Source organism: Amblyomma americanum, chromosome 7 (assembly GCF_052857255.1).
Source record: "Amblyomma americanum isolate KBUSLIRL-KWMA chromosome 7, ASM5285725v1, whole genome shotgun sequence".
NCBI lineage: Eukaryota > Metazoa > Arthropoda > Arachnida > Ixodida > Ixodidae > Amblyomma > Amblyomma americanum.
In genome coordinates, this window is record NC_135503.1 from 110,481,614 (window position 1) to 110,553,423 (window position 71,810).

The 71,810-nt window shown below is 49.2% G+C and overlaps 2 protein-coding genes across 2 annotated transcripts; one reads left to right on the forward strand and one right to left on the reverse strand.

Annotated features, from left to right (window-relative positions):
- The first annotated feature begins 16,734 nt into the window (after positions 1-16,734).
- LOC144098003 (uncharacterized) lies at positions 16,735-20,776 on the forward strand. Its single transcript, XM_077630577.1, has 2 exons — positions 16,735-17,193; positions 20,693-20,776. Exons 1-2 carry the CDS (start codon positions 16,735-16,737, stop codon positions 20,774-20,776), a joined length of 543 nt encoding a protein of 180 aa, XP_077486703.1.
- Positions 20,777-23,158: 2,382 nt separating this feature from the next.
- On the reverse strand, positions 23,159-34,770 carry LOC144097393 (uncharacterized). Its single transcript, XM_077630123.1, has 5 exons — positions 34,601-34,770; positions 31,454-31,605; positions 31,298-31,365; positions 25,328-25,411; positions 23,159-23,388 (listed from the first exon to the last, which is right to left on the reverse strand). Exons 1-5 carry the CDS (start codon positions 34,715-34,717, stop codon positions 23,252-23,254), a joined length of 558 nt encoding a protein of 185 aa, XP_077486249.1. The 5' UTR covers positions 34,718-34,770; the 3' UTR covers positions 23,159-23,251.
- Between the last annotated feature and the right edge of the window lie 37,040 nt (positions 34,771-71,810).

Sequence of the window (71,810 nt, forward strand, 5' to 3'; positions counted from 1 at the left end):
CGCCGTTCGTCGTTGAATCGTTGGAGAAGATTGTTTCGCTTTTTGTAGCATTGCTGTGCAGATTGCCATCTTCGAGCTCCCTGTACATAGTGACAGCGTTCAGTTACGTTGGTGACAAGAAGCGGTGCCTAAAAGAAGGCGAATCAGTTATAAACGCCGGGCATATTATTTCATGTGGTGTCCAGCCGTGCAGCGATAACGACGTTGTCAAAGTGGTTTGTTTGTGCCTGTAAACGAGCAGCCTGAGAGGACCGCTCACCAAATTGAAGTGGAACTACGTCGGGATGCGATACAGGCAAGTAAATCAATCTATATGTGCCTTGCACCTCATAGCCGTTCACTACAAACTTCAGTGAAGCTGGCGTTCAGTAACATTGTCCTGTTTCGCAGGCAAAATTCTTCTGCAAAGCCGGACTATCCGGTTACTGCAAGCATGCGGTAGCGATGCCCCTTCACGTAAATTGGTGAGGCGATACGAACAGTTAAACTGGCATCCGAGAAAAAAATGGCATTTATCGCTTTGGTAGTTTGAGCAAAAAAGTGCTTCAATTTCTTCAGCGTTGCGCAGTCGCAAGTGCATTCGTTCACAATTCAAATGGAAACTTCGCTTTTTCAACTGGGCAGATCACACTGGAGTCGACACGGCACAGGACGATGCGCACACCGCGTTTCCTTTTATCTGTTTCTTATCTGTGGTGTCGTCTTTTGCCTCTTATGTGCTGTTTGTTTACCATGTGCGTAAGCAGACCCGACTAGTTTTCGCGTGCTGCCTACGTTAGTATGTGCACCTCTGTAGATATTTGGGTTGCGCTGCGCGGTAGGCTTGTTCGTAAATCCAAGTCACTGCTTCGCTCGCCTGTACTCGTAGCGCTGAAAAGAGGGTTGCTTGTAGTGGGTATTGGGGGAGCGAAATTAGCGACCGGAACGCTGATATTTTACTCACGAAGCGTTCCGTGCTTTTTGTATGAGAGGTTACTGCTATACCACAAACGACCAACACTGCGTCTTTTTTCTGCATTCTTATTAAATAACGAATAGGTCACGATGTGAACAGTATGAAAGTTGTCGCGAAAGCGTTGCTGCTGTGTTCATTTGATCAGTAATCATGATATGTTATGATTTTCTCCAGGGTTGTTATCGATACACGTGATGTGCTCTCGGCCACAGATCTGCAGCAACAGGGGGAGCGACATTCCATGAAAAAAAATGCCCAGGCTTAGCTTGGTTAAGCGAAGAATGTGTTGCATATCTCGATGGAGTTCCGTGCTGCTCCGTTGACTCGATAGGGTATTGACTCGATCGCCATTGAAACTGCCCGTGTAGCAGCGCTCGATCGCCTTTGAGTCGATAGACTATCGGTTCGATGGCCCTCGAAATGCCCGTGTGACAGGGGTATAAGACTGTCCCGGCGAAGGAGCGCAGCTCTTTTATACATATGCCGTGACGTCAATCATAGCGCAGCGCCCCTAGCGGGAGGAGTGGGAGTCAGGTGGTGGCTGCGGCCGCGCGCGACCGCGCCAGTTGGGGCCCAGCTTTTCCTCCGTGACGTCACGCGCCGGCGCAGCGCCCCTAGCGGGAGGAGCGGGAGTCAGGTGGTAGCTGCGGCCGCGCGCGACCGCGCGAGTTGGGGCCCAGCTTTTCCTCCGTGACGTCACGTGCCGGCGCAGCGCCCCTAGCGGGAGGAGCGGGAGTCAGGTGGTGGCTGCGGCCGCGCGCGACCGCGCGAGTTGGGGTCCAGCTTTTCCTCCGGCTGTCGTGACGTCACGTCACGTGGTTTGGTGGCTGCCCGGCCGCGCCCAAGGGCTGAACTGAGTGATTGCAATATACAACGCATAAAACTGTATGAGCGAAAGGCGGTAAAAAGATTCTGTCATGTGAAGAAGCTGAAAACTGCGCAACTTGACGAGGCTACAAAGCAAGAAATCCTGCAATACTTTCTGCAAGCAGATCCAAGTTCTGCCTTGGAGCTGCACATGCAAGGTCGACATGATGCCTCACTGCCAAAGGAAACTGCTGACACTCAACGCAGCATTGATCACTCCCTCATACGTTGCATTGTAGATGAGACTAAAGAAGATGATGTTGAGAGGTTTTACTCATTTTACGTTGAGGATTTGTTCTCAAGAAAAGGATTACTAAAAGTGTCCGTACAATACTTGCCTAGTCAGGAAATAAATTTTTATGAGAAGTATGTTGCTTTGTCTGAAACAAATGCAGCTGAGCTGTTGTCGGATACACTGTGACAAAACAACATAATAAAGATGCGAGAGCGAAATATTCGTTTCACAGGCAGTATGTGTCACGGTGTGTTCACATTTCAGTGACACAGTCAAAACATCTACAAATCTTAAGTTACACAGCTCCTGACAGGAGCTGTATTCAAGGGCTACGCTGCAACTGAGCACAGCAAACGTTGTGACTTTATTGCGCTGAAAATCTACAAAGAGGCTACGGTGACAACATTTGGTCGGTTCGGGCTTGTGAAACCAGCAGTGTCGTGGCTGGGGTTCGGTCCTGACGGCATCATAATGGATGTAAGCTTGCAAGCTGCTGTTAAACTAATCGAAGTCAAAAGTGCAGTGCTTGGAAGCCAGTTTTCCACAATATAAAGGCCAAAATTTGAAGTACATTCGCAATGACAGTGAGAACTATGTTCTAAATGAGAGGAACTGCCAGCTGGATATGTTTTTGCTGAGAGTTGACAAATGTGACATCGTAATATATTATCAGACATCCAGGCACTAGTTAGCACTGTCCCAAGAGATGATATCTGCATTGAAAAACTTGTCAGGAAACTGCATTTTGTGCACTTCAAGCATTTTTTGCCTCTTCTTGCTACAGTGACACCTGTTTAAATGTGCTCTTTGACAAGCAGCGTCTCATTATAGTAGGAAGCCCCTTAAGAAAACAGCTGTTGATAATAATGCGCCGTAGTCCGCGATGGCCTGTTTTACTCTGTTGACCAATCTCCATAAGTTTTAAAGCGAAAGCTTTACTGGCCGCGAACTTGCGATTTCGCCGTGGCGGTTCTACGAAGAGGCACATGACATCACAACGCGCGCCTCGCCGCGGAGCCGAACCTGTCTGGCCGGGCCGGCGGTGGCTGTCGCACTCGATGTGAAATAGAGACGTTCTCCAAGTCTCCGCCAGTGCGGTCAGAGTGCGTCGAAGCCGCCGAACGCGTCGGCGGTCAAGCGCAGTTGCAGTATAGAGGGTCTCGCTTTGGCCGACGTGACGTCGCCGTGCAGCGCGCGCGTTACGCCGGAGTATAAACGCGCCTTAACAGAGCCTGCGCTTAACCGCGAACCAACGTATCCGGTGGCGGCATCTATGGCAGCGTATGAAACCCCCGCACGCTCACTGAGTAATAAAAAAAAACCTGTGCTGAGGCTCGGAGTCGAACCAGGCGTTTAAGGTGGAGACGCTACCACTCCGCCACGATGGCACAAGCTTTAAGCATGAATAAAGGGGCATCTAGCAAATGCACTCCTCCGATGCAGAAGTCTTCGCGCTTTCGCTACGTATATCTTGGCCTAACAGAGCTAGGCCACCAGCATTATTTTTATGTTTGGCTACATCAAACGAGCCATCGGCATCAAAACCCCTGTTTCGTTTGGTGGTTAGCTGTTTGTTTAGGCAACAATAACTTTAACACCCGACTACTTTTTCTCATGAAAGAATTGTGTGGCGGTCACCATCGTTAGCAGAAGTTGCAGTATGTGCATTGTTATCCCCTTGTCGCTACAATGCTGCTTGTTTTACTAGGCATTTTATGAGAAATTAACACTGAAGCTATACAATTATACACTTAATAAAAATTTTCCTCAGTCACTCAGCAGCAGCTAAGATTGTCTGTAATAAAGAAAATTGTTCATTAATAGCCTTTGGAAAGGCTGTTTTAAGTGTATTTTAGAATTCCTCTTGAGTTTTGTATTGTCCATATTGTTGTAAAGATATCTAACATTTCCAGCACTAAGTAACATTGTATATTCAGACCAGTGGTGCAGCCAGAAATTTTATTCGAGGGGGGGGGGGGGCTCATGTTGCAGCGCGGCCTCCTCATAGAATTTGTGGAAGGATCAAAGGCAACAATAATAACTGCATTGCCATTGACAATGCCATTGCGTATTAGATAACGCTACGCACTTTCTAGACAAGTGAAATATGTATTTTTAATATAAAATAATGTATTCGTATGTCTTAAAAATCGTGGCAGACATGATTACAAAACATAAAACTGAGTAGGGGACAACGCACAGGAGAGAAGCAAACAGGACGAGCTCTTCTTGCTTATTGCTTCTCTTATATGTCTTGTCCCCTGTTCAGTTTTATGTCTTGTAATCATGTCACACCAACTATCCCCTTATCGTTCACTCGTGGCAGACATAACTGATACCAATGCTTTCATGTTTTTGCGTATTTAATAAGTAAACAAATTATCACACGAATTCTAGAGCTATATCGGCCCGGAACCATCAAAGCAGTGCATGCCGGTGATATGAAAAATGTAAAAGCCATGAAATTAGCAAGTAGAGGACAAATATTTTAATGAATGTTTGTTGTTCAAGAACCTTTACATTTTTGTACATATGGAATGGCCAGGGAAAAATCTCAATGCGTGGACCTTCGTTCCAGTGTACTGCGCAGCAGCAGCTGTCACCGGTCATGTATTGCGAGTAACTGCACAGAAATTTTAGTCGCAACAGCGAGCCATCGGTAGGCCCTTGAAAGTTGGTGCTAGGATGGGGCCCCTTGCGTTACATGACTCCAGGTGCATGGGCGTTGCCACGAAACCCAACCTGAGTTACCAATGTTCGAGCCAAGATGTCGTTTATAGTCTGAAAAAGACACAGTAGGTGACAAAATCCAGAATGACTTCCGGCGCCGGTGGTTGTTTTGGTCAGCGGTGCGTGACAGTTCGAAAAAATTTCGGGGGTCAGGGGGGGGGGCGAAGCCCCATAAGCCCTCCCCCCTTGCTACGGCCCTTATTCAGATGCTATATAACATTGATGTAACTAACTGTTTTCTCTGTTTTTGTATATTTACCACTGCCTCTCTGTAATTCCACTGGCCCTGAGGGGTAATGTAAATAAATAAAATAAATAAATACGAATATTTGCAAACTAGTCCCAGTAGGCCACTATTTCAGAATATGTCATTGTCTACTGTGGGCGGGGAGAGATTAACTGGCCCGGCTGCTATAGACATCAGTTCATCCACACAACTCAAAAGTTTTTAAGGCAATAATTCATTAAATAATTTGAGCAACTTTATCCTCTGCGTTGCCTTTTCCACATGAATTCTGGCTCGTGCAATTTCTGCTGCATTGATTGCTCCCTCCGCAGAAAACTAAATCTTATTCTTGAGAAAAGTTGGCCTTACAATGCCGATGCCTTTGGTTGCACAAAGGTCATCAATATAAAACCCTTTGTCAACCATGACATCACCTTCAGGAAAACCTAGCAAATCTGAAACATATCCTTTTTTCACTGTTGCCCTGTCAAATGGTCAGCCCCAAAGGCCTTAGCAACCTTTATCAGTCCTGCAAACGAAAATCCAATCAAGAACTTCACAGAATGGTTGCCCTTGTAATGCGAATATGAGTAGATATTGCAAGACAGACGTTTATACTTCTAAACTGCTATTTCAGCCCCATCGAGCACAATTGCGACGCTTGAGAATTTGTGAAACCATTTGGGCAAGTATCCTTTCACATTTTCTTTTGTAGGCCGCTTAATTCCTACCGACAGCACACTGGCTAACAAAGGTACGGTTTCATAAAAGTTCCTTGACATAGTTGCTTTGCACACGCCAAACAACACAGCAAGACTCGAGAAAGAGAAACCAGTTTTTAGTTTGCATAATACAACTAAAACTCTGTCCCTTTCTGAAAGTTCAGTTTTTCCGCTGTCTAGATTCTCCATTGCCTTAAATATTACTTGCAGTGTTTTATTGTTCTAACACCAGTAAATGTATTCGATTTAGATCCAGAGTTCGATAAATGGGATAGCTTGAAAGGTAGTTCAGAGCCGTCCGAAGTTGTGACTTGTATGGCTTTCTCACTTTGGTCTTCACTCCTGATGCCGCAGATGTTGTGGCTGGGTCCGGCGCTGCGAAGAGCTGCAGTAGCGCTTCTGCTGCAGTCCGTTCCATGGACGATGGCCTCAGACATTCCTTCATTGGAACATCACTGATATAAAAAGTGACATCCGAAGGAAAGCAAAAGTCATATGGACCTCAAAAAAAGGCCAATCTTGTTGACTGGTGAACACACAGCCAGTGCTGCAAGTAATTAAAAGCTGCAGCCATACATAACAATCATATTGCAGACAGAAGCGCTAATAAAGATGTAGACGAACGTATAAAGAGGCGTACATTTGACAGTTACAGATACAGAAGACAAAGTCACGAAGGCTTATCAGGCAATGCGTGGTTGGCTACGCTATAATACTACTGCGGATCTTTTGAACGGGAAAATCAAAATGCAGTTTTTGGGATTAGGCTGGTCTGTAACAGTAATTGCCTGGAACAAATCTGAGATGCTTTTTGCACGAGTTTAACTTTTTCCCCCTTCGTGGCCGCAGTTGTCGCCGACACACCTGGAGGGAGAAAGCGGTTGTGGGGAGGTGTGCACTTAAGATAAAAAACACATAGCTTTATAAGATTTAACCGTTTTAAAACAGTGAAAATCAAGCCGAGCTCTGCTAGATGCAATAAAATGTTTTTTGTTATTCACCGTTTTATTCAATAGCTGAAAGACGAGGTTGAGAAAGAGCAGGCGAACAGGTAAACGAAACCAAAAGGACCGAATACCTTGCGTTGCTGCTCGTAGTGACGCCGTTCGTGCCCTAGCAGTCGAGGCAGCTTCCCGAGTTGCTGAGAGAGCTCTGTCGTGCGGTCACAGGGGTAGTTTTTATGAAGGAACAGCTCATTTCTTCAGTCTTCTGAGCTTCCGTGTCCTAACGGCAGTCTCCGCAAATTCTGCATACCACAATGCATAGCCAACACGAAGGACTGTAGGATTAATCTCTCAACATATTTGAATGCATCGATATTGGTTTGTCCGCGTAAACGAGCGAACAATAATTCGCTCGCTCTAATAAAAAACACAATGAATTAGTTTACGTTTATGTGTATGGGTGTTAAACGTCCCAAAGCGACTCGGGCTATGAAAGACGTCGTAGTGAAGGGCTCCGGAAATTTCCACCACCTGGGGTTCTTTAACGTGCACTGACATCGCACAGTGCACGAGTTTCTAGAATCTCGCCTCCATCGAAAATTAGACCGCTGTGGCCGGGATCGAACCCGCGTATTTTGGGACAGCAGCCAAGCGCCGTAACCACTTAGCCACACCGGCGGCTACAATGAATTAGTATATCACTCATCAACATTGCTCCAGAAGAAATCACTGGGACAGAAGTGCTGACTGTACACCCTCACGTTTCTGGACATCCTTTTTTCGATGCACAGCTTGACGATCCAAGCTTCCTTCAAATGCTTTCAAAGTGGGAAGGAATGCAGGCTCACTTCTCCCTGGCGAAGGCGAGCTCTCCCCATGCACTAGGGCACACAACACATTCGGTTGCTTCGAAAAGGTTTCTTGATGTTTGTTCGCATGGGTGAGGAATTTGTAGCACCAATCAACAGCACATCGAGCCGCTGCGAGGAAGAACGTCAGCCGCACAAATGTACGGACGAAAACACGGCGCGAATGAAGCGTGCTCGCCTTCCGTCCGGTCCGGCGTGACATCCATTTGCAGTTTACTGATCTCTCCGCGTGGTGCTGCGTCACTCACTGAAGCACGCGAATCTCGCTCATCATCCGCCGGATCTCTAGCCACCACAGAGGCAAGAACGACTGGCACCTCTGCGGCCTTCTTCATGCCTCTGTCCTAAGCCGCGTGCTCTACTCCATCTTATATCTCCTGCTCTCTCGCCATGACATGACGCCTTGGTTGTCCTCATTCTTTGGGCATACAACGTCGTCCTCTTCCTTCACATAAATACACCTTCCGACTGACTCCTACAGCTAGCCCTTTACAACACAATGGTGGGCCGGCATGTCCTGCATTTTCCTTGAAACCCGGACACCGGCCAGTGATCCAGCATTACTCTGCACATCAAGACCCATACAAGAAGAACTGCTCATTAAGCCGCTCCTCCGTAGCATGCACCCCTAACACCATGATGATCGCCCAAACCGGTCACGGCATGCGTAAATGTTCAACATTCTTGGACAAAAATTTTGAATATTGGAATATTGTAAGGTACTGTTAAGGAAATATTGAAGGTGATGGTCCATTCCTCCGATGTGTAGCAAAATCTTTCCTTTGAAGTGTTTCCATCGCTGGGATCGAGTATTCAAGACCGCCACAGAAAAGCGATGAAGAACGCTTTTTTCAATAGCAAAAGCATTAATAGCAAAAAATGCAAGTCTGCCGACGGGAGATCTGCGGATATATTGATTTTTATAGTGAAATCTTACTATATATGAAAAAATTGCATTCATAAACTTTTTCTCGTTCAAAAGCGCTTTTGTTCAGAATTGTTGGGTATGGCAGCCTGTACGGCCGATGAAGCGGTCGCTGCCGTTGTGGATCACACCCTCTCCATCGGTACACACACCCAAACTCCCCACAGACATCTCCTCCGAAGCTACAAAGGAAGCCGCCATTGCCCTCGCCATTGTCAACAAAAAAGCCCTATATGTGTTATCGGCATCAGAAAGTGCAATTTGAAGTTTCGCGCCAGCCATGGCTCTGCTTTTTGCATACTGGACTGGCCTAGTGCACCTCCGCCCCGTCGTGCGGAGCTGAATTGAGTGTCCGCCTACATTGCCAATCTTGGAAACGAGGCACCCAACCTCTAAGACAAAGGCTCTTTAAACCGGCCTCTGGCGGCCTCGGCCTCCCACCCCGGGTTAACGGAGGAGCGCGCGTACACTTTCAGCGAGCTGACGCAGGCCTCCAAGGCCTCACGTCCGCTATACGCTCGCTCACCATCACACTAGTCCTTCAGGAATCGCCAGGTAACCCTTTAGCGCAAATGACAAACACTCATTCCCCTCTCCTCTCACTGTTTCTCACTTGCACCCCTTATTCTTCACTTTACCCTGTATTCTCTGTCCTGAACCTGTTGTTTTTGCTCTCTTATCTCCTTAGGCATTGCCCTTTGGATCCTGAGTGGGCTCGCCGTGCCGCAGCCAAACTCCTCTGAATTTGTGTAATCCTCGCACCTGCAACCAGGGGAACCACCTCTCTGCCTTCATCACCACCATAGCCAACGCTACCTTCAAGAAATGCGCTTACAATTTTGTATGCTCACACTCTCTGCAATGACCTCAGCCCTTAAGAGAACAGAAATAAATAAATGGTCACCGTACCCAAAAATCTTTTAACGTGTGAGGGCAGTTATTCAGGCCTCACAGGCGATGCCCACTAGAGAACAAAACAAGTTCAGTCTGGACACAGTTAACGTGACAAAGAGGGTGGCCGTTTGGTGCCCAGCTTCCGCCGGTCGCAATTTACAAAACTGGTCGGAGTCAAAGGTTCACAAACACAAACAAGCCTTATACAGCAAAGAGACGATGCAGAGGAAGTACATAATACTCTTAAGCACACATTCAAAGAGCTAAACCTAAGAGTCTGCCCCAGATAGAGAGATCTTGCGACTCAAGTGCACTAATGCACGTGAGAGGACAACAAACGAAACGCGAATTGTTCACCTGGCGCACTGCGAAAGTCTAACGACCGGAGGATCACTAAAGTAGCCACCCCGAAGGCTGGCGGGCGCTCCCTCTTTGGTCTGCTGGCTGGGAGAGGGTGCTCTTGAGCTCTGGAGTCATTTGATAACGAATTATTCAAAACAACCGAATTGACTCCTGTACAGCACGGGCTGACCGCCAGCGCTCGGCTTCCTTCTCTTAAGACGCAGTGCGAATGCTAGTTACTTCAAAAACGGCATGGCAAGAGCACGCGCATGTTTCGACTCTACAAGCGCTCTCTCAACCTCTCACCGGGATGCGAGCCGCTACTGATCAGGATAACAGGAACCTTCCAGAAGGCGGCAGTCATGTCTCCTCCGTCCTGTCGTAGCCACTTTAAAGTGAAAGGGCATCCTTTAACACGCGCGAAGTTTCGCGCTCCCCGCCAGTGGCGGGAGAGTCCTTCTTTCTGTGCTTGTAGATTCGACAGCTTGCGCAGGCTTGCTTCTATTTGCACCGCTCAGTGTTTTTAAATGTGCGCCGAATTGGGTGGCGCTGCCTCTTCGTTACAGGGTATTGTGCAATACTGTTCGACAAACAAAATCGCGGGCACATGCATAACGATTGACAAATACAAAAATTTATGCTTGAATACGATCAAGCTCACGAAACAAAAAAAGTATTCGACAGATGCCACGTACATGCCTTGCAGACCTCTCGCATGTGCTTAAAGAAACGAAGTGGCGCTGCGGTCGCTAGCGAGATCGCAGTAGGGAAGAAGCCAGGGAGCGGCGTCGCGGGGAGGTCGTCAGAGTGGGTTTTCAATGCTGGTAGGCACGTTTTCAGTTTCGTCTAATTGCAGGAGTGATTGATGCTTTAAACCTAGTAATTCCGCTCGAAGTACATGGGCTTGCCTTCACTGCGTGCGGCGTGTGCCGGGAAATAGCTGGGCACCCTCTACCGCATATATAGTTGGTGGTAAACAAAAAAATGATTGGTGCAGTTGACTTCCGCGCTAGACATTGAATGAAATATTAAGTCTCCAACACTCTGTACTAGTCTGCATGACATTACTTCGGGAAAATAGCAGAAGCGCTGCCGTCGTCTCGACCAAGCAGACGCACGCTTGGCATTCGATGACACATCTGCTAAGCAGTGCGGTGTCAACTAGCGCTGCACTTTAACCAGCTTATTCCCGAGTATCTCGCTGCAGTCGTTTACCTGAGTGTTTTTGTTAGTTTACCCCTTTAACAAATCGCTTTCCGGGCAATGCAGGGTTCTGAAAGAACCATTAGCTCAGGGCCATAAATACTACTCGGCTACTGCACTGTGTATGATGTAATTTTCTGCTTTTTCTTATTCATAATTGGTCGCCAGTGCACTCGTGTTCGACCTGCCTCCGTCGCATGTATGTGTTTGTTTTTGCTCACGTGGCTTTTATAAAGGCCACAATCATTTTCAAGCTATCTTCTTAGCTTTTGGCCGGTGGCATAATGTGAACATGTTATTGTCATTTTCTGACGTGGCTCATACAAGCACTTTTGGAAATAAAGTGGCCTTGATCTTTCCAAAAACTACATCTACTAGGCGTAGCCAGGTGTGCGCCGACATGCTTCCGCGTGCTTCATGGCATTGTTTTCCCACCACTTTCACGCAGTGGCAATAGCATCCACAAATTAAAGCACGTTGCAATACCGACAATTCCCTCCTGTGGCAGTTTCCTTGCAAACAAGCTTCGCGATCACGCACCGCTTCATGAAATAGGGTATGACACACCGTCAATGAAAAGAGTTAAACGCGCTGAACGTGCCTGTTCTGATAGGTTAAAGCACGGTATTCTAACCATACCATTGTGACCGCGCCACTCATACAATTCAGGAGACCTCTCTACAAAAAAAAAACTACAACAATTAACTATGCCGATCACATTAAGCAACAGTCCCAAGTAAATATGAAATGAATGCAAGCGCCCTTGTAAAGCCGTAAAACTGCCACACATATAAACATGCGATGCTATGGACAAAAGAAAGCATTTCTTGGTCGCCAAAAACTCGGTTGGCACCCCATGCACGGCAAAACGGCTTCTGGCCTTCGAAGGAGTCGAAACGCTAAGGTGCCTATGTGCTGTGCGATATCAGTACATGTTAAAGATCCCCAGGGGGTCGAAATTATTCCGGAGCCCTCCACTACGGCACTTCTTTTTTCCTTTCTTCTCTTAGCCTTTCCTTTATCTCTTCCCTTACAGCGCTGTTCAGGTGTTCGCTGATATGTTAGACAGATACTGTGCCATTTCTCTTCCCCAAAAACCAATTTTCATTTTTTTATACATACGGCGGCAGCTAAGCCTGTGCAGTTGTTTTTTGTTCCTAGCGCAGTTTTAAGCTTACTATACTGATTTATAGACTAATGAGAGTTATATCTTTCTCGCTACGAAATATTTGCCGCACCATTTGGGTGACAGCGGGGATCAAGACCCAGACTTTGGTCTTACTACCGCAGCCTATTGCCTGCTGCGATATTTGTCGGCCAGAAACGTATTTAGGCTAATTTAATTCCTTTTTTTATACTACTACGGGTGTCCCAAAGTGACGCAGCTCGCCAGAACGCGCTGTCTCTTCCACCGGCGGGCCCCGCGAGCTGCGGTAGGTATAGTGAGGTGGAACGTGCTTTGCCTACAGTGCGAAAGTCGTTCTGACATCAGCGCCACCGCATCTTCTTAGCGTCGGGGCGCGAAGGAATTGTGTACAGCTTTGAGAAGCGTGTGAACGTCAGGTCGCACACTATCAGAAAAATGTACCACGAGCCAGCGGGTCTCGCCTGTGTGCAGTACCGAGTAATGTATCCTCTACGCCAAGACTGCAGCATATCTCTTTAAACCGCGACAGTAGTGGGTGAATAGCTAGAGGGTTATTAATGAGTGTCCTTCTGCAGATGGACAGGTTGTGACAACTGAATAACACAAGAATTTCAATGCTCAGCTTAAGTAAACAATAAAGCAAATATCTAGCTTTACTCCTTTTATGCATATATAAGAAAGCGCAGTTGGTATCGATCAAGAACCGAAGTGCGTTTCTAGCAGGCCTTTTTTTAATTCTGGACGAAACTGCAGAAATCTATGTTGCTCAATGTTTTGAACTAAAGCATCTTCGACGGAAGTCTACCTGGTTGGGTTCTTGAAACAAAAGATTAGAGAAAACTGATGCCATCTAATATATTATCTTTGACCAAAGTTTCGGGACCAACTCAGTCCCTTCTTCAGGGGTGACTAAAATGAATGCCAGCAACAGCGTTCAGGGAGTCCTATTCATTGCCGGCTTCATGGCGCATCCAGCTCACAAAAGCGGCGATGAATATGACTCCTGGAATGCTCCCCTCCGTTTACTTTAATGGACTGCGCCACGTGCTAACATAGGGAGAGAGAATGCAGCCCCTTGGTGCTGCTGGCACCTATTTTAGTCACTGCTGAAGAATGGACTGAGTGTCCCGAAACGTTGGCCAAAAAGAAAATATTGGTTGGCGTCAGTTTTCTCTCAACTGTTGATTTAATGCTTATAGGGATCGCCCAAGGTGGAGCAGAATTGCCATAATCCTTGGACCAACTTCTTTCCCACTTCCCGTTATTGATCAGTTCGCTCTCACCCGTCCATATGCTAACCACGGTTTCCCCGGTTAGGGGCTAGTCTCTGGTTCGAACCCGGGACCAGGACGAATTTTTCTTAAACTACGAAGTTTCTGTAGAAGCTGCATAGCTTTCCATCGTATCCGTATGACTGCGCTTGGTTGGGTGCTAGTGAGAAATATTATTGCACAAAGCCATGCGAGGAATTTGCGGACATGCCAATCATCAATGTTACCAATTAGCCACTATGTGCGATTAGAAGCTGAACAAGTTTTAGCATTCAAACTTCGCGAATTGCTAGCAGCTACAATAGCAACTGCACTTATTCTCTAGACGTTGAGCAATTAGCAGTAAGTGTGAAACAGATATCAGAGCCCGTTACAGCAGTACGGCTGCTTTGAAAACTGGGTTTCTTCGCCAGTACCCCGGGTGTCCGATTTTAGACGGAGGCGTCTATAACGCCCCTCACCAGGATTGGGGGTACCCCACTTCGAGACCTCGTGGCAGGCGGGTGCAGGACGCGTTGACGGATGCCGAGTTTGTGCTGCTCAACCATCCTGGGACAGCAACATGGCCAGTGCGTAAAACTCACAGTGCTTCCTACGCTCCAGACTTGACGTGGTGGTCAGGTCCGGGTACTCTCTCCTGGCACATGCAGCCAGACTGCTGGGGAAGTGATCACCACCCTATTATAATCGGCCTTCATACCTCACATTTCCGACCTTAATGCTACAAATCAAATCAAATCAAATCGTTTTTATTCACCAGACATTCACTGGTTGGAGCACCTGGGCTAAAAGCTGCTCAAGGCAGCTTGACGAGGCCCAGGTGACCATTACAAGATAGGGCGTGGTGAAACGTGAAAAGACTACAATGTAGACATCTTGAGATAAACAGCGCAGAAACAATGAAAACTGACGTGTTCACACGTGCGCTACAGAAGTGCTCAGAGATCAAGATATATAGTACATAAAACATTCTAGCTCCAATAAATAATTCATGTAATAAAACATTGTAATCAAGGCATTAAGTTCTGAGACCTATCGTATTTCCCATACATAACAGCCGGAAAACTGCTCGAAATGGCAGACATTCGCCAGTTATACATTTATTAAAACACCACAGCACATATGTCAACTAAAAAAAATGGCAACAAAGTACAACAAAACAGGTGCACTAGGTCATGTGAAAAGCACAACTTATTCAACAGATATGTTGCGTAAGTCTAGTAATCAGAGCACTGATTCATGCGTTTTTTATTCTGAGATGTTAAGAAATTGTTTCCTCAACAATGTTCGGTGATCAACTGGGACAGTTTTCGCTCCTGTCTGGAAAATCCATCTTCAGATTCTTCGCCAACCCTTGTTGAGCGCATACAAACAGCCCTAAACAGTGCTATAACTATCACCTTAACTGATAAGTCATTTCAACAGAAAAAAAGGCAGACGCCGACCAAAGGTTTTTGTCAAAACAGACGTTTCGGCTTCCATACGGAAGCCTAGGTCGCTAAATTTTTATTGTAGAACCGCAACGCTTAAATAGGCTTCAATAATCGTCCCAGGCACCTTGCATACGTTGGCGGGAGATTGCCGATGTTACGATTGTCTTTTTTTTTCGGTGGTCTGAATCACCAAGGACTCGAGATACTGGCGTGAAAGCCAGTTCTTTTCTTTGGCGATGATAGAAGCCATTTCCCAGCAGATATCATGACCTGCGCCTTACGGCGTGCTCCGCAAGTGCGTTGGAAGTGACTTTCTCGTTCATCACGTCCGACATGTGTTCTTTCAGACGCCTTTCAAAATTCCCGCTCTCGCCGATGTAAACATAGTCGCACCTGGCGCAGGGGTTTCTGTACACAACACCCGGAAATTTTTTTCTTTCTTTAGTTTGTCCTTGACATTCACGAGCTCGTGTCGTAACTTGCGGGCGGGAACGTGGGAAACGTGCACGTCGTACGTGCGCAGGACACGTCCCAGTGCTTCACTGATGCCTGGTACATAAGGTATGGCGACACGTGCTTTGCAATGGCTGCCGACCGGTTCCGCTGACCGCACCGAGCGACGTTCAACGGAGTCCAAAAAATTCCTCGGGTAGCCGCAGTTCATCAAATCACGACGCATTTGTGTCAAGTCCGAGGCACCATCTTCAGGTCTTGAGCAGATATTTCGGGATCGTTGAATTAGCGAAGCCGCAACTGCACGATTGTGGCATGCCGGGTTAACAGAGTTAAAATGCAGGTATCTGCCCGTGTGGGTGGGCTTCCTGAAGACTTGAAATATAAGGCGGCGGCCATCTCTCTCTACTGACACGTCCAAAAAAGGCAGACGGTTGGCAACCTCCTCCTCAGTAAACGTAATGGCCTCAGCGATGCTGTTGATGTGCTCTGTGAAGGCGGTGAGTGCATCCTTTTTTATGATGCAAAAGTAATCCTCAATATATCGCAGGAAGATCTTAGGCCGAGGTTGGAAAGACGCCAGTATCTCGAGTCCTTGGTGATTCAGACCACAGAAAAAAGACCTAATCGTAACATCGGCAATCTCCCGCCAACCTATGCAAGATGCCTGGGACGATTATTGAAGCCTATTTAAGCGTCGCGGTTCTACAATAAAAATTTAGTGAACAAGGCTTCCGTATGGAAGCCGAAAGGTCTGTTTTGACAAAAACCTTTGGTCGGCGTCTGCCTTTTTTCTGTTGAAATGAGTTACTACCCGACCAGACGAAATTTCGTCAGACCTTAGATTTCATTCAGTTACGTCGGTCGTATGGTCAATCAGTTATAACTCATATCCGTTAGTACGTTTCCATGGTCGTCCGGTTATCTTCGTTCAAGAATAATTTGGCTTTCAAACTCACCTGCAAAGCAAAGAATTTGATTCCCAGATCGCTCCGCTTGCTGCGACCCGTCGACTCCGCATTTGTAAGCAGCATCATAGCAAGAGCAGAACGACAACTTCTACAAGCCAGGAATTTAGACTGCAAAGACAAAACCAGGTAGCTTCAAAATCAACTCTTCTTTGCTCGTCGCAGTCTTGAGTACATATGCCCGAATGAGTTCGCGAGCATTCAACTGCATGCCAACTAAAAAGCCAGCCTACAGTCCCGCCAACGATAGGTGGCCCACAGAAACAAGCTCATCAGACTGATGCCTCGCCACAAGGAAGTGAACCCTGCCGATTTCCCTGGCGGCACCCGTTCGACCGTATAAAACCTTTCTACCTACAAGCCAACTCAACCCGAGCTAGCCGTGCTTGAGCTTGGACAAAACTTGAACGCGGGACCTGCACTGGACAAAAGAAAAATAATATGTGCTGTCGAACGTGCAATTGGCAAAGTGGACCACAGTCGCCGTGATGAAGTACGAACACGGGCAGTGAGCATTCTTGCTAAACTTCCAAACCAACAGCCCAGTCACATGCTTGCTGAGGAACGCAGTGCTGTCAACAGCCTGTGGAGGAACCAGGATATTGTTATCCTCCCCGCCGACAAGGGTAATGCCACTGTCATGTTGAACAGGCCAGACTACGACAAAAAGATGCTGGATCTTCTGCAGGACAGGAGCACTTACGTCGCTCTCAAGAAAGACCCTACATCTAAGTTAGAACGAGAACTGCAGAAACTACTTGTCGACGTGTTCCACTTCGTACCGCCTCACCATAATTCACTATACTTCAGGCTCTTCTGCTACAATGGGTTCGCGCCTGCGTTGTATGGCTTGCCAAAGATCCACAAGGAGGGCGTCCCTATGCGACCGATAGTGGACTTCACCCGTTCCCCCTCGTACGAGCTCTCGGGCTACCTTCACCGCGTCTTCGCGCCGCTAGTTGGGAAAGGATCCACGTTTATACGGAACTCGTACGAGTTCATCGAAAAGGTGCGTGACATTTCCGCAGATGACGATGACTCATGGTGTCCTTCGACGTCAAGTCTTTGTTCACAAGCGTCCCTGTGGATCTAGCGGCGGATGTATATGGCGCGGCCCTTCACTTAGACGAGAAGCTCGGCGAAAGAACACCTTTCGAGGCACCGGGCCTGTCGAAGCTCTTGAAATTTTGCCTAGAAAACACGTATTTCGTCGTCCGAGGCACCTTCTACAAACAGGTGCATGGAACAGCAACCGCGCGGCCATTTCGGTCACGGTTGCTAACCTGACCTTGGAAGCTATAGAAAACCAAGGTCTGGCGTCTTTCTAACCTCGGCCTAAGATCTTCCTGCGATATATTGATGATTGCTTTTGCATCATAAAAAAGGATGCACTCACCGCCTTTACAGAGCACATCAACAGCATCGCTGAGGCCATTACGTTTACTGTTGGGGAGGAGGTTGCCAACCATCTGCCTTTTTTGGACGTGTCAGTAGAGAGGTGGCCGCCGCCTTATGTTTCAAGTCTTCAGGAAGCCCACCCACACGGGCAGATACCTGCATTTTAACTCTGTTAACCCGGCATGCCACAAACGTGCAGTTGCGGCTTCGCTAATTCAACGATCCCGAAAAATATGCTCAAGACCTGAAGATGGTGCCTCGGACTTGATACAAATGCGTCGTGATTTGATGAACTGCGGCTACCCTAGGAATTTTTTGGACTCCGTTGAACGTCGCTCGGTGCGGTCAGCGGAACCGGTCGGCAGCCATTGCAAAGAACGTGTCGCCATACCTTATGTACCAGGCATAAGTGAAGCACTGGGACGTGTCCTGTGCACGTACGACGTGCACGTTTCCCACGTTCCCGCCCGCAAGTTACGACACAAGCTCGTGAATGTCAAGGACAAACTAAAGAAAGAAAAAGAATTCCGGGTGTTGTGTACAGAATCCCCTGCGCCAAGTGCGACTATGTTTACATCGGCGAGAGCGGGAATTTTGAAAGGCGTCTGAAAGAGCACATGTCGGACGTGAAGAACAAGAAAGTCACTTCCAACGCACTTACAGAGCACGCTGTATCGGCAGGTCATGATATCTGTTGGGAAATGGCTTCTATCATCGCCAAAGAAAAGGACTGGCTTTCACGCCAGTATCTCGAATCCTTGGTGATTCAGACCACCGAAAAAAAGACTTAATCGTAACATCGGCAATCTCCCGCTAAACTATTCAAGATGCCTGGGACGATTATTGAAGCCTATTTAAGCATCGCGGTTCTACAATAAAAATTTAGTGAACAAGGCTTTTATATGGAAGCCAAAACGTCTGTTTTGACAAAAAACATTGGTCGGCGTCTGCCTTTTTTTCTGTTGAAAATAGGTACTTACTACCCGACCAGACGAGATTTCGTCAGACCTTAGATTTCACCTCAGCTGATGTTGATTGACCGGCAACAGACCTCGGCCTTCTTAACTTGTAGGTGGCACGCCGTCAAGCCGAGCTGGTTGCTACGCGAGACCCTACTTCGGCGCAGGCACGTACGCGTTTGCATTATCTTACAGCTAAGGCACGCAAATATGAACGCGACCTCTCACGACGGCAGTGGCATGCGTGGTGTGAATAACTTTCTGCAAAATCGTCGACTGCCTCTCATTGGCGAACGTTTCGTACAATGAAACACGGTCGCCGTTCTACTGACGCAGCAGCAACGGCATGCTTCGCGGCTAACTTGTCCCAAGCTGATTTCGCCAAAGAAGCAGCGCGAAAGTCCCAAAATGCGATGTTGCGCCTTCTTCAGCCGCTAGTTTAAATATGTCAGGTATCCCAGCGCGTGTATATCAAATGCGTGTCCGTTCTATTTTCCTTAGTTGCTGACTGCAATAGATGATGCGAAACGGAAAACAGCGCCTGGCTTGCTTGGAGAATATTCAGTACGAGGTGCACAAGAACCTGAGTAGCGCTGCACTCCCTCAAATACTTGACACCATAAACAAAATATGGCTGAATTGCGTTCTGCCCGAGAGCTGGAAATCCGCTGTCATGATTCCTATCCCGACACCAGGGAAGCCTCCAACGGACTTTGAAAACTTAGGACCTATCTCCTTAACTCCTACACTGTGCAGGCTGGCGGAGAAAATGCTAGCCACACGATTGTCGTCGTGGCTAGAGCAGCACGGTTTTTATCACCCCGCACAAATTGGCTTTTGTCCATGTATTGGTACAGATAGCGGGTTGGCTGTCTTGGAATCTGCAGTTTTGTCTGCTGCCGCAGGCGCAATGTGCGTACCGTTTTAGCAATGGACATTGAATAGGAATATGAAGTCAGTCATGGAGCCATTCTGAACTCCACTGACATGCTTCATCTCCCTCTGAGAGTGCGTAGTTTAGCCGATTCATTTTTGGAAAGCAGAAAATTTGCGATACGCCTCAGCGGCGCAGCGGTCGGATCATTTGTTGCTCTCTGTGGCGTGCTTCAGGGATCAGTATTGTTGCCGACGTTATTTAATATTGCTTTCATCCCCCTGGTTTGGCGCTTACATGACATCCGTGACATAAAATTTCTGCAGTACGCTGATGACATCCCGGTGTGGAGTATTCACCAAGATCTGCGTACCCAGGAGACTGCCGTTCAATCTTCTTTAGATGTTACCTGTAATTACGCATCATCCACCGATTTCAACTTTCCGTGCACAAAACAACATACACGTCGGTTTCCAACCACTGGGGACGCCGTAAACTTGCTACAAGCCCAATCCGTCTTTGTGTATCAGGCACCCCGCTACAGGAAAGTACGAATTTAAAATCCTTGGCTTAATGATTAACCAATCGGGATCAGCGACTGCATGGCTTTCTCAGGCGAAAAGGCAAGCAATTCAGACGTTGGATTTGACCAGAAGAATTGCTCCTAAAACGGGGGGCGCAAGCTCGTTCGTTGCACGGCCTTTGGTGAGGGCTGTTCTGCAGCCACGTAATGTTTTTCAAGCCCAGTTTCAACGTCTTAAAAGAGCCCAATGGTATCGCCTTGAAGCCGTGAACCAAGAAGCTATGAGGACCATTATATGCCTTCCCCGCATCGCACCTGTCATAGCTTTACAAGAGAATGAGCAGCTCAATACCACTGATGAGCTGGTGCCGCAACGCCGTGATGCGCGCAGCCTTAATTAAGGCCGATCCAGCGCACTCAACGCATGCAGTGAGGACTTATGCAACGTCAGACTCCATTTTTCAGCCGCCAACGCCAATTCTTCCCCCATGGAAGCTTGTACAGCTCAGCGACAACAAGCCAACAGATAATCGTCTATCAACGTCTGCTAATTCGGCATCGTTGCTTCGCCAGAAATTTGAAGAACAAGATTCTTGCCTGTCTGAAGAATTCATTGTTGTCTACGTAGACGCAAGAATCCAAGCCTGCGAAGCAACAACAGCAATCTTCTGCTCAAGCAGGCCTTCCCTGAATCAAGCCTCTAGGTTTTAGCTTACGGAACCCCCTTCGTCTTTTTGTGCTGAGCTCATTGCAGTTCAAGAAGCACTCGGCCCCGTGGCCGCCACAACTACGCTTCCTGCGGCCCGCGTTGTCATCCGCACTGGCGCCCTTCAAGTAGTCCGGTTGCTACAACGTATTAGCCGCTGTCCAATGATATGTCAGGACATCGACCGGCTCACGGCATGCATCGCGCAGCCATTTTTTAAATTAGTTTTTGGGGAAAGGAAATGGCGCAGTATCTGTCTCATATATCGTTGGACACCTGAACCGCGCCGTAAGGGAAGGGATAAGGGAGGGAGTGAAAGAAGGAAGGAAGAGAGAGCTGCCGTAGTGGAGGGCTCCGGAATAATCTCGACCACCTGGGGATCTTTAACGTGCACTGACATCGCACAGCACACGGGCGCCTTGAGCCCCAACTCGATGCACACATCCTAGGCGTACGGCGGAGCGCCTACGCGCCCAGCGCCGTGCCGTGCCAAGCGTCGAAAAAAGTCATACACCTCCATGCTCCCTGTGCTGGGGCGTTCCCCCTCTCGAGCCGACCGAAGGAATTTCAAGCGTGAAGAAAGGGGATTTGGGGGGGCGCTGAAAGGACAACTTAAACCGCGAAGAAAAGTTCCAGGAACCTGGGAGAGGTTCAAGCCATAAAGAAAAGAGTCCCGGAGAGCCCCGCCGTCCTCCTATTGTTGTAAACCGGACCCCGCTTCCGACGCGCGCACAAGCGCGCGCGCTCAGGCGCGGATATCTGACATGGACAGATATCTGCCCCTGCTCGCGCCTGCGCGCGCGTCGCGCTTTGCGCATGCGCAGACAGGATCCAGCGTACGCCCGTGCGCGTAGGCGCTCCGCCGGTACGCGTAGGATGTGTCCATCGAGTTGGGGCTTTAGCGTTTCTCCTCCATAAAAACGCAGTCGCCGCGGTCGGGTTCGAACCCGGGAACTCCTGATCAGTAGTCGAGCGCGCGCAGCCATTACGTATTGAGTGGTTCCAAGGGATCCGCTGACCTCTGAAAGCAAGGCAGTTTTATCAGCCCGCCTCGCGATCCAGGCTCATCATTGCCTCGGCTCGTTCATTTGGATAACTTCCCAATCATTTCATCAAGAAAGGAACTCCTCCGGCGCCGCACACGTGCTCTCATCCCTCCGTGTGCGGTGACCCTCCCCCGCTGTCTTACCCATGCAGAGGAGGCTGCGCTTAGGAGGATCCGGGTCGGGGTTGCCCTCACACCTGCCGTCATTCGGAAGGGGCCTCAGTACCGAGATCTCGTTCCTCGGCCTCGGTGTCTGATGTGTAAAGGCGAGGACATTGAAGCCGACCTTCATCACTTACTGTGGGACTGCCCTGCAATCAAGCCTACAAGGATCCGGCACCTGAAGGTAGCGAGACTTTCACCAAGCAACTCTGTTTCATATATTGCCGGGACGCGGGAGCCATACCATCTTTCTCTATTGGACTTTATAAAATCAGCTAACCTTTTTTCTTTAATTTAATTATTACTACATCTTTAATCACACCTTCGCCCATCATTGATGCCCGGAGGCAATGAATCTCGCTTTAAAAAAAGTGGCATAAATGCTTTACACACCACCCTAAAGTAGACAGCTATGTGTAATTCATCATGGTAAGGCACCACATAAAGCGGCTCTTCTGCGCAGATGTTCAGAATTGGAGGCGGCACAAGTGTGGCTAATAACGACGCGAGACGCTAATGCTCACCGCGCTATATGCGTCAAAGAAGACACATTCATTACGAACAGAGCTGGTAGCACCAGTGAGACGTTATGTGGCCTGCGCCCTTTAGCGTGCCTGGCGCACTCCCGTCGGTAGTAATCGTACTGGGTCAATCGCACCGTCACATGCCATGTCGCGCATTCGACAGGCAACTTGCGCTGAGGTTCACCACGTAGATTTCGTAACACCCACCCCTCCCCTCCCACCCGTAGCTAGATAACGAAGCGTTTTTCGGCGCACCCTTTGTATTACAGTGACTCTAACCCGTAGTGCATTTCCGCGCCACTTCCCTGTGCTTACAGGCGCAAGCTTCCGCGCTTTGTCGAAGCCACAAGTGGCGTTCGTCAGGTAGCTCGGTTATGTCGAGATAACCTAGACAAACGAGTTACTCTTGCCGTTCATGTTGGGGTCTCGAGTTTGCAGCTGCCCAGGTGACTGATGGCAGTAGTTCTGAGACACGCAGTGAACCATTCACAGCGCCGCCCCATATCTGCCAGTCGCCTCTACTTTAAAGACATTCAACAAGAGTCAATAACTCAGTGTTTCTCTGTGTAAAGAAGCAGTGAAGTGCTCAGCAGAAACATAAGCAATGAGCAGGCTCCAAAATTATCCCTAGCCAAAACAGCCCACCCAGCTGTCATCATCACGAGCACCATGATCAGCCTGACAGCGCATGACAGTCTTCTCCCGTATTTCTCCAATTAACCCCGTCCTGTGCCGGCCGCAGCCATCTGATCCGCGCACAAACAAGAAAACAGACACGCTATATGCGATAGATCAGCATGTTCTGTATTTTGCAATAAGGGCACGCTTTCGCGCACCTAAATGAAGCATAATTCGCTTTTGCTTTGCGAAATGCCTTCAAAGGTCGTCCTTATCGTTTTGGCAAAGCTCCTTGGAGTACTCTTCCACAGACACGTCACATATGTCATGCAGCTGGTCCAGGCAGTGCTGAGGAACGTTATTCACTACACGCTTTGACACCCAAAGCTGGCAATCTACGTGAAGAAAAGGAAACATAAGATTATGTCAATTTGCTACGGCGTACCATACTGGCACTGTATATCATCACCAGGGATTCTAGACAAGCGCTTATAGTCCCCTTGGCTGCCACCACATAGCTCAAGGCTCTGAACATTAAGAAATAGCGCGTAGACGTCCATAAATAAGACACCCATGACGTAAGAAAGGAAGAGAATGACTGAGTGGCTCCAGAACAGAACGTGTTAGGTGGCTAGGCTTAGCAACACTGGCAGAGGCCCTCTCCCGAACATAGAGTTTCTTACTATTAACTAGAGGGAAAGCTGGCGCCCCGCCTATAGGAGTTTGCATGGAGCTTCCTCGAGGCCACCTGAGCTACCATGGGCACTCTAAGCATCATGGGGCGGAGAGCTACCTACTGCAGAACCACAAATTTTGGCCAAAAATAATGAAAAACAAACGCTGTTCGATAACTAAGAATGTCCGAACATTCAATACCCGTCTGCAAATTGCAACAAACGAGCAGAAAAGCATGTAAATGTAAAGTTTGCCCAAAATATTTAAGCAATGGCTTGCTCTCCTATTGGCCAAATATTGCAGACCACAAAAGCCAGCATTTCGTGCTTAACAGGCGCACTTTTCAAAGAAATATCTTTAAAAAAATGTCGGTTCAACATCGTAAGAGGTTTTTTATGGCATCTCAGAAAACAAACGCCTTTTATTCACGTCTTGTGCTGTTGCGCTTTCGCTACTATGGCTTTTGTCCACTACGTTCACGCCGAAGTCGTCTGCGTGCGGGTCGCGCCGTGGATACGGAATTGAACACCTCAGTAGCGCCACTCTGTGCTCCTAAAAAAAAAAACGACTGTCCCGCACCAAGTAGCTCATCGCCCCATGATGCTTTGAGCGCCCATGGTGGCTCAGGTGCAGCGCCGCTAGCTTTCCCTCTAGTTAATAGCAAGAAACTCTATGCTCCCGAATTCCTGGCATATGGTACTCTATTGACCCGGTACTCTATTGACGCACACAACCATTGACATCGAAAATTTTTTGTCAGCTTAACTATAAGTAGTGTCTTAGAGAAGCGTTGCAGGGCGAACACACTGGACTGGAAGAGCGCCGAAAGTCAGCAGGAGGAAGAGGAATGCAGACAATAACCAGATGACGTTGTGAGGAAAATTTTGTTTAGACACTAAACGGATGACATCTTGAGGATAATTTTGTTTCAGTATTCAGGGCGCGCTTAATCTCCTATGGCTGCTAAGGTGTATGAAACGCCCAAGTTCTGTGCGTCGCTCCCGTATAATTTGGCCACGGATTCGTTATGTTAACTATTTTCACTGCTATCGCACTGAAAGTAGTTGCAGGGAATAAAGTGTGCTTACGGCTACCTGCTTCTCTGGGGGCGCATGTTTTCGCGTCTTCATCGCTCGTTATTACATGGGTAGATGGATGGATGCTGCGATCGGCAAACCTTTTGAAAGAATATGGTGCCAGGCATGTATATGTTGAACTGCCATTGCGCCACCTGTAAACGCGCCCGGAGGCATGAGTATTACCTGCTTCGAAATTACTCAAAGCCTTAGGCCGTTTCGTTTGTTCCAGGCGCTCGGTGCAGTTTACAAATAATTTTATCTGTAAGTGACAGTAAGTCAATTTTTACAGCGTCTGGTAATCCTAGCCCCTTTATGGATGACTACACGTTTTGTGTAGAATCAAGAAGCCTTGTCTTCTTTTGGCTTTCGCAAATAAGTACTCATTGTGATAGAAAGCGGGGTGATAACAGACGTACTGCATGTCAACCATTTCTTCTTTTCCGTATTATTGAGTATTTGACACCGCAGAGCCTGAATTGAATTAACAGTCCATGTTAGCGAGTGAGCTCGTGTGTCTGCCCTGTTTTCACGGTGCGCGCTGCACACACACGCTAATTGCTGAGAAGCCGTTCCTTCTTACTTTGTCCGTCGTAGGGAATGTCCACAATGGCGCAGTCCTTGTAGTCCGTGTAGACGAAGTGAGCCACCCACGTCTGCCCGGGTTCTGCGAGGCAGACGTGAAATGTCCCGTCAAATGAATCAGAACACCGCGGAATTCGTTTTGACTCTTCTCTCGGGGAATTATCCGTCGTTCTCTGGTTTCAGGGGTCACGAAATTAGTGCACTAGTCTCGCTAGGCTTTGGAAAGGAACCGAAGACAACTTGCTGGCCTCAACATTTGCAGCTAGGAGAGCATCCGTTCTGAGAGATAAAACAAGGCATCTTCTAATGTTGCCTTTCAGAGAAGATGACAGACTTGCACACCTGAACGTAACATACAACGAGTGACTTTTCGAAATAGAGAGGCTGATCGGCCGTATACGAACAACTGTTACCATCAATGCACAAAAAAAGCCTCATTGCGAAGGAGTAAGCAAATGAGCTTGCAATGCTAAGGCTTATTTCATGCAAGCTTTTATTCCGCAAGCAGCTTTAGAAAATGCAACTCGGCCATTGGTCCTAGAGAACATGGCATGAAGGTCGCGCGTTATTTTCAATCAGGCAGCCTCATTTTTCGTGGAGAAAGAAAGTCAGTGTAAAAACACGAATTTTTTGCGAGTATCTAAAGCATCTATGTATGAACAGCTACCATAGTCATTCATAAAGTTAGCAATACAATTTCAAAGAGAAAGGGTATTAGGCAGGGCGACACTCTCTCGCCAGTGCTATTCACGGCCTGTTTACACGAGGTGTTCCGAGGTCTGGATAGGGTACAGTTGGGGATAAGAGTCAATCGAGAATACCTATGTAATTGCCGATTCGCTGATGATATTGTCTTGCTGAGTCACTCAGGAGATGAATTGCAAAGCATGATCAATGAGTTAGACAGGCAGAGCAGAATGGTGGGTTTAAAAATTAACATGCAGAAAACCAAAGTAATTTTCAGCAGTCTAGCATGGAAACAGCAGTTCACAGTTGGTAGCGAGGTGCTGGAAATGTTAAAGGACGTCTGCTTAATGCAGGTAGTAACCGCTGATCCGGATCATGAGAGGCTAAGAAGAATAAGAAAAGAACAAGAATGGGGTTGGGCGCAATTGGCAGGTTCTCTCAGATCATGTATAGCAGTTTACCAATATCGCTCAACAGAAAAGTATAGGACAGCTGTATCTTGCCGGTACTAACTTATGACGCAGAAACGGAGAGGCTAGAGAAAAGGGTCCAGCTTAAAGGTGCACTAAACCGAAATCTGAACTCGTCTTTTTACCGCGGCAAATTGATCTACACTTTCCGAGCATTCTTAGAAACCAGAAATTATTCTCCTGTGCAGCCGATTTCTCTAATTTAAAGCGGATTAAACATCCCGGCTCCATCCTTTTGTTCAACTGAACTCTGAAGGTATTGAATCAACCACCGCGTGGAATGCCTTTCAGCCAGTCCCGTTGCAGCTTCGCTGTCGCTTTTGTTTTTGTTTTTACGTTTACGTGAATAAATAGTTTCAGTCGCAGACAACACAGCCGCAAAATTATGACTGCGGAAAAAAAATGGCCAGGCTTAGCTTGGTTAAGCCAAGAATGCGTTGCATACATCGATGGAGTTCCGTGCTGCTCCGTTAACTCGATAGGCTATTGACTCGATCGCCATTGAAACTGCCCGTGTGGCAGCGCTCGATCGCCATTGAGTCGATAGACTATCGGTTCGAGGGCCCTCGAAATGCCCGTGTGACAGGGGTATAAGACTGTCCCGGCGAAGGAGCGCAGCTCTTTTATACATATGCCATGACGTCAATCATAGCGCAGCGCCCCTAGCGGGAGGAGCGGGAGTCAGGTGGTGGCTGCGGCCGCGCGCGACCGCGCCAGTTGGGGCCCAGCTTTTCCTCCGTGAGGTCACGCACCGGCGCAGCGCCCCTAGCGGGAGGAGCGGGAGTCAGGTGGTGGCTGCGGCCGCGCGCGACCGCGCGAGTAGGGGCCCAGCTTTTCCTCCGGCTGTCATGACGTCACGTCACGTGGTTTGGTGGCTGCCCGGCCGCGCCCAAGGGCTGAACTGAGTGATTGCAATATGCAACGCATAAAAGCGAAGTGATGGGAGAGCACAACCAATTTTATTGACCGCCATCTTAGAACACAGAAACTGAAACTATGCCGCCATTTCGTACCCTGCCGTCATACTCACATAGTTCCACCTCTATCCACCATACTGGACCATGACGTCATCATCTGCATGTGGCAGGTGGTTGTTTCTACAATGCTATTGCAGATGGCGCTACAAGTATCAATGCGAGGTGTGCTGTTTTCTAGTTACTGCACAGATGGGGCTGGGATCTCATTGTGGTAGCAGACCCCACGAAATTTCGAAACATGAAGAGTAAGAGCTAACGCTCTTAGAATACGCGTGGACTCTTTGATTTACATATCACTCCGTCGATGGCAGAGCGGCAAGCCGCCAAGTCCTTCCTTTAGCGTTTAGTAAAAAATATGGCGGGAGCCGGGACGTTTAATGCGATTAAAATTCGGTTTGGTTTATGGTGTTTAGCGCCCCAAAGCGACTCAAGCTATGAGGGACGCCGTAGTGAGGGGCTCCGGAAATTTTGACCACCAGGGATTGTTTAACGTGCACTAACGTCGCACAGTACACGGACCTTCAGAATTTCGCCTTCATCGAAATTCGACCGCCGCGGCAGGGGTCGAAGCCGCGTCTTTCGGGTCAGCAGCCGAGCGCCATAACCACTGAGCCACCGCGGCGGCGCCGATTTAAGTTGGGGAAATCAGCCGCATAGGGCATTAATGCTCGGGACGTGTAGATCGAGTTCCCGCGGAAAAATACGGGTTCAGATTCAACTTTAGTGCATCTTTAAGCTGAGGACAGAACAGCGAGTTGTCGAAAGAAAAATGACAGGTGTGAAGTTAAGAGACCGGAAGCGGTCAGAGTGGGTGAGGGAACCGACGCGGGTTAATGAGTATCCAAGTCGAAATCAAGCGCAAGAAATGCACTTGGGCAGGGCATGCAATGCAAAGGCAAGATAACCGCTGGTCGTCAAGGGTAACGGAGTGGATTCCAAGAGAAGGCAAGCGTGGCACGGGGCGGCAGAAATTTAGGTGGGCGGATTAGAGTAAGAAGTTTGCGGGCCACGGTGAGTGCAGCTGGCAAAGGACCCGGTTAATTAGAGAGACATGGGAAAGGCCTGTGCCCTGCAGTGGGCGTAGTCAGGTTGATTATGATCATGTGAAGAATAAATGCCGAAGAATACCACCGCCCCCTTATAGCAGTTCCCTACAGCCTACGTACCCTAGGGGATCAGTCTGCGTAAATGGGTTCATGTCGGCGTGGGTTATTCTGGTGGTATGTGTCGTACATGTATTAGTGTTCCGGAAACCTAGGACTCCCACTTGCACTCCCGGCGAATCAGACCCTCAGTCAGGTCGGTTCAGGCGATGTCGGGAAGAGGGTGCGTGCTCTCGCTAATCTGTTTGAGGGGCAGGCGATGTGGGTTAACTTCTTACTGCGCGATTAAAAAGAAACACGAACTGCCGCCGCTGTGGTTTAGTGATTATGATGCTCGGCTGTTGACTCTAAAGACGCGGGCTCGATCTGGGCGGTGGCGCTCGCTTACGATGGAGACGAAATGCTAGAGGCCCGTGTGCTGTGCGATGTCAGCCCACGTTAAAGGCCGATTCACACGTGTGGGCCGCGGGCACGTCCGCGGCCCTTCGCGGCCCTTGCGCGGCCCGCGCATCACGTGTTCACGCGTCGCTACTCCACGAAGCGCGCTGTCGGCTCGCGGACCGAGTGAGAAATGTCATGTGGCTTTTTCTTCAAGGTATTTAGGGGCGGGCCGCGAAGCTGTGCGCGCTAGGTCTGGCAAACAGCCCACTGTTCCCCGACTCTTCGCAGTGTTTCGATGCCGTAAATGACCGATTGCCATGACCCCGCGGTTAATCCTATTAAGACCTAGTTATTTCCCATTCATCTGCCACCCCCTGCGATTTCACGCTAGCCGGCGTCAGGGGACCGATCAAAGGGGAGATGCAGAGAATCAGACAAGAGGGAGGATCAGTAGAGGCTATTTGCTTGAGGGACTCCTTTGAGGAGGGCATTTGCCGATTCATTCTTGAGCGGTGTGCGACTATAGTTCGTATATTGCTCGAGCTAGGGGTGCGGAGGAGTGAAGGAGGATTTGGAGAGACGGGGTCGGTAGGGCTGAGATATAGCCCACAGCGCGCTAACAAAAGTTCATCTCCTTCTCTTTCTTCCTTCCTAGCGTTGTCAATCGCTTTAAAGTAGTCTAGCGATTTTCGTTAGCCCAGTGCGTCGTTTGCTTTTTAGGTTCGCTTTTTCCGTTTGCCAGTATCAGACCGGAGACCAGTTTGTACCGACCTGTGAACACGTGCCGCGGGAGCCGCGGATGGGCCGCGGACCGACGGTCCATCGTGTGAATCGGCCTCAAAGAATCTTAGATCGCCGAAATTATCCGCAGCCCTCTAATAAGCAATCTCTCATAGCCTGAATCGGTTTGGGACGTAATACCCCATAAAATCAACACCGAAAAACACAATGGGCGGCAGCAAACGGTACAGGGAATAGAAAAGCAGCACGCACTTGCACTTAAACTGGACGCAGCAAAAAAACGCCACCGAAACCACCAGGCCCAACAGAGGAATTCTAACTGTTAATTAGAGATGCTGAAATTAACGTTAGCGCATGCGTTATGAACGTATTTCGGTACCTGCCAGGGTTCAAACATTCATAGCGCTGCTACCATCTTCTTTGCCCAGACCATAGTGTCCTAAAAAAAAGTTCATACCCGATTTCCTTCGTTAAATAAAATACGAAGTAGGTGCGCTATCGGAATTTATATGGACGCTTTGCATTAGTTAATTACGACGGTTTTACAGACAATGCAAGCGGCAGCTGGCGCCACCCGACTTCTGCCTTTCCACTTGGCTGCAGTTGGCCTTCACGGGTTTCTGCCTTTCCACTTCCCTTTCCCGACTTTGCAACCCTCATTCCGTCACCTTCTCTTTGTCCTCCTCCCTCTTATCTGAGAGTGGAGAGAGGGAGTATGCTTTCTCTAATATATCACCTGCCAACTCGGGAAAGTGGCAGCTGGGAGGAGGCTTCATCCGAAGAGAGCGATGAAGCCTCCCCTAGCGAGGCATTTATTGCTGACGCACTAAAATCAGTGCCAATCCGCAATAATGGCAACGTGTATAGGTAGATGCGCTCCACTATCTTCCTTCATGGACGTCGCATGCTGGCGTAGATGATTTCTGCGACGGGCGGTGCGTTTCGTACGCATCTACCTTCCCCGCACCTAAGCAGGATTTTGTACACCGAATCTGTGGATGAGGCTACGAAAGGAAATCTGAATATGATGTTTGCGCGGAGTTACTGTGCAGAGCTACTTGGAAGTCAAACGCACAGCCTCCTCTGCCGCTGTGGACGTGACCTGGCTGATTATTATTTGTGTGATTACTGCCAGTGGGTGCGTTGGAGTGGGTGAGACAGAAACGGATCAAACACGAGTCAGGAAATTCCTAGTCGAAATTAAGAGGAAAACGTGAGTTTGGGCAGGGCATGCAATGCAAAGAAAAGATAACCGGTGGCCCTTAAGTGTCACAGAGTGGGTTCCAAGGGAAGGGGAGCGTAGCGGGGGGCTGCAGAAACTTATGTGGTTGGAAGAAATTAAGAAGTTTACGTTGATAGTGCAGCCGCAGCTAGCACAGGACAAGGTTAAATAGAGAGATATGGAAGAGGCCTTTGTCCTGCAGCGGGCGCAGTCAGGCTGATGTTGATGATCAATAATCACGGCACGTTTTCACAATCATACTCTAGTGAGATCGAAGCCTTCGTGTCGATGAGCACATAGTGAGTGCAGGGGATGGTTTGCAATCAAATTTACAGCAGAAAAACGGGGCATAACCTAGTCCTTCTTGAAAGTAAAATATGTACTTACTGTCACTCAAAGTGAAGACGACCTTGTCTGGTGAATCGCCCGCTGACAAATTCAATGCGACATTCTTTCTGAAATTGCACACAAAAAGCAAGTACCGTTGGATAATTGTCTTCAGCAGGATGGCACATGTTGCTGTTCGAAAGACAAAGCGTATACTTCTGGGATCCGCCGTGACCCTTGAACATCCAAACGTATGTGGCTGTTTTAGCATCCAAGTCCAAGGCAGTTCGCTTGTTGGTCAGACATTGGAATTCGGGGTCGTCACCCGAAGAGTACACCAACACGACGTAGGGAAAGTGGGCGAAGAGCTGTAAAGGGGGAAATCAGTGCTGAAACCAAAAAAGCCCCTTTGCACCTGTCTTTGCACATTGAAAATAGGGCGATTTCATGATATTAGAAAAAAATTTGACCGTTACGAAGATGCGAGAGCGCTGCCACCAGCGAGCTTTTAGAAGAACTTCATATAAGAAACAAAAGATACCTGTGCATTAACGCCACATCTCGATTTCTGCGCCATAGAGAACTTGAACTCTTTATGAAGGCGCTTTAGCGAGCCAGCTTCATGACTGCACTCTAGCAGCCTGTTTTATACCGTTCGCTTTGAGCGCTTAACTTTGCCCTTACACTGCATGTTACTCTGGCCGTCTGGTCGGCGCAATCTCTGCCGGTAGCCGTGATAGAGACAGCCTCCTGCCAATGCATTGGTGCATCGCTTATCACTGCGCCACTGCGCTGGTAGCGGTATGAGGCCCCGTAGTCATCAGTGAATGTTAAGTAGGGAATGACAAATTATGCATCTATATGCATTAACCCTCTTAAGATATCGCGTCATACGTCATACCCTTAAGGCGAAGCTTAAGTGTTCCCTCCAAGTGAAGAATAAACACCTGCTTTGACACGTCTGCCCGGTTTTACTATGCTAAACTCCTTTTCGCCAGTGAAGGTGGAGAACACACAGCGTGAAGGATTCTGCAGAAGTCCAGGATGCAGAAAGCACCAGAAAGTAGTCTCAATTCTGCATGGCGAATATGGTCCAATTAGTGCCGCGCAGTTGGCACAGGAGTTTTACTTTAACCTAACTTACAAAAGTGCACTATACCTATTGAAGGTTTCAACGAGAAGCGGATGCCCATTAAATTACTGCTCGGCGTGATTAGGGGTGCGGCTGCGAGAAAATGATCGCTTCCAGATATGGTTGTTACCTAGAAGACTAGATTAGTTATTAGATCCGATAACATTAAATATATAGCGACGAGCTTGTACCTTCGTCTTATGATACAGAAAATTATCAGTTCCCACTGTTTCAATAAAAGCTAAGATGAAAGTGTTAACATATATTTTATAGTTTGATTAAAAAAAATCAACGTGTACGCAACGTCTGGCTCTGAATATTGCGTTTACTAGCCCCCAAAGTCCAGCAGTCAGCTGCGTGCAAAGCCTAATGCTCGGCAGCACTATTACTAAGGTTTAAAGTGCCGCCAACGGCACGTGTAACGCGCCTTTCAGTGCCGTCTGACGCCTCTCAGCAGCAGCAGCAGCAGCCTGTGCCTCGTTCTAAAACCAGGTTGGCCGAGTAATACGCGTATTTATTTTCTGCCTCGCCACGGTATAAATATGAGCTACAAAAATACCCTTAACCTTTTTGTCATTTTCCGGTCACACGTAGACGTTTTTTTTTTGTTTTACTGCAAACCGCCATAGCGTTGAGTTAACTAATAACGATATAAAAGTTAAGTCCACGGTGATCTTCAAAAAAAAAGTCGAATCCTTAGCAGTGTTAGCGATTCTCTGATAGCGATGCAGTAAAGTTTTGAAGGGCCCTCCGGTGCTGCCTACGGAAGGTCGCTGTGTTTTTCAAACTGTAATCCACGTCACCTCGTCTCACGCTACATCTGCGCGCATCGTTCGCTGTCGCGAAAACCAAAACGTGCCTCGGTTCGGGTCTAGCGAAGGAACTCCGCATTCTATAGCGGCTGAAGAAATGAAACGTGACGCCCTCTGCATTGTTCTCTTGATACTATTATTTTCTTCAGGAAAGTGGCACCGCACGAATGTTAGCTCATTACCGAAATAAAACACTACAAGTGCGGGCTCCATTCTGTGACCCTCTACATGTTTAGTTAGTTGTTATGTCGTAGTCCCTGCTTTGCCAAACACATGAGGTTCCTCATTGATAGGAACTGGTGACACCGCTATCGTACAGGCGATGCTACAGCTAGTGGCCGGGCTGGACTTCTATTTAGCTTTCTGAGCAGTGCAAAAATAATTTTCTCGTGTGCCAATCCATGCTTCTGGCCTCATTTTCGTTAAAGAAGCAGGAATTCATCAGAGTAATACCGTTATCAGCCTTCTTGTTCAAAGGGATAAAGAGAGGGGGGAAGGCAGGGATGTTAACCAGAAAGGTTTCCGGTTGGCTACCCAGCACTGCGAACGGAATGAGAGGATTAAAAAGAGAAGAGAGAAGGAAAGGGAACCACAGTCACAATATGTCAATCAAGGCAGTCGTTCATAAAAAAAAAAAACAGTGCCTTGTAAGCCTTGATGGCAGTCGACTGTTGTGGCCGCTTCTTGTCGTATGTGAAAGGGCGAGAATCAAGGCTGTGCAGAGCAGAACGCAGCTTACGTCTTTCGTTCACAAAAACAGGGCGCTCACACAGGAGATCACTGATTGTCTCTTCGCAGACACAGTTTAAACAAGAATGGCTGCCAGCCATCCCGATCCGAAAAGCGGAAAAAAATATTCAAATATTTACAGTACTATGTAGATGTGTAGACTTTAAGAATGCATTTCTTCGGATTATCACAAGCGTCCGAAGACGCTTGTGATAATCTCATCAGTTTTGTAGCAGCTACACCATTTAATTGCATTATAGCAGCAAAATGCGACATTTATACTGTATTTCAATGCGCGCCACCTTTAAGAGGCACAATGGGCAGAGGCGAAGTGCATGCAGCTGCGAAGCCCTCCTTAAAATAACGCTCCCATAAAAGAGAACCTCACTATAAAAATGATTACAATAAGCATACTATGTCATGATCCGCTGCTGTGACCAAATAGCTATGGCGTCCGGCTGCTTATACTAAGGACGCTGGTTTGAATTCCGTCTGTGACGGCCACATTGCGATAGAGGCGAAATAGTGAATTACAAAAAATCCCGGGTGCATTTCGATCTCAGCGCGTGATAAAGTACCCGAAGTGATCGATATTACTCCAGAGCCCTCCACTGTAGCGTTAAACGCCACTTACCATACCGTACTATGCCGCGAAATGCGAACCTATAAGCGAAAATATTCTCAGCTTACCTCGAAAGTGTCCGTGATATTGCGGTGGAGGCGGTGCGGCGCCTTTCCCCAGGTAGGGGCAACTAACAGAGCAGCCTGAGCTACAGCAAGAGCGAGTGCAAGCCTTGTCAGCCCCATAGCCTTTCCTGGTTGCAGTTAGGCACACAGTGAGTGTTGAAGCTGCCGCCTAAGAGACCCGCTTTATATATGATAGCCAAGGCGCACTCTGCCAGTTGGTGAAGCGTCAGATTAAACTATAAGAAAAAAGAGACGGCACACGTGCTTTCTGTCTGCTGTTTTTTTCATTGCGACTTTAATAACCACCAATATCAGGCAGAGAACTGCGATGATGGTATTTCGAAAAAAAAAAACGCAAAAGCATCAGTTACGAAGGCGCACGGTATGCGCCTGCAGTCAGACATGGTCAAGAATGTTTGGACATGAAATGAGCCTTTTCCACTTACTTTCGCGCTGCCGTTTATGTTGGAAAGTGATGTTTAATTAAGGAACCCAGCGCGAACAATGGTAGCTTTCACGCATTCGCAATAAGCGACGGTTGTAAACATGCCAAAGGCGAAATAACGGCTATGACGTGCCACGTAGTGCAGGGTCTCCGATCAGCGTCGACCCTGTTTGCTTCATTCAGCTGCACCGAAGCCCGTATACACTAGCGCTCTTTGCTTTTTTGCCCGCCGTCAACGACATATGTCATTGGTATGACTGAGTGTAAATTACAATGCAGCTGCTGTGCGAGGAGATGGCTTTACCGCCAAGTTTTTCCGCGAATGAACGCTCGTCTCATTACAAGAATTCCTTGCATGACACGAGAGAGAAATGTGTTCTATTTCTAATTGTTTGGTCGCATGCCAGACGATGTAGAAGATGGCGGACCTGGCATGTAGAAGCACGAAAGCATGATTCCATCCGAAAGGTACGCTGCCCTTTTTAGTTGTATTGCATTTAATAAAGGCGACAGCCAACTCCAGTTAATCATACCTCAGGTCAAATCAAAGTGGGGAGGAATGAACTCCGGGGTAACGTGTAAAGCGCACAAAGAATCCGATGGCCAGCTGCGGCAAGAGAAAGGCTCTCAGACAGAAATTGCAACGGGAAGGCGGCAGAGAGGGACGGTGATGTTTGACTTTAGTGGCGCCTAGGCTTAGCGATAAGGCAAAAGAGCGGCCAACACTGAGTTGAAAAAGTTCGGCTCGGGCTTTATTTTTATTTATATATTTACTTATTTACAAACACCCTAAGGTCCGAAGCATTAAACAGACAGGCGGGATTCGCATAAAAAAAGAACACTCTGAAATAAGTTCGGTGATGCGCAGTGATAACAACAGTAGTTAGACAATCAATATGAGGGGCAGCGTCTGAGTGGCCTACTGAACGAAATAATTCAGTGCCTGTTTTGGTTGCAGCCGAACCGGTCACACGACGTGGTATCGGGGACAGGAATACGTGGGCTGCGTGATCCGTAAACGAAGCCGATGGCTCATTATTGGACGCCGCATGGAAGACCACACTTGTGGAGGTCAAAGAATATGATCTTCAGTTTGATCCCCAGAAGTGTGGTTTTTAGGCAGCAGCTAATAACAGAAATATAGGCGTCGTTCGCGGATCATGCGGTCCAGACTCTTCTGTCCCATAATGTACATACGGGACACAAATAAATTGAAATTCAAGGCTGTGCTACATTAAGGCAAAGCAGCTTAGCATGCGCGTGATCACGTCGATGTGAAACGCAAGTGGATTTTTTTTTATTCAAGATGTTTGCCTTTTGCATTATGCCTAAACGCAAGCAGTTGCCTTTCGTGACGAGGCCTAGCGCGTACGCAGGATTCGTGTGCGCGATTTCGGCGATTGCGGAGAGTGAAATAGCAAATTTTAGCGCCTGGAAATAGCTGTCGAGCGTAGTTTTGGCTACAGTGTCCTCAATGCGACGACTGCCTACATCCCAGGGCGCGAGTACAATAAGGGGGCAGTGCCAATATGTGACCCGGTCTGCCCAGCATGTGCAGAAGGCAGCCGGCAGCAGCCGTCGGCGTCGACTGTGGACAACAAATCTGGTTGTTTTAATTAATTCAAGTAATGTCCGAACGTATGCTTAGGTGAAGCAATTTAAAATCAAATACCGATGCCATAAGACGAAGAATATGCAGTCAGCGGGAAGCGCCGCTCCTACGCGAAGCGTTTCCCAAGCAGACGATATAGCATCAGCGGTGCTTAATTATTGCAGTATTACATAGTGTGTAAAGGAGTAAAACTTCAATTTTTGATCAATATACTACGCAATATTTAAGATAAGGAGAGCCCACCTTGCGTTTTATGCCACGCAAATGAGGAGTACTGTATGCGCAAAGCAATGTAAACAACCCCAGCGCGGGGCTGCAGTTGAAATCGTCAGATTCCTGGGCCACAATGCACACGCACAGTAAACGCTAAATGATCGAATATTATTTTAAGCACTTATTTAGACGGCGGTGACTATTCATCGGTGTGGGCAGAGAAAGCATTCGAGTCCAGTAGAGTTTTGCATGAGGCTTGGTTCCTGCAAAAAGGTTCTGTATACCAGCCGAAGGGAATAAATGTTCGACTTACAAATGCACACATACAGCAGGGAAGTCGTCTTATTCGGCATTTTTCCCTCCTCCTTTCGTGCTTCAAGGTTACTCTAGTGCCACCTTGGGATAATTTGAGTTTAATTATCGAGACAATGAATAGCGGACAAGAAATTGGTAGCCATCTACAAAAACGCCGCTGCTTTCCCGGCTACCGTGATCCTGATTCCAAAACCCGGGAAGCAACCGCAGCTGGAAAACCTCCGGCCTATATCACTCACGTCATGTGTCGGAAAGTTAATGGAACACATCACTCAGACCAGAATTTCAAATTATATGGAGGAAACAGAGAAATGGCCAGACGAGATGTATGGCTTCAGGCCCCATCTGAGCACACAGGACGTCATGCTGCGGCTGCAGCAAGACATAATTCATTCCAGAACCAAAGACGCGAAAGTCATTATGGGACTAGACCTAAAAAAGGCCTTCGACAACGTCAAGCACGAAGCCATTCTGGAGGGGCTCCAGCAGGCAGGAATAGGGCTAAAAAGCTATCGTTATATCAGAAATTTTTTAACGGACCGCACGGCGGTTATAACTTTCCAGTAAATACAATCCGGCGTGATCAGGCTGGGTAACAGGGGGACACCTCAGGGATCGGTACTGTCACCCACTCTTTTCAACATGGCCATGAGAGGGCTCCCGAAGAAATTGCGAGAAATTGGGAACTACAACTTAAACTGCAGCCTGTACGCGCACGACATCAACCTCTGGATCAACAGAGGGAGCGACGCAGAGATCAATCAAACGCTGCAGGCGGCAGCAGACGTCATCTCAAAGTACGCGGAGGACAGAGGACTTAAATGTTCGCCTGAAAAATCAGAAATCTTCGTGTATAATGACAAGGCACTCAGGAACAAACCTCCCTCTGACCCACAGGTGTACGTGGAAGGAAGGGAAATACCAAAGGTAGAGACAATACGAATATTGGGCCTCCACTTACAAACACACGGGAGGAACACGATCACAATTAACAAATTAGAAAACCACGCGACCCAGACATTAAACCTCATCAGGAGGGTCTCACGTAAGGGAGGCGGCCTCAAAGAAAAAAACCTCCTAAGATTGGTACAGGCCTTCATCATTAGTAGAGTGGGATACGCCACGCCATATCTGAACCTGAAGGCAGATGAGAGGAGCAAGATAGACGCGCTCATCAGGAAATGCGTAAAAAAGGCCCTAGGGCTCCCAATCTGTACATTGACGGAGAAGCTACTGGCCCTAGGACTGCATAATACGATTGCAGAAATCGCGGAAGCGGTTAAACCCTCGCAACTTGAAAGACTCAGCACGACACGAGTGGGAAGAGCTACGCTAAGTAATCTAGGAATGGCCACAGACAGGGGGCAAAAGGAAAGGGTCGACATTGACAGGGAAATCAGGGCGCACCTAAGAATCCCTCCCCTACCCAAGAATATGCGCCCTGAGTTTAATAAGGAAAGGAGACAGAAAAGGGCGGAAGCGATAGAAAGAATATATCGGGGTAAACCCCGAAATGAAGTCGCCTACGTAGATGCGGCAGGGGACAGACACAGTCGATACATGACAATAGTGGCGGTAGATGGGGAGGGCACCCTCATCACGGTGGCCACCATACCAGGGAAAGAAACCGAGATAGCGGAGGAAGCCGCGATAGCGATCGCTTGCGCTGGAACCAAAGCTAGATATATTATTAGCGACAGTAAGACTGCAATCCAAAATTTCAGCAGAGGGAGAATAAACCCCCTCACCACCAAAATTTTAACACAAGGAGTGATTGATAGGACGATCAACATCATCGGGACCCCGGCGCACTAATCTGTCAGCGGTAACGAGGCGGCCCACAGTGCAGCTCGAAATCTCTACCTCCGTGCTGTACAGGATGGGTCGGCTCAGGCCGAACATGATAGAGAAGGGCGATTAATCTCGTATCAAGAGATTACAGAACACTACAAGCAATGCCGGAGGTGTTTTCCCCCACCAAACACGGCGTTAAATAGGAGTCAGGCGACGACGTGGAGACGCCTGCAGACTGGAGTATACCCAAACCCAGTACTAAACAAACATATCCGATCGGACTGCGAGGACGATAAATGTAAAAAGTGTGGGGCGAGAGGAACCCTCGACCTTATAATTTGGGAGTGCGCTTACTCCCCAGGCAGGGCGCAAAACATTAGCAGTAGGGAAGCCTGGGAAACCTTGTTGCGGAGCTCGGACCCTGAGCTCCAAATCACCGCCGTCCAACTGGCAGAAGAGGCCGCCGGCGAAACCAACCCGGCCAGCATCGAATGCGACCATCCCGTGCGGCTGGGCCGCTCCTAAGTCCTCTCCCCTGTAAAGGGGGGTGAGCCAGAGCGGCCCAGGCGGTGTGGTCTTTCTCTGTTGGACAATAAAAGTTTTCAACAACAACAACAACAACATCCCGGCGCACATCGGCGAAGGCATGCACGGCACGTGCCGCTTTTCACATACGGGAGCGCTTGACTGCTCAAAAGAGACCACACTCATAACTTAAAAATAAAATATTTCTGAGCGTAAATAATATACAGGGGTCCATACATTTCTGTTTCCTCAAAGATCGGAAAGTGGGCGCCACGAGCAAGTCCGCTTTCTTAAGGATCACTCAGCCCGCGTACTGTGTTGAAGGCTTCCGAAAAGGAAACACGGAAAATGCATTTTATTTCGATAAGCTAAAAAAAAACTTTTAGAGTGACCGCCGTCTCAGGTGCGCATGCAAGCACCTCGACAGCGCGCAGCAGACGACGCGGAGTGGGTATGTCCCTGTGATGTCAGTGATCAGTTGTTGCCATAACAGCTAGCAGTTCGGAGAAGAAACGGAAAAAAAAACTCGTTTTAAAATATTTACCTGACAGAAACAACTGAAACTTGGGGGAATTGTAATTTAACGTGTTGAGAAATAAATGCGATAAGCAGGGTATGCATGAAAATAGGCTGTCATGGCCCCTTTAAAGGGGCCATGACAGCCGTGCATGCCTTCGCCCATGTGCGCCACCGTGAAAGCCGCGGCGTTTTGTAGCTAGCTACGAAGTTCTCGTCCGCTACTCATCGGCTCGATAGTGAACTCAAATTATCAAAAGGTGGCACTAGAGTAACCTTGAGGAACGAAAGGGGCACAGAAAAGTGCCGATTGCGGCGACTTCCCCGCTGCATGTACGCGTTTGTATGTCGAACATACATTTTCTTCGAGAACACTTTTGCAGGAACCAAGCCGCTTGCAAAACCGTACGCGATTCGAAAGCTTTCACTGCCCGCACCGATGAATTGTCGCCGCCGTTTAAACGAGTGCTTCAAAATAATAGTACAGCATTTAACATATTGCTGCGCGTGCGCATTTTGCCCCAGGAGTGCGACGATTACGACAACTGCAGCCCCGCGCTTAGTTTGTTTGCATGGCTGTGCGCAAACTCTACTGCTCGTTTGGGTGGCGCAAAACTCAATGTGGGTTCTTCTTATCTCAAATATCACGCACTCTTGCTCCCAAATTGCACTTTTACTCATTTGCACGCCATGATAACATTGCAATAAGCGCCGATGATGCAATATCGCCCGCTTGGGAAACGCTTCTCGTAGGATGCCGGCGCTTCCGGGTAATTATATCTGTTTTCTCTTATGTGGCCAAAATGAAATTTTAGATCGCTTTAGCTAAAAATACTTTAAGACATTACTAGAATTAATGAAAAGAACCAGATTAATGAAAACAACCAGCAGCCGGCGGCTGCTGCCGGCTGCCTTCTGCTCATGCTATGCAGACCGGGTCACACATATAGGCACTTCCCTCTTATTGTACTCGCACCCTGCGATGTAGGCAGTCGTCGCTTTGTGGGCACTGTAGCCAAATCTACGCTCAACAGCTATTTGCAGGCGCTACAAACTTCCGAACTCGCTCTCCGCAATCGCCGAAATCGCACACACGAATCCTGCGTACTCACTAGGCCTCGTCACAAAATGGGCCGGCGGTCCACCGTCGACCGAAATTCAAGAATCTGGCAAGAGTTCGCCACTGATTAGTAAGAAAGTGTGAAGATATGATATGCAGCCGCTCGTTTCGCTTTTTTGGATACAGATAAGGTACACCGCCGCCGTGGTCAGTTGCTCTGCAGCCGCTGGGGGCTGAGGGCCGAGGGTTAATTGGTTTGATCATAGAAGGTTGTGGCCAAGTACTACACCAGGGTGGCCAAATCCTGCTCTGGTGAGAGAGTGCGTTGTCGGTTTTGGTCACCGAGATAAGGCCGCACTCCAGGCCTGGTTATGCAATTCCATCGACACGCGGATTTTTTTTTTTTGAACCCGGTGGAGAGTTGCGCGGCACCAGGATTTGAACCCCGGACCTCTTGCACGCGAGGCGGATGTTCTACCTCTACGCCATCGCTGCATCTACCAAAAATTCCAATAAGGAAGGGCGTCAGGCAAGGAGACACGATCTCGGCAATGCTGTTCACCGCATGTTTGCAGGAGGTATTTCGAAGCCTGAATTGGGAACAGTTGGGAATAAGAATAAATGGACAATACCTAAATATTCTGCGATTTGCTGATGACATTGCCTTGCTGAGTCACTCAGGAGGTGAACTGCAAATCATGATCAACGAGTTAGACACGCAGAGCAGATCGATGGGTCTTAAAATTAACATGCAGAAAACCAAGGTAATGTTCAACAGCCTAGCAAGGGAACAACAGTTCACAATTGGCAGCGACAGCCTAGAAATTGTGCCGGAATACGTCTACTTAGGGCAGGTAGTGACAGCTGATCCAGATCATGAGAGGGAGATAACTAGAAGGATAAGAATGGGCTGGAGCGCATATGACAAATTCTCGCAGACCATGAGTGGCAGTTTACCAATTTCCCTCAAGAGGAAAGTGTACAACAGCATAATCTTACCGGTACTCACCTACGGGGCAGAAACGTGGAGGCTAACGAAAAGAGTTCAGCTTAGGTTAAGGACAACGCAGCGAGCCATGGAAAGAAAAATGATAGGTGTAACGTTAAGAGATCGGAAGCGAGCAGAGTGGGTGAGGGAACAAACACGGGTTAATGACATCCTAGTCGAAATCAAGAGAATGAAATGGACTTGGGCAGGGCATGTAATGCGAAGGCAAGATAACCGCTGGTCCTTAAGGGTAACGGAGTGGGTTCCAAGAGAAAGTAAGCGTAGCAGGGGGCGGCAGAAGGTTAGGTGGGCGGATGGGATTAAGTTTGCAGGCAAAGGGTGGATGCAGCTGGCAAAGGATAGGGTTAATTGGAGAGACATGGGAGAGGCCTTTGCCCTGCAGTGGGTGTAGTAAGGCTGATGATGATGATGATGATGAAGGTACACAAGCGCAATTTTTCCTGCCGTCGCCTCACCGGGCGTGAAACTTTCGCTCGGCCGCACAATCCCGGGCGACGGCGGCGAGCAGCGTGCGGCGTTTTCTGCCCCTGTCGCTTGCCTCGTCGATCGGTTCTACGCGCAGACACCGATTGAAAGCACATCTTCGCTGGCGCACGCACATCGCCTGTTTCACCGTGGCTAGCATGAGGTCGAATAAGTTTTAAAGTTCTTAAGTTTATAGCGTGTCATACCAACTAGTCCCCTATCACACTCTTGTGGTTCCCACTGAGCTGACTCTTAACATTACTACGATACGGGGTCGTTGATCGTGCTGGCGTCATCTTCGGTCAAGCGTGACAGACCAGTGCGTCAGCGACGGCATTTGCGTACCGATCAGCCCACCGACCGTCGATCGCCGTCGCATCGGCCTATAGTGTGACCGGACCCTACCTATACCGACGAAAAACTGCGTTACTGTTATTATCCCTTGCTTTTGCGGCACCAGTCACTCATATACGAGGAACGACTGCTACTTCGATCGCCCACGAAAGTACAGGGGAAATGAGACCTCGCTGCGCATATTGCAGCAACGAGAGCAGACGACGTTGCTCCTTTACATGCCATGGTGACTGCACGACAGCATTCAAGATGACGGTAGCTGCCGGTGGGAGCAGTCTCCCGGTCTCAATTTCGATAGCATTTTTTTGGAATATACAGCGCGTCCAGGGCAGCCAAATGTCGGGAATTGCATAATAAGCTCTTGTATTAGCTACTAAAGCACAAAACTGCAATATTGTCATGGGTGGTACAACTCGGTTGGATACGTCAAAGTAGGTGACTGCAGCGGACGTTAGTAGCAGTCCCAAAAGCGGAGCATTCGCAGCCAGACACTTCGGCTTCTTTTTCTAAGGCGAGCTCGCGCGCGCATTCCGCGCTATCGTGGTTCTAGTAGAACGACGACGATGAATGGGCGGTGTCATTACTCCCCGGCAAAAAGAAGCATCGTCCCGATGCTGGGAGTGAGTGGAGAGGTCGGAAGGAATGAACGGGGTTAGTGGGCGAGGCTACCGATCGTAATAAGGCTTCAGGCGGACCACGTGAACCACTTCAGGGCACGGGGACCGTCGGGACTTCTGAAATCCATCGGGAATGACCTCGTAGTTGAGATCGCCCAATGACCCGACCACGCGGTATGGTCCGAAGTAGCGATGAAGGATTTTTTCGCTCAGTCTTCGTCGCCGAATGGGGAACCACACCCACACACGGTCGCCAGGCGCATATGGACGTCGTGACGGCGCCGATTGTAGCGATCTGCATCTCGAAGTTGTTGGTCCTGAATTCGAACTTTGGCCAGTTGGCGAGCAGCTTCGGCGCGTTCCAGGAACGTGTAGGTATCAGTGTGAAGGCTAGAGTCGTCCAGGTGTGGTAACATTGCGTCGAGCATCGTCGTCACTGCACGGCCGTAGACGAGTTGGAATGGGGACATCTGCGTTGTTTCTTGCATGGCCGTATTGTAGGCGAAGGTGACATAAGGAAGCACTTCGTCCCACGTTTTGTGTTCAATATCGACGTACATGGAAATCATGTCAGAAAGGGTTCGGTTCAGTCTTTCAGTCAACCCGTTCGTTTGAGGGTGGTACGACGTTGTTCGGCGGTGGTCGGTATGACTGTAAACCAAGATCTCCTGCAGCAGCTCAGCCATGAACGCAGGGCCTCTGTCAGTGACCAGCACTTCAGGTGCCCCATGGTGGAGTACGATCTGATGCACGAAGAACTTAGCGACTTCTAAAGCGGTGCCGCTGGGTAGAGCTGACGTTTCTGCATAGCGGGTAAGGTAGTCCGTCGCGACAATTATCCATTTGTTGCCAGAGTTCGAACGTGGGAACGGACCCAGCATGTCCATTCCTATTCGTTGGAAGGGCCTTGTGGATGGTCTAATGGGCATCAAGAACCCAGCTTGTTTGGTTGACGGTACCTTGCGACGCTGACAGGCTCGGCACGTTCTGACGTAGTGAGTGACATCAGCACGGAGACGAGGTCAGTAGTAATTCTCTTGGATTCGGGCTAGCGTACGGGCTATGCCCAAATGTCCAGAAGTGGGTTCGTCATGGGAGGCTTGGAGGATTTCATTGCGCAGGCTAGGCGGTACGACGATTAGGTTTTGCGTATTGTTTGGAGCGAAATTTTTCTTGACCAGAAGACCATTGCGGATGCATAAAGATGGCAACACGCGCCTGAAAGCGCGTGGGCGGTCGTGTTGCTGCCGTTGAGAAATTCCATTACGTCTCAAAGTTCGAGGTCGGCGCATTGTTGGTCAGCGAGGCAGGAGGCGCTGAGAGCAGTCAGTAAGATGTCGTCATCATTACAGGCGTCGGTAGAAGGATCTACTGGGGCGCGGGACAGACAATCGGCGTCAGAGTGCTTGCGCCCGGATTTGTACACGACAGGCATGTCGTATTCCTGGAGCCGCAGACTCCATCGGACGAGGCGAGCGGACGGGTCTTTAAGGCTTGCGAGCCAGCATAAGGCATGATGATCGGTCACCACCTTAAAATTTTTGCCGTAAAGGTACGGTCGGAATTTCGAAGTGGCCTATACAATGGCAAGGCGCTCTTTCTCGGTAGCGGAATAGTTTGATTCGGCTGGTGACAAACATCGACTTGCGTAAGCGATGGCCCGTTCTTGACCTGCTTGGACCTGGACCAGGACAGCACCTAAGCCGATGTTGCTGGCATCAGTATGGAGCTCCGTGTCAGCGTTTACGTCGAAGTGAGCCAGAACGGGAGGCGCCTGCAGGAGGCTTTGAAGGCTGCGGAATGCATTTTCTTGCGCTGCCTCCCATGTGAAAGGTGTGTCCGACCTTGTTAGGCGCGTCAGCGGCTCGGCAATGCGAGCAAAATTTTTCACGAAGCGACGGTAATAGGCGCACAATCCAAGAAAACGGCGGACAGCTTTCAGGTCTTGCGGTGGCGGAAAATGGGCAATAGCTGTTGTTTTTTCAGGATCAGGCTGAACACCGGCTTGATTCACAACGTGCCCTAAGAACTTCAGCTTTGTATACGCAAAGTGGCATTTCTCATTTTTGAGCGTGAGTCCAGAAGACCTAATTGCTTGTAGGACCAATTCGAGGCGGTGAAGATGCTCCTGGAAAGTCGGGGCGAAGACGACAACATCGTCAAGATAGACGAGACACGTCTGCCATTTTAAATCGGCAAGGACGGTATCCATGAGGCGTTGGAAAGTTGCCGGTGCAGAGTACAGTCCAAAGGGCATGGCCGTAAATTCATACAGGCCATCTGGAGTAATAAAAGCTGTTTTTTCACGGTCCCGCTCATCGACCTCAATTTGCCAGTAACCTGACTTGAGGTCCATCGAAGAAAAGTATTTAGCACTACAAAGGCGATCCAGAGCGTCGTCGATCCGGGGGAGAGGATAGACATCCTTTTTGGTGATTTTGTTTAAGCGACAGTAGTCTACACAGAACCGCAATGTTCCGTCTTTCTTCTTCACAAGGACGACTGGCGCTGCCCAGGGACTCCGGGAAGGACGAATTACGTCGTCGCGGAGCATTTCCTTGACTTGGCGGCCAATAGCGTCGCGTTCAGCGGGAGACACTCGGTAGGGGGACTGTCGGAGAGGGTGCACGTTATCGTCCGTAATAATGCGATGCTTCGCTAGGTGAGTTCGTCCAACACGCGATGATACCGAGAAGATGTCGCCGTAGCGCAGAAGAAGATCTTTAACTTGTTGTTGCTGCGTCGGGGAGAGTGCTGGATTGACGTCGAACGTGAAACCAGTGACTGGGCTCTGCTCTTGCGACAACGACATTGTGGAAATACTGGGTGTGCTGCTGACATGGGCGATGGAATCAACGTGAGCCACAACGTTTCCCACGTTCAGATGTTGGTGTGCACCACCGAAATTAGTTATCAGCACTTCTGTTTCTCCGTCGACGAGATTAACGACTCCTCTGGCGACAGCAAGGCTCCTGGCAAAAAGCAAGATCTGGTTGCCTTCCGCGACGCCTTCGAAATTCCGCACAGTCATGGCGCCGACAGAAACTATAATACTCGAACGAGGTGGGATGGTGACGTGGTCATCCAGGATGCAAAGTGCGGTCGGATGGTCTGGATATCTGTGTATTGCGTTCTCTGTAGAGAAACACACGGCCTTTGGAGGTCGATGACCGCTCCATTCTCGGTCAAGAAATCCATCCCGAGAATGACGTCACGTGAACAATGTTCGAGTATAACGAACGTTGCCAGGTAGGTTGCGCCTTGAACTGCTACTCTTGATGTGCAAGTCCCGGTCGGTGTAACTAAGTGACCCCCGGCTGTACGAATCTGTGTGCCCATCCACGGAGTGGTGACCTTTTTCAGAGTGGCGGCGAAATTTCCACTGAGGATAGAGTAATCCGCCCCTGTGTCGACGAGTGCAGTGACGTCTGTTCCGTCGAGGGAAATGCTCAGGTTTGCTGCCGTAGACGGCGTGTGAGCGGTACGGCGCGGTGTTCGGTCACGGCGGCGGTGCGGCGCGGGTTCATTTCGATACGTCAGGTGGCATTCCCGTCGAGTCGGCGTTTCACGGTGTTGGACGGCATTCGGTCGTGACATCGGGTGGCCACCTAGTTGCGGCGTTGGAGGGTCTGTTACATTTCGTCGGTGAGCAACCTCCCCCTCAAAGGTTGCTGCTTTTAGTTTTCCTGGCGGGGGCTTGGCGACCTTCCCCGAGGAAAGTCACCGTAAGACCGACGACGGGGGGATGGCGACCTGCGGGTCCCACCGGCACATTCGGCCAGATAATCGTTGATTTCTCTGGGTCGCTGCCCAGGCTGCGGACGTGGTGCATCTGCAGGGAACCCTGGCAGGCCCATCTGACGATACCTGCAGTTGCGGTACAGGTGGCCCGGCTCACCGCAGTGATAGCAGAGAGGACGGTAGTTGGGAGTGCGCCAGATGTCACTTTTACGGGGATACGATGGAGCAGGACGAGCAGTTGGTGGCGGCCGAAAAGAGGCCGGGGTTTCCTGAAGACGACTCGGGGGCGGTTGTGCGCGACGAGCAACAGCGGCGTATGTCATTTGCGGTGGGGCTGGGGACGGCTGAAAGGGAGCTGGTGTTGTAAGCGCCTGTTGCACCTCTTCCCGAGTAACCTCGGATAGAGCAGTAACCGTTGGCGCAGGCGGCGTAGCCGAGAACAGCTTCTGGAGCTCCTCGCGAACGATAGCTCGTACGGTTTCGCGAAGCATGTGGGTGTTACTGATGTCCGTGGTTGCCGCAGTCATGGCCAAAGATTGACGCTCGTATTGCCGCAACCGCATATTGAGTGTCTTTTACATGGTGGTTGCCTCCGACAGAAACTCTGCGACCGTGCTCGGTTGATTGCGAACCAGTCCGGCAAAGATTTGCTCCTTGACACCTCGCATAAGGTACCGGAGTTTCTTCTGCTCTGTCATGTCCGGGTAATCTCGACGAAATAACTTTGCCATCTCTTCGAAGTATACCAGTATGCTTTCATTTGGTAGCTGGGTTCGGGACTGAAGGAGCAGATCGGCCCGTTCTCTTTGAATCACCGTGGTGAAATCCTTCAGGAACTGGTCTTTAAATACGTTCCACGTCGTTATGGACGACTCCCGGTTCTCGAACCACGTACGAGCTGCGCCCTCCAGCGAAAAGAACACGTGTTGAAGCTTGGAGTCTTCCGCCCATCTGTTGTACCGGGCCACGCGTTCAAATTTCTCCAGCCAGTCTTCCGGGTCTTCGCCTGGAGAACCTTGGAAGATCGGTGGCTCCCGAGGCTGCCACAGCACAACAGAAGGTGAACTAATCGTCGTCTGCATGCCTATTTCGGGCTGGACGGTCGTCGACAATGGCGCTGAACGAACCGCTTGGGTTGAGCGAGACTCCAGAAGCCCAAACCCGGGTTGAAGGCCTTGGAGCCGGCGGCTGCCGTGGTGTACAGGCGTCGCCTCGATGGCAGATGACCCTCGAGGACTTGAATCCCTGCTTGCTGGGGGAGTCCGAGGCATGGAATGCGTTACCCAGCGCACTCCACCAGATGTCACGGGTGGTACAATTCGGTTGGATACGTCAAAGTAGGTGACTGCAGCGGACGTTAGTAGCAGTCCCAAAAGCGGAGCATTCGCAGCCAGACACTTCGGCTTCATTTTCTAAGGCCAGCTCACGCGCGCATTCCGCGCTCTCGTGGTTCTAGTAGAACGACGACGATGAATGGGCGGTGTCAATATGAGAACGACCACGTCATGGCCCGTTTAAGTGCAATTCTGCAATTTTTTATCACAGAATACAAGTGAAGTTTCCAAATTACATTGAAACATCAGTATTTGAATAATATTTAACGGCTTCTACTTTACTATCGGTAATCTGATCATAATTGGTGGCCACATATGTACCCACTGGAATACAAAGAGTTCGATGCACCTCCACCTTTAAAAGAAAACACTAGATTTATTTAGTGAGAGCTTAAAGAAGTGCTCGTAGGCAAACCGCTCGCCTTAAGGTTTTTCCGGACGCGCACATTTATGCGGCGACTCCATCCCTGCATCCTATGTGTGAGTGGGTGGGCGGGACGGACGGACGGTAAGGGCGCCCACTTTGAAGCGCTGTGCTGGCGGGTGCCTACATGGTGCAATACCGCTGCATCAACTTTAGAGGCTCTAAGCACGAGTATTGTCTCTCTTGGATATACTCGAAGGGCTAAGGCTCCCGTTTATTCCGGGTAGTAGGTACAGTCTTGGTGAAAAGTCTTAAGGACGAAGGCTTTTCGCTTCAGCCGCATAACACAGACATTACGGCAGTATTAAAGACCGAATGACCTTGAAATGCTAGCAGAAGATTTCCTCCTGCGGCGGAGAAGCTTCCTTCTTGACTTATGTCTTGACTGATTCGCCACACGGAGGATTCCTGGAACATTCATTTCGCTGCAGCGGAAAGCTGTGGCCTTGAGACTTTTGACCAAGACCCTACGTGCAGTATAGAAATAATGTCATGTTCATGGAAGAATATCTAGCTTACTTTTATCGCGGACAGTACCCACCATCACTTCATGCAAACGAAATACGCTTTTCGTAACAAAAATAAACCTTGTCGTGATTGTATCTGCTTCTCAGTACCAACGGCTATAAAACGAGTGTGGAACTATAAAAGACACTTTCTTCATTCTCGTATAACTGCAGTGCATTCGGTGCCGCAGAGTGAACAGAACTGCGCTGGTCCTGGCTCTGGATCGAAACGTCGGGAAACAGCTAAGAGAAGAACAGGCTACCGGTTCGCCCGTGAGCCCGCCCTGTTTTCATGCTAACCACTGCAAGCAAATGATAACTGCCCAGGCGCCGTGTCGTCTTACTCTGTCCGTCGTAGGGAACGTCCACAATGACGCAGTCCTTGTTGTCCGTGTACACGAAGTTATCCACAAATGTCCGAGAGGGCCCTGCAAGACAAACGTGAAATTTCAACGTGAAATTAAACAGAGCACGGCTAAATATCTTTTTACACTTCTCACGAGAAACATCTGCACACGCATCTCAAGATTTTGTTTCGCAAGGCTTATGATTTAGATTTGTGACTTAGATTCTCTATCTAGGTTGCTGCGGAGAAACTAGGTTGCTCATAAATCCGGCGGCCAGATCTTAATGACGCCACAAGGTCATGGCACCTCTCCCTACCAATCAGGGCAGGCTGTGACGACGTCACAAGGTCACGTGGCCTCTCTCGACGAATCAGAGAATGTCATCTCGGATATGAGCGAGGTTTGGGTGTGACACCTCTGACACTAGGGCTATTTTTTACCCTGCACTTCGTGCAAGCTGGTGTAGGCGAGTGGAGGGCGTGGATAAAGCTGTGACGTGAGGCGCTGCACTCGTCTGCACGAGCGTCAGCGAATAGCGTGATACTGATCGCCGCCGCACTCGGGAGCAGACGACAAGTTTTTAATGTTTGGGTCGTCGTAATATACTATAATATGAAATGAGAAATATATATTGCAAAACGTTTTGCGAGGCGTTTATTAGGGTAGAGAAATGCGAAGGACATTTTTGTTTCTCCTAAAATGGAGCGCAACACACAAACTTGTCTGTTCAGCGGATGCATGGAACGTACCACGCAACTGTCGCTAAATTTCTTGCAGAGTAAGTCGGATGAAGGGTCGATGACGAGTTTCTCTTGCGGACTACAAAGCATCCATGCTTCTGTCGTGACTAGGGGAACAGCGTTATGCGCCGCGTTGAAATTGAAACCTGCGTTCCGCGGCATATGGGTGCGGCTTTCGATGGCTGTTTCTCGGCTCTCAGCCAGCGGGCTGACCGACCGCTTTGTTTAGGGAGCTTCGCACTAACATACATAGATAAGTAGATTAATTAGCATGTATGCAAATATACTTATATTTTTCACGTGAGTCGCCCAGCGCTGATACCAACCGAACGAACGCGGCGTATACCTAAACGCGAAATAGCGTTCAGCAGACTAAAATATGCACTTTCAGTCGTGCAAGTGATTTCATCTTCGTCGAAGGTAAGGTTGCCGCTGTCTTAGAGGTATGGGTGCACCGCCACAACGCTACGGTTGTCCTTGCGAACGAACTTCACGGACTTGCGAGGCTGCGCTGCAACCGCTGGCGGCATTTACCATTAGAAAAGGACGTTGTGAGTTTGAAACGCGGGCCTTCTTTTTTCGTCTGCTAGCCTACACCTCCAGAGGAAGCGGTGCAGAAAGTGTAGTTTTCGTTCTACACTACGCGTAAAAGAAACGCTTCCGTGTAGGTGTGCGGAGCTACACTTTTGCTACACTGGCAAAAAAAAAAAATTGAAACCATGCTACACTGGCTACACTAGTGTAGCACTACACTACACTGGCTACACTACACTGGCTACACTAGAGTAGCCAGTGTAGGTAAAAAAAAAGGCCCTACTATCGTATTAGCGCCCACTTACTGTATTTGAAAAGTACTGCGCATCACAGGACTGGCAGGGTGTAATAGATGCACCCCATTATCGGCCTCTATAGGCATCACATCCTCGCACAGATAATGAATATTGCGGCGGCCGTCATCTTTCGCCCGCATTGCACCTCTTCGTGCCTAAACAGGATTTTGTAGGCCGGAGTAGATTAGCACGGCAAATATTTCTGCGATCTGAACTTCCACTAATAGGCTTTGGCATAAGACGTCGATGAGTGTACGAAATGGAAAGAGGTTTGGAAATTTGTTCGAATACGGAAGCACAGTACAGAGCGATTTGCAATTACAAAATTTTTTTTAGACAATCTATAGACTGTCCGTACACTTCTGCCTATAAAGTCCATAGTCGCTATAGACAAACTCTAGAGAACAGTCTATAGGCAATACAAATCCTACAGAGAGTCTATAGACAATCCACAGATTTATGACCATGCACTTTTATTAGACTTTAATCTGTAGACAGTCTATAGACTGAATGGACAAAATAGATATCTATAGGAAGGCAATAGAGTCTGTAAGGACTCTATAAACTGGTTGGTTGGTTTAATGGTTTTAACGCTCCAAAGCGACACTGGCTATGAGGGACGCCGTAGTGAAGGGCTCCGGGAATTTCGACCACCTGCGGTTCTTTAACGTGCACTGACATCGCACATTACACGAGCCTCTAGAATTTCGCCTCCATCGAATTTCAATCCCAACGGTCTATAGACCATTTTTGTAAGGGTGGAAGCCGATGGCAGAGCCCTCTGTGCCACAGTGTGGACGCAAGCTGCCTGATGATGACGGTTATGACAAGCGGGCAAATGACACGAGTTCGCACACAAATACTCTAGTGCTCTCGAAGATACGCACAATCTGAGAACGGGTGAATTGTCTATAAAGAATCCGCCTATATTGTCTATTGTCTATAAAGAATAGCGAACTTACGGGTACTTACTGACGCAAAATATGCACATTCTGTCACTCATCGTGAAATAGACTTTGCCTGGTTCTTCACCCGCTGACTAGTTCAAGGTGATATCCTTTCTGAAATGACACATTCAGAAAGACCCCGCAGTTGGAGAGTTGTCTTCATCCAGGTAGTGGTTATCGTAGTACGAATGGCAAGGCCTATACCTTTCGGTTCCGCCATCCCCTTGAACATCCAGACGTACGTCGAAGTTTTAGCCTCCAAGTCCAAGGCTGTTCGTTCGTTGGTGAAACATTCGAACTCGGGATCGTCACACGAAGAGTAAAAATCGTAGGGAAAAGCGGCGAACAGCTGTAACAGAAATAAAAATCCTTTTGCAACTGCATCTGCACAGTAAACCTGTAACAATTTCATTAGAAAATTCAATGAAATTAGGATTTCATGCATGCACCATACTGATGTCGAATATGGGCTTTTAGAAGCATATCACATGAGAAACGAAATGAACATGTGCGTTAGCGACACATCCAGACGTATGCGCCTTAAAGAATTTGAGCTCCATGACTGCACGCTGCCGTCCTGTTTTATCTCGTTTGTTTTGTGCGTGCGTTTTTGTCCTTACTCTGTGTTTGTCACGTTTGTCTTCTGTTCACACATTGCACACTACTGCGGTTGGTAGAGGATTCAAAGTCTTCAAACCAGCTCTGCAATATGGAGCATGACCTAAATGCGTTCAAGGACTGTCAGCAAAATGTTTTGTAGTCCCCATTGTGCTGTGTACCCCCCCCCCCCCCCCCCCCCCAGTGGCTGAATTTTCCCACTGTTAAATCACAGGGGCGTTACAGTTTGCAGGGATGGATGGAAAAAATTAACCCCCGATTTACTTCGTTAAACTAAATACGACATATATGCGCTATCACATTCACTTTGCCTAACTTTATGTATCTTTGTTAATAAGGGTGCTAGTGCAGCCGGAGTTAAATCGCGAGTCAAATTTAGGGTGATCAATTTACTGAAGTAAAGGAAATGCGAATGCATGACCCGTTTTTAAACCACTTAAAGAACAATGAGGAGTACATTAAGGATTTTCATTATGCCGAAGTATTTCGTTATATCCGAGTGTCTCAACTGTGGCAGGTGCCAGTTCCTTTAATTGACCCCCAGACAAGCCTCCTTTCTCGCTAACGGGGCTCTTAACCCAAATGCGAATTTGGTGTTCAGCCCAAGCCCCTGAGAGCCTGGACTAAGGACGACCACAGACGCAATTCCAGAAATCCAGTAAAGTTTTCTTCGACATTGTTATTGCGCTACTCAAGTTTTACACACAAGAACGACACATACAGACAGGGCGCAAGCTCTTCACAGTAAAGTTTTTCTTGCAATGCCATGCAAGGCGGACCGAAACCCGAAACTTTTCTCAACCTACTTGAAACGGATCCGTGACATTACGTTGAAAACTATGCGCTGCTTTTCCCCAAGTAGGGGCAACTAAGAGGGCAGCTTGAGCCGCCGCAAGAGCGAGTGCAAGCCTGGTTAGGTCTATAGCTTCGGCAGGTTGCAGTTACAAACTGGTGTGAAGCTGCCCCTAAGAGACTCATTTTATACCTGTCAGCCAAAACACCCTGGGCCAGTTCATGGCCTGATTGTTTTGTATGAGGAAAAAAGACAGCCACACGCTTTCAATCTGTTTTGTGGCGATATCTACATTACGGTAGCATTTCGAGCCTTCAGCGTGGCGGTAGCACGTGATCGTGGCGGCGCAACCTCGTGTCACCACCACGTGGTCACGTGGTTGGTCACGTGACCAGCCACGTGGTGCGGAGCTGGCGGCGCGGCACGCCGGAGAAACCGAGCTGGAACAGCTGTGCGCATGCGCCGTGTCATGTGGGACGAAGATGAAGAAGGAACGCCCAGCGAAACAGAGCGGCGAAAGACTGGCTTTGCAGTTCGACTGAGCGTGTTCCACTCGGCCAGACGTAGCTATCGCGTCACTCCAGATTTAACCAGAGCTAAACCACCGCCAATTCTTATTTTCTCGCGGTACTAATGTTTGTCTATCTGTGAAAGGGTACTATGATGATGGTATCTCGAAGCAAAAAAAAAAAACACACACACACAATGCAAAGCTACACTCGTCATGAAGGCCCAGCAGGAGCCTGCTGCCAGACGCGATCAATAGCAGTTGGACTAGAAATAAGTATTTTCCCATTACTTTCGTGCTGCCGTCCGCGTCAGGAAACTGACATTTAATTAAAGGATGCTGCACGAGCGCAATAACAGTTTACGCAATGGAAGTACAGGATTGTCCTTCACGTGTCACAGCCGAAAAATCGGCTGTGTGGCTCGGCACAGTGCAGGGCTCCTGATGACGCCGACACTTAAGGCCTTAATTTAGCTCCACCGAAGCCCGTGTACACACGCGTTTTAGTGCGAAACCCCTACTTCACGAGATCAAACCGGCCCACCGATTTGTGTGATGCTTGACCTTGAGGGTCACCTTGGGCAAACCATAATTAAAATACTAAAATAAATATTGCCTCGACTAGGATTCGCACCCGCGGCGGCAAGAAGAGATGAGCTTCGCTGGCCACTGCACGAGAGCACTAGGCTACCGCCGAATGTTTTTTCCACATCATATTTACTACACGAAGTTATATATGTAACGAAAGGGGATATATAGAGATTATATGCAAAGCACGCAGCTGGTGACGGCACTGCACTAGCTAGACAGAACACACCACAGATATAAAGGGCGGCCCATAGAGACACCGCGTCAACAGTGAAAACCAGTCCGGTAGAAAGTCCCTCTCATCATAAGTGTCCCTGAGTTGGAGCATCTTTTGGTTGAAATGGCTTCTGGCTGAAACAAGAGGCTCAGCATTGCGGTCCAACAAGCGCGTTTTCCACAAGCTATGAAGTCCAATGAAGAAAAACATGTCTTACTGTTCGTAGTCAGGTTGAGTAGCCGCAAGGTAACGAACACTGTAGGAATTTAAAACACTCTTTCTTTAGCGTCTTCTACAAAACATACCAAAACAAAATCACATCCTTTCAATGAATAAAACAGTGTTCAATGGTTTCGATCCGCTGCACAGACGGCAGTTAACAGAAGGCACAAAACAGGTCGCCACCGCCTGGAAGACGTTGAAGTAACGAGCGTTAGCTTTATTGGCCATGCGTAAAACGAAAGTCTTCCCGCATCCAGCGGGGCCAGTGAAGGAAACCCTGAGCGGTTCGGCAAACTAAGTGTTAAGCTTCGTTCTTCGGGCTCCACAACAGCAGCCCCACCGTCCGAGACGGCATAACAGACGAGATCAGTCAACAGTTGACAGAAGGAAGGAAAACTGATGCTGTATACAAGAATTCAGATATTTGCAACAGAATAAACGGCGAGCATGATTACATAGAACTGGCTAAGGGGAAATCTTCCCTCCTTGGCAGCGCTGAAGATGCAAGGGATCTAAATCTAGCTCAGAACGACTTCTCAGGCTCCGGGGCCGGATTTTAATGACCTAGAAGGTAGAAGCCTGGCCCACCCCTTGCATCACCCAATCACAACAAACCAACCCATGGCTGGTCTAAAGCTGCATGGCACACCTTCCAGTTTCGGTAAGGTTCAAACCCTCTTCCTAAAATACACAACACGAAAAGAACATCAAAATGTCTTTAAGAAAATGGCATTCCAGGAATGGGTCTTCAAAATGATCGGCCAACTAGGTTTACATGTCACTTCCCATACTTCAGCAGTATTACTCAAAACTCTTTCCCTTACAAAGCAAAAAGAGAAACTCGTGAAAATACACCATAACACTCTCACGTGTCGCCGGCTTCTTGAGAACCCCTGACCCTGGCGGCTCCCAGCTTTACACTAATTATCGATCTCAACCGAGCCGCTACAGCCACGAGTAACAAACTACTCGTCTTCGTGACGACTGTTGACAAGCGTCCCCCAAAATCTGGAAAGCGGCGCCAGCCTGTTACTGCAGCCTCTGGAAGTGCGCCAGCGTCCCCTTTGTACACCTACGTTTCGTTAAGCCGGGCTGCTTCTCGGGAGTGGTTGGTATGCCCGTCTTAGGGCTTGGGCGCCGCCGTGGCTCAGCGGCAGCGTCTGCTAGTCGCGTCCGCTCTGAGCATACGCTACGCTTAATTGTTCTCAGTCAAGCGCGAGCGTCCAGACCTCTCTCGCCCGGCGGTGATGACCGTTCAAACCTAGACGAGCGAGGGGGCGGGTGGCGTATGCCGGCTACTACAGAGTCACTGCTCCTGTCTCACGTGCGCAGCGGCATTGTCGAGGCGAAACGGGGACCTCGGTGGAGTTCCGGGAAAAACGTCCCACCTCTGCCCTCTAGCTCGGTCTTTGCCTTGGCCGGTCAACGCCCGCTTGCCTCGCCCTGCGCGCTTCTTGCAGACATACCGACGAGGATTAACAGAGAAATCGCTGCTTCGCGGCGCTGGGCCGTCAACAAAGAGACGGATGGTTCGAACAAAGCCGCGGGCACCCACAGGTCCCTTACAATAACATAACTTTTACACCTAGCGGAGCGATCGACGCCTACCGCCATCTATCAGAGAAATTGCGATGCACATCTACGCGTTCTCGAGCTACACCCCCCCCCCCCCCCCCCTGCCCAAGATACGTTCGAAACGGAATTTTCTATTTTCTTCTTCTGGGGGGGGGGGGAGTCAAGGTGGGCCTAGAATTCGGCGGACGGTGCGATATGGTAAAGATGCAATTAGTAATTGCATGTATAGAATGTTTCCCTATTATTTGTTTTGTTTCTATACCGCAACCCATAGGGTTTTATTTGGCTACCGAATTCGGTAGAGAACTGTTCTCGGATGGGTGCCCCTTGTTATCGGAGTATATATAGCGGAACGAATGTACACCTATATAGCGGTACCGTAACTGCTGGACAGTTTTCCTACCCGTTATCGAATATTTTTTGGGGGGTGGGAGGGGGTGAGGCAGGATAGGGATGGAAGGGCACAAGCAAATTTAGTGGCTGCCATCTTGGATTTGACAAACCGAAACTATGCCGCCATTTCGTCCCCTGACGTCATACTCACATAGTTCCACCTCTAACCACCATATTGGGCCGTGACTTAGTCATTGGCGCGGCAGATGGTTGTTTCTGCAATGCCATTGTAGATGGTGCTACAAGTCTCAATGCGATTACAGTGCTAGATGTGCTGTTTTCTAGTTGCTGCTATAGATAGCGCTGTGATCTCAGGGTGGTGGCAGACCCCACGAAATCTCGAAATGTGATGAGTAGTTGCTGCCCCAGATGGCGCTGTGATCTCAAGGTGGTTGCAGACCCCACGAAATCTCGAAACGTGTTGAGTAAGAGCTAACGTTTTTAAAATGTTTTTCTCCTATGGAGCCACGTGCTAACACGTAGAGCTTCGGTGTGTAATTTGTAGAAGAATGTTTTGGTGCAAAGAAGGGCGGGCATCTTGCACAGTCGCGTTAACACATCATGATCATTGAGGCCAAAGTACACAGAACGATAGAATGGCAGCGGAAAGAGCATCGTTATCAAATCCCTGCACAGACTATTGTTGTGTTTTCTGTCTTTTTTGGGGGAAGGGAGAGTGCGTCTTACACGAACGCATCGTTTACTACGGCATGTGTTTCTCGTCTCCTGTGTGCCCTCCTTTGAGTTTGTGTGTGTGTGCGTGCGTGCGCGCACGTGTGTGTGTGTTTACTACGCTCGTGTGTGCGACGGGGTGCCAAGGGGGCCGGAGCAGTGCGGGGACACTCCCAGTTTTTGGAGCGCTGGTGTCTGGCCAGGGGTCGGGTTTCGACGGCAGCGCCCAGGAGGCGAGTTGGGCTGCGAAACGGCCGGGTGCACAAAAACGGCCAGGCCCCTCGGTCTCTCGACAAGACATGTGGCTTCTTAGACGGCAAAGAGATACATGTGTGTCGGGTCAAAGGAGTATTTGGTCAAATACTCCTGCCCCATTAACTACTGAACAAGCAGTGAATAACGTACATACACGGACAGTCGTCGTATCTGGAATTAGGCTAACCTGCAAATCAAAGAAGGTGCACAGGTTGTGCCAACGCTAATACTGAAACCGTAAAGGTGAGTCAAGTTTTAAGTTGTATGATGTCGATCGGCTTTTATACATCTTTCATCCTTCTTGCATCGGGTTTGGTTCTAGGTTGTTTCACGTCTGAAATGCCATCAAGCAACAATAAAGATTGCACACTAAAGGAAGGGTATTAAGAGAATGACTAATTTTACAGGCATATGCACATATCACCCTGTCAACTGCCAACTTATGGCAGCGTATACACAAGCTTTGTGAAGCGACACTGCATACAGATCGGCCATACAAAACTGATGCGAGCTGCAATATTTATCTCTTATGCATCACGCCTTTCCTGCATGGCCTACCTGAGAAATCAATTGTGGATTCTTTCTTTGTTAATTGGCAATTGATTTAAAAGCATGATTTGCAGCTGCACTGCAGGCTATGGAGGATGAAACAGCGCCAAGTAGGCGCTCGATAGGGCGAGGCTCACCAACTAAGCAAGAAAGCCAAGAGATGAACAAGTTTTTTTTTTCTGTTTCATGGCACACGATAGAAATGAAAGTGACATCTTTTTGTAAAGCAGCTACTGTTAATGAATCCCATATACCTTCCAATATACCAGTGTGCGAGTGTTGTATGCGCGTACGAAAAGTAACTAAAATAACCAGCGCAGCGTTTGTCGCTGTTCTAACGTTCTATTATCGTGCTGTTAAATATACGGGCGTTCAGAATGCCTTCCAATCGAAATTCATTCGACTCGACTGCCGAATTTACGTTGTTGCGTGAAGCTCTTCAACGGTATTCTGTGCAGATGACATTCGAGTCGACGGAACTCCGCGCAAACATTCGAGATTTCGGAATGCCTTCGAAACGCGAAAAAAGCCCGCTCCGACCAATAGCCATTGCAGTCGCTTCGCCCTCGCGAGACGCGACTGCTTTTTGCTCTGTGGGTGTTGTTTTGGATATCCGCCACTCGTGTTTCTTCTGCTGGTTGCTTAGAAAATAGCTAAGTGAGTGCTTGGAGATAATGGCACATGGATGAAAATTTACCGCGCGAGCATGAAACTGCTCCAGGAGCATGCCGATGAGGACGACTGCGCTCATTCTCTTCTTTACATCGCTGCGCACAAACAGGTAGTCCTTTTTTTTGCATGACACAAAACGCATTCTACGATTTAGTTTTATTAAACAATCTGTAGTGACCGCTTATCCGGATAATGAAAGGGAAATAATTAGAAGAATAACAATGGTGTGGAGTGCATATGGCAGGTCCTCCCAGATCATGAATGGCAGTTTACCAATATCCTTCAAGAGAAAATTATAAAATAGCTGTATCTTACCGGCACTCACCTAAGGGGCAGAAACGTGGAGGCTAACGAAAAGGGCTGAGCAATGGAAACACAGAGAGCTATGGAAAAAGGTAGGTATAACTTTAAGAGACTGGAAGTGGGCAGAATGAGTGAGCGAACAAACGCAGGTTAATGACAACCCAGTCGAAATCAGGAGGAAGTAATGAGCTTGGAATGGCCATGCAATTCGAAGGCAAGCTGACTGCTGCTGCTTGAGGGTAACGGAGTGGATTCCAAGGGAAGGCAAGCGTAGCAGGGGGCGGCAGAAAGTTAGGGGGCCGAATGAGATTAGAAAGTTTGCGGGAATATGGTGGCGCAGCTGGCAAAGGACAGGGCTAATTGGAGAGACATGGCAGAAGACTTTGCCCTGCAGTGAGCGTAGGCGGGTTCATGATGACTATTATTATTACGGTATCCGTGCTTGCTTACGCAGTGCGACAATCTGTGGAAAGCGCCGATGCGATCGCCCAACTGGGAAATGAATTGTCCTTGTTTTCTCCGACGTGACCAGTACTTGATATTAAACCACTACATCGACAAGTACTTTCGGCGACCGCTGGCGTTAATTGAAACAACCTACTTTTATAGCCACGAGATAGCGATGAGGACGAGTGCTGCTGTCCCTAAAGCACTGCTCGACTGTCTGGGTCTCAGCGGCCGCTCCCGTTAACTGTATGCGCGTCCTGCGATGTAAGCGATACTGGATTCCAGGTCACTGTTGTAGAAACTGCACTCGTTGACCAATTGCTTAAACTTGTCAATTCGTTCTCCGCCACCGCCGAAATTACATGCCCAGCCCTGCAGACTTAATGGGCGTGGTCGTAGAGGTAGGGGGTCATCGTTGATTAATATTTAAGAATGCAATAAGCGCTTATCGCTCGTGAGTGTTCAAGCGTGCACATGTTAAATGCAAACCCTCGCTTCGCGCGTTTTCAAAGCAGATAAGGTAGAAAGAAGCGCTAATGTATTCGCACCCTCGCCTAAAGAGCTTGAGATTTCCGCTCAGCCGCCGACCGGCCGAGGTAATGAAGGCTGACCCTCCGCCGATCGTATTCCTCCGTGTCGTTGGACTAAAAAACATGTCACACTACAGTTATGTGCTGCTGTTTATCGTGATCAGGTGGTTGTTGGAGTGGTGTGACTACGGTTGACCGCGGCGAGAGCTGCCGTCGTCGCCCTACACTTAGAATGAGCTAAATGTTTCGAATCCGTTTGGAAAGTGTCGTGTAGCACCGCGTGAGTAGGTCCAATCCAGATGACATTCAAGTCTCGAATGCCATCTGACTCAGATGCCACTCGAACCTACCTGTGTAGCACGAGTATAGGTTCAGGCACGTGTACCGATCAGACGGCAGAAGCACTATCCTCTATGTGTCCCTTGGATCTAACGCCCCTTTTTCTGTTCTCTTCCTTGCAGAGGTGTTTTAACATTCAAATCCAGCCGCGCTAGCGGTTGCAACTTGCTAAGTCATGATTAATAAAGCACATATGGTCCGCAAGCAAGTTAGCCGAAAAGGCTGCCTAAAATTCCTCCAAGTGAATTAGCATGCTGCCGTATTAAGGCCACGATCTGTTAATGTCCACGTGATGGGGACATAGTGTACTATCGCGCGCAGTATGACTTGCAACGTGCCACCGCCCCCGAATCGCCCCGGCGGCCGAACTGACAACGAGGCACTGAAGCAAAAGGCGAGGGTTTTCCCATTCCAGAGATGCGCGTCGCCCCTGAGCGCTCCCCTACCCTCCTCTATCGCGAAGTAGATCGTCCATTCAAACGACAACTGGGTGTTCCCATTATTTTCTCTCCCCCCCCCCCCCCCCCCCCCAGTGCGACGTACCAATCTAAGAATCTCAATTATTATAACTGTACGCGCCGATGAGCGCTCTTGCAAAGCCCTAGCTCAGGGGCGACGCGCATCTCTGGAATGGCATAACCGTCGACGTTTTTTCGCGCATGTCACATGCTTCGCTGTGAGCTTGCCCCCATCGCTCTGCGGCACGCTCCGCTGCGTTGCAAATACTGCGCGCGATATTGGATCATGATATGGCTACACCTGACATGTCTTCTCACAAGCAAGCGTGGCCATGTTAGAGCTGCGCAGAAACATAAAGTGACCAAATCATGGAAAAAAAAAACAGGATATAGAAGCCGTGTTTGCATAAAGCACAAGCATACATTATGGCTTGCTCTGCAGGGAGCATACATCAAATTGAAAACTGTTAACCACACAAATCGACCAGGCCATTAACATAATGATTGGCAGCTATATATCCAGTCTTTGTACTATATCCGGAGCCGTGCTTCATGCCTTCCCTCTGAGTTGACGTACAGATCAATATTATCTTTGAATTTTTACAGCACTCTTCTCCCGCCCCTACCACAGCATCCTAATATTGACGTTGCACTGAGAAGGAATTTTTCCCCCCTAAGTAAGCAGACTCACAGATATTATGCACGAAATATTTTTATTCTATACCAGACAAGACGACACACCACTTTTGATTTCAAACAGCTGTGATGACCCCCATAATGCGCAGGTCCACACGGGACGGAGAGGCAAAGAGACACCGTATGGCTCAGTTTAAACAAACAGGTATATTCAATAATTACACATGATTAAGATTATACATCAGAGGCTGGGGCGTCCGAGCTTACGTGCCGACGACTTCATGGGGGCGATGGAGTGGCTCCGGAGTTGGGCTCGAGCGGTTGCTGGCAGAAGCTGCACGCCGTCGGGCTTCGGCGCTGAAGGCCCTCTTGGCGAACGATGTCGTCCTGAGCGTCTATGCAGTAGAATTTCAATAGTCGTCCGTTTCTTCGAGGATGGTTCACAAACCCTTCCTCTAGTGTCGTTCGGCTTGGAAGATGAACAGGAGGCGAGCTTGTAGATGATGACAGCAGAGCATAATTTTACAACATACATATACAGAGAGTTAAACTGGAAAAAGCAGAACTGAATTTACAAAAGAACAAACTTTGCACTACTTTACTCATCGACCGGGCAGGTTAGTGCCTAAGTAGCATCACATTACATGCTAAGCATGGAGCCCCAGCTCAGACTGGACTGCATCCGTTTACATGCGCTTTTAAGCACTTGATTAACAAAGGACTAAGGGCGGTCATTTTCCGTGGCGCGCCCAAAGCATCAATTCTCCAATGAAAAATAACATGCGAGATGGGGACAACCCCTTGGGTTGGGCTTAGCCTCGAACCCAGATTCTTGTTAACAATACAAACTAAATAAACAACAAAAACGTCACCACTCTCTCTCAAGTGAGAGTATCCACAGGCTCTCCCTTCGGAGCTAATCCTTGCCTCAGGCATGCATACCGCCACCCACCATCGGTCCGCGTCGTTCGTCAGCAACAGAGGAGGGGGCGAAAGCGCCCTCGATGCTGCCGCGCTACCGACGGCGGGACACAGCTAATAATCATGAAGGGGTTCGTCTGTCGCTCCGGGAAACCAGATTAAGGGTCGCCCCTGTTTTCCCACATTCTTGGCGAGTCTTGCCTGTCCGCCATGACAGGTGTCCGTCACGGCCATCCTGGGAATGCGCTTTTGTTCACTTGCGCCTGTCTTTCCACATTCTTGGCGAGTAGTGCCTGTCTGTCTGACAGGTGTCCGTCACGGCCCTTCTGGGAATGCGCTTTTGTTCACGAGGCACCGCGGGAAGCTGTGGGTGCCTTCCCGGCGATAGTCCACGTCGTAAGGGGGTGGGGGGTCCGTGCGTCAAGCGACAATTTCCGTTCCCGGTATGTACTCGGGGCTCTCGCTTATACTGGGGAGCGGTTTCCGCGTGTGCCGGCGTCCTGCTTTCTGCAAAGGTATGCAGCTGGAAAAGAGGGGCGGCCTTAAGCCCCAACTCGATGCACACACAAGGAATGTACCTCGTAGCACACAAGGAATGTCACACTCGCTCACCCTCCAGAAGAATGTTCTCCGAACATTTGAGTCCCTGCAGCTCCCCTTGTCTTTCTGAATCGCCTCGCACAGTGCGTCCGACAAAACACTTTTCGCTGCACTCAACACCACTGCACAACACCATATGCCTCCGCTGTCATAACTGGCGTCTCCAGGGGCAGCACTGATCTTCTTTTACAGATAAACATGAAACTCAGCACCCAAGCCTCTCCTTTCTAGTCCAAACTGGACGAAATAAATTTACCACAGTTACAAAGGAGCTCCCACTTCTAGCACGATCACGGCACAGACAAAAATATAGATAACGAAAGGAAGTAGGGCAGGTTCTGCATGCGCTCCGCATGCTCTCCTGTGAAGGTGTTACTTAATGACAGAAAGGTTTAAATACCAACTCCGATAACTTAACACATAAGCACATAGCAATGTTATGAGCTGTGGCATTAAACAATTCTAACCAGTTCAAAACTCCGCTCTGTTTACGCCATTAGTCCGACTTAGCTTTCCGATTTCGCAGCGGATATCGGCCTTCATGAGTCATACTAAGTAAGTCAGTGCCCCTTTGTCTGCTTTGGGACTCGCGAGGGCTCGTGGCAGGAGCCTCTCCTGGCGTTATCTGCGCGGCAACCTCGCGCGCTTCTTCTTCTAGCAATGCATGAAGTAAATCCGGTGGCATTCTGGCCGTCACCTCTGGCGCCTGCCGAACAAATGCAGGAGAGGGCGTTTCTTGCGAACTATCTGCGCGCTCCGCTTCACTTCTGTCCCCATCAAAATCCGCGCTTTCCCTTTCCTCATTTCGTGAATACTGAACCGGTGCCGACTTGAGGCGATTTGCGTGTATCCTTATCAAGCGCCGGTTCACGTCTCGGACCCTGAAGTTTACCGGAGAAAGCTTCTCGACAACCTCGCACGGTCCTCTCCACTTCGTCTGGAATTTACGAGCTAGCCCAATCTGCCTTTGGCAGTTTTCAATGTACACGCTGTCCCCCACATTAAACGGCGCGTCTCTAGCACTGCGATCGTGCACCTCCTTCCTGCGCTTCGCCGCTTTCTTTAAGGCCTCCTTTGCGATGTCCCTCGCCACTTGCATGCGCGATTCTAGCTCCACCTTATAGTCGTCCAGTGAAGCGTATGGGACACGACGGGGGCCCTCTGGCACTTCACTAGGCTGGTCCGGGTCTCGGCCGTAGAGAAGAAAGAATGGCGATTCGCCCGTGCTCTCGTGTGCTGCGGAATTGTAGGCAAACATTGCATACGGGAGCCACAAATCCCAGTCCCGCTGGTCGCGCGAAACAAAATGCGACAGGAACCCGGCCACGGTTTGGTTCAGTCGCTCCACCGCGCCGTTGCAAGCCGGATGGTACGGTGTTGTCTGCTTCTTAGCGATCTTAAGCAGCTCGCAAACTCTCCTCATTAGCTGCGACACGAAGTTCGTTCCCCGATCTGTCAAGAGTTGCCTCGGGGGTCCATGTCGGAGCACGATCTGTTCGACAAATGCTCTTGCAACCGTGTCTGCCTTCTGATCTGGGAGTGCTACCGCTTCCGCGTATTTTGAAAGGTGATCGACAAATACTAAAATGTACTTGTTTCCGGAAGTGGTCGTGGGCAATGGGCCCATTATGTCCATACCTGTCCGCTCGAAGGGAGCCGAAACCTCAGAGAACGGCTGAATTGGAGCTGGTCTTCGTCCCTTGGGTGTTTTTCTTTCGAGACAGGAATGACACTTCGCACAGTAGTCTCTAACATCCTGTCGCATGCCACTACAAAAGTACAAACGCTCCACACGCCTGCGTGTCTTCGCTACGCCAAAATGACCGGCGCATGGCGCATCGTGAAACGCGCGAAGAACCCTTTCTGTCCACGACCGAGGTATGACGACTCTCTCCCAAGCGGTTTTCTCTAATCTCCCTTTCCTGGTTGGCCTCGTGCGCCGACACAGGGTGCCGTCTTTGTCAATGAAATAACCTAGCTGTTCGGGGTGAGACGGTGCGCCCTCTAAGCTTTCGATTATTCGCTTCAGGTCAGGATCTTTGCACTGCTCTGTGCGTAATTCGGCGGGGTCGACTACGGGGACAAACTCATCTATAGCTGCCACGGCAGCTGTGCGGCTGAGTGCATCAGCATTCAGATGTGTCTTTCCTGACTTGTGCTCAACTTCAAAGCAGTATTCCTGCAGGTGTAGATTCCATCTAGCGAGTCACGAGCTAGGGTCCCTGACACTCATCACCCATTTCAGAGGATGGCAGTCTGTGACTAGCTTGAATTTGCGGCCGTAAAGGTAGCATCTGAACTGCTTTACTGCCCAGACAACGGCGAGGCACTCCCTTTCCGTAGCTCCGTACTTTTGCTCTGTGGGGCTCAGCTGTCGGCTAGCAAAAGCAACGGGATGTTCTTTGCCCTCGATAACCTGAGATAGCACGGCACCAACTGCGAACTTTGACGCATCTGTGGCCATAACGAAGGGCAAACTAAAATCCGGGTGGCGCAACAGCGGTGCACTCATTAGCTTCCTTTTCAGGGCCCCAAAAGCATTCTCCGCGTTTTCGTCCCAGCGAAAGGCGACATTTTTGGCTGTTAAGGCGGTGAGCGGCTTAGCGAGCTTGGCGAACTCCTCTATGTGCCTTCGGTAGTAACCGATCCGGCCGAGAAACTGCCGGACCTGGCGGACGCTAGTCGGGGATGGAAAATCCGAGACACACCTTAGTTTCTCAGGGTCCGGTCGCACGCCGTCAGCTGAAACAACGTGCCCGAGGTATTTCACCTCGTTTTTGAGGAATTGGCACTTAGAGGGCTTCAGCTTGAGACCCGCTGCTCTTAGTCGTACCAAAACCTGCTCAATATCGCGCAAATGGTTATCAAAACTGTCACTGTATATGATAATGTCATCCATATACACGAAGCACAGCCTCCCCAGAAGACCTGCCAGGATAACATCAGCGGTTCTCTGCCAGACAGCAGGGCTGTTGGCCAGACCCATCGGCATTCTTTTCCATTCATAGTGCCCTGAGGGCGTGTTGAATGCCGTTTTCTCGGCATCTGCCGGATCCATTGCTATCTGCCAGAATCCCGCCGCCATGTCCACTACCGTGAAGTACCTGGCAGAGCCCAGCTGAGAAAGCGTCTCCTGTATATTGGGGATGGGGTATGGATCGATGCGAGTTACGGCATTTAGTTTGCGGTAGTCCACTACCAATCGATACGAGCCATCTGGCTTTTCCACCAATAGTGCTGGTGCTCCCCAGGGTGACTTTGAGTGTTCGACAATGCCGCGATCAATCAGGTCCTGCACCTGCCGCTCGATCTCCTCACGTTGGGAGTAAGGAATCCTGTACGCACGCTGGTAAACGGGCGATGAAGTGCCGGTTTCTATCCTGTGCTTTATAACGCCACAGCAGCTCAAATCCAGGTTGGACGCGGCGAATACCTCCGAGTAGTCGTTCAGCAAACCAGCCAGAGCCTCCCTCTCCCTGGATTTTACGTGAAAAAGATCGAACGACACCTTTGGAGCAGCCGAAGGACTAGCATGCTCTACAGTTGCGAGTACCGTATCGGTGGGCTCACGTTTCTCTATCGCAGAGGTGAAGAAAGCCAATGTTTTGTTCTTGGGAAGGCTCAGTGGCTGCTGGCTACAGTTAACCACCCGTAGGGGCACTCTGTGGGCGTCATTAACTGTCACGAGGCACGCGGCTGCCTTCAGGCCATTGCTGAGAGAGTCGACCGGCTCAAGCACTCCCACGGCGCCGCTCTCTACATCTGAAGGCACAAACGCGTACAAAATGTGCTCCGACCAAGGAAGGACGACCGCCTCATCGACCAGCCTGACGGCAACCCGCGAATATACCTTCTCCAATGATCCCACTGTTTGACGGGTGTCAATATCGGTAATGCGAATCTCAGCCCCTCTCCTGTTCAAAAACGGAACTTTTGATCCGCCCGCATTAACCTCTTCGTCAGAGAATGAGACTACTACCTTCCCTTTTCTCAAAAAATCCTGCCCTAATATACCTGACACTCCGTTTGGCAGACACACCGTGTCCGGGCATACGTAGCAGGGGTGCTCCAATGCAATTCCGCCGAGAGAGAAGTGTAACCGGTAGAGTCCACTTATGCCAAGAGGATCCCCCGTTATGCCTACAAATTTGGTTGCCATACCACCAGACGCTTCCAACACCTCGCGGTCCCCCTTCCTTCGAAGCGTGTTAAAACTGCTCTCCTTAAGCAATGTCACCTTTGACCCCGTATCTATCAACAATTCCATACAACAACCATTTAACTTGCAACGCACAACAGGGCATGCCTCGTCGGCCACACAAACTACCACCACCTCATCATCTACTGCTCCCTCCCCACGCTCCTCAGGCTGGGGAGGACTAACTAGTTTTTTGTCTCGGTATCTGGAGCCCCGCTGTAGGCTTGCTTAGGGCGTGTCTCGCCTGCTTCTCTTTGTGGCTCCCCACGGCGCACGTTTTGGCAGAACCTGGCGATGTGTCCACGACCCTGGCAAGCGAAGCATACGATTTCTTCAAAATCTCGCATACCGCGCCTGTAGCTTTGTGGCGGTCTCCGGTTTCCAGCGAATGGGCGCTGTTGAGCGCGCGCTTCAACATGGCGTTCCACCTGCTGAGATAGCAGCTTTTCTAAGCGATCTAACCGCTCTGTCAAGAGAGCAACCTCAGGGTTGAGCACCGCTCTCTCTATGACGCGTACTCTCGCTGCGGCTGTCGTTAACGCCTCATTTCGTTCCTCATCCAATGCGGCCTCCACGGCTTGGTCGAAATTGCTCGGCTTGCGCGAGAGCACGAACCGGCGCACGGGGTCTTGCAGACCAGCCACGAACAAAGCGGTCATTTCCTCTTTAAGTATATCCTCCGCGTATTTCTTCTTTAGCTGGTCTCCTTCCTCCTCCCTGCTTAACGTATCGCGCGCTAAGCGCTGAAGCCGCGACGCAAACGTTCGCACGTCCTCCCCTACCATCTGTCCGGCGTCACGGAACCTCTGTACCCGCACGTGACGTGGTTCAGTGTCGAAATGCTCAAACGCGAGCTTCTTAAATTCCGCAAATGATTTTGTGGATTTTACTTTTTCGTCTCGCCATGCAAAATCATGAGCAGCTCCTGCCATCTTACACCTCGCCATTCCCAGCATTTGAGCATCGGACCATCCCCCCATTTTCCCAATCTCTTCTAGCATGGAAAAGAAATCGCAGATTGGAACCCCTGTCTTATCTCCCGTAAACGTCGGAATGACGCTTCCTAATGCCAGCATGCTTGCTCCGAGCGACGGCTGTGGAGTGGGAGCTCCCTCAGATAAAGACATTTTTTTTTCAAGCCCTCCGGTGCCTCAAGCCTCTCAAATGGGGGTAAAAGTCCCACAATCAGTCCCGTGATTCCCTTTTGATTACAATTTTGAAGTCATGAATGTCGCAGCATTCAGAGGACATTTGCTTTTGAGACCCCACTTCTGACACCAGTGTGATGACCCCCATAATGCGCAGGTCCACACGGGACTGGGAGGCAAAGAGACACCGTATGGCTCAGTTTAAACAAACAGGTATATTCAATAATTACACATGATTAAGATTATACATCAGAGGCTGGGGCGTCCGAGCTTACGTGCCGACGACTTCATGGGGGCGATGGAGTGGCTCCGGAGTTGGGCTCGAGCGGTTGCTGGCAGAAGCTGCACGCCGTCGGGCTTCGGCGCTGAAGGCCCTCTTGGCGAACGATGTCGTCCTGAGCGTCTATACAGTAGAATTTCAATAGTCGTCCGTTTCTTCGAGGATGGTTCACAAACCCTTCCTCTAGTGTCGTTCGGCTTGGAAGATGAACAGGAGGCGAGCTTGTAGATGATGACAGCAGAGCATAATTTTACAACATACATATACAGAGAGTTAAACTGGAAAAAGCAGAACTGAATTTACAAAAGAACAAACTTTGCACTACTTTACTCATCGACCGGGCAGGTTAGTGCCTAAGTAGCATCACATTACATGCTAAGCATGGAGCCCCAGCTCAGACTGGACTGCATCCGTTTACATGCGCTTTTAAGCACTTGATTAACAAAGGACTAAGGGCGGTCATTTTCCGTGGCCCGCCCAAAGCATCAATTCTCCAATGAAAAATAACATGCGAGATGGGGACAACCCCTTGGGTTGGGCTTAGCCTCCAACCCAGATTCTTGTTAACAATACAAACTAAATAAACAACAAAAACGTCACCACTCTCTCTCAAGTGAGAGTATCCACAGGCTCTCCCTTCGGAGCTAATCCTTGCCTCAGGCATGCATACCGCCACCCACCATCGGTCCGCGTCGTTCGTCAGCAACAGAGGAGGGGGCGAAAGCGCCCTCGATGCTGCCGCGCTACCGACGGCGGGACACAGCTAATAATCATGAAGGGGTTCGTCTGTCGCTCCGGGAAACCAGATTAAGGGTCGCCCCTGTTTTCCCACATTCTTGGCGAGTCTTGCCTGTCCGCCATGACAGGTGTCCGTCACGGCCATCCTGGGAATGCGCTTTTGTTCACTTGCGCCTGTCTTTCCACATTCTTGGCGAGTACTGCCTGTCTGTCTGACAGGTGTCCGTCACGGCCCTTCTGGGAATGCGCTTTTGTTCACGAGGCACCGCGGGAAGCTGTGGGTGCCTTCCCGGCGATAGCCCACGTCGTAAGGGGGTGGGGGGTCCGTGCGTCAAGCGACAATTTCCGTTCCCGGTATGTACTCGGGGCTCTCGCTTATACTGGGGAGCGGTTTCCGCGTGTGCCGGCGTCCTGCTTTCTGCAAAGGTATGCAGCTGGAAAAGAGGGGCGGCCTTAAGCCCCAACTCGATGCACACACAAGGAATGTACCTCGTAGCACACAAGGAATGTCACACAGCTACGAGACAGACTATAAATGGCCCTCTCCTTTTTTTTTTCTGCAGGGAGTTCAGTAACATATAGCTTCAAAGCTGTCATTCTCATCAAAACGCCAGAGTAAATAAATAAATTGAAACGAAGCTGTTTCACAGAGAACACAGGCAGAGAGAGAGGGGGAAAAATTCCATTCCGAGCCAGCATAGTCATAGTCAACGCACGGATCAAGCGCCGCGCACTGGCGGCGAGGCTGCCGCCGCTATCGAACTACGTCTTTACACTCACGCCCTATTGAGCGGTAAGCCAACGAGTCATGCAGTGAACGCACACATCGTATGGTTTCAGGTGGGTCACGTGTACAGTTTCGAATTAACCTCGTCGTAGTGTTGTCACTGTCGTGACTGGTACGACAGTGCAATATAGAGGAGAAGCGCGCTTTAGAAAGCGGCATTGTCTCCGATATTTGGGAAGGAGTTATGTAGTAAGGCCGGGTGTGGTAGAAGGCACGAGAAGCCGGACGATAGAGCAGGCTACATAGCAGTCATCAATATGGGTCGTATAGAAGCGGAATTTTCGGCATCCTTGCTCGCCGGACTTGAATGACCGATCGAGCTGACAGTACTCATTAGCGTGCTTGGAAGCTTCGGAACCGGGTGATCACTCGAGCGCATCAGGCCAGTAGGGAATGATCGCATCAAGCGGAGAGGAATGCTCTCGTCCGTAGAAAAAAAACCGCGAGTAACCAGCGTAGGTGACGCAGGGTAGAAGCGTGTGTCAGTTTAAATGGTGAGGACCCACGCACTATCGCGAGGAAAAGAAATGCGAAAACCGGAGAATGTGGCTTTCAGTGCACTCAACATAGCCTATATTATCGGACCGCTAGACCAATAATTCGGGTCCAAGCCCGATATGCCTTGGCTTTCGCCAGGCGAATCGGTGCTTTCAGTACGCGCCGCAGTGGCACTGCAATACTGCCCTCGCTTCGAGGGCAAGGTTGGCTGGCGCTGTCGCACCTTGTGCATCTTCGGAGCATGAGTTCTGGGCACCGCAAATTAAGCACTTCTCATATCTTGAAAAACGCTATGTGACTTCTCCAATTAAAGAATGAACCGTACAGCGCGTTCTTGGTCTTCTCTGCTTCGCAAGTTTCCATAGAAAATATAAAAGCTTGAAGAAATAATGAAAATTTGAAAGGGTGCTGAGCATGTGTGTTCCGTTCACCAACGGCATAAAAAAGTTGTCGGGTGCTTGGGATGTGAACGTT

Bases quoted from the DNA above. Each gene is read 5' to 3' on its own strand.
- LOC144097393 (XM_077630123.1), bottom strand. From the start codon at position 34,717: ATGGGGCTGACAAGGCTTGCACTCGCTCTTGCTGTAGCTCAGGCTGCT. The intron at 31,606-34,600 runs GTAAGCTGAGAA...CCCCCTTTACAG, and splicing joins ATATCACGGACACTTTCGAG to CTCTTCGCCCACTTTCCCTA. The intron at 25,412-31,297 runs GTAAGTACATAT...TCTGCCTCGCAG, and splicing joins CGTCTTCACTTTGAGTGACA to AACCCGGGCAGACGTGGGTG.
- LOC144098003 (XM_077630577.1), top strand. From the start codon at position 16,735: ATGCTTGCTGAGGAACGCAGTGCTGTCAACAGCCTGTGGAGGAACCAG. The intron at 17,194-20,692 runs GTGCGTGACATT...AGCTCATTGCAG, and splicing joins CGTACGAGTTCATCGAAAAG to TTCAAGAAGCACTCGGCCCC.